The 72,089-nt window shown below is 40.8% G+C and overlaps 4 protein-coding genes across 5 annotated transcripts in view; 2 read left to right on the top strand and 2 right to left on the bottom strand.

Annotated features, from left to right (window-relative positions):
- Positions 1 to 20,353: 20,353 nt before the first annotated feature.
- LOC139665835 (CCN family member 3-like) lies at positions 20,354 to 23,947 on the top strand. The gene is made up of 5 exons (XM_071544837.1): positions 20,354 to 20,434; positions 21,111 to 21,339; positions 22,232 to 22,486; positions 22,699 to 22,928; positions 23,654 to 23,947. Exons 1-5 carry the CDS (start codon positions 20,378 to 20,380, stop codon positions 23,945 to 23,947), a joined length of 1,065 nt encoding a protein of 354 aa, XP_071400938.1. The 5' UTR covers positions 20,354 to 20,377.
- Positions 23,948 to 28,043: 4,096 nt separating this feature from the next.
- Positions 28,044 to 37,236, bottom strand: LOC139665834 (CCN family member 3-like). Of its 2 annotated transcripts, none has more exons than XM_071544835.1 (5): positions 37,222 to 37,236; positions 31,679 to 31,931; positions 29,761 to 30,015; positions 28,909 to 29,138; positions 28,044 to 28,386 (listed from the first exon to the last, which is right to left on the bottom strand). In XM_071544835.1, exons 1-5 carry the CDS (start codon positions 37,234 to 37,236, stop codon positions 28,093 to 28,095), a joined length of 1,047 nt encoding a protein of 348 aa, XP_071400936.1. In that variant the 3' UTR covers positions 28,044 to 28,092. The 2 variants fall into 2 exon arrangements, with proteins under 2 accessions (XP_071400936.1, XP_071400935.1); XM_071544834.1 differs by lacking the exon at positions 37,222 to 37,236 and adding an exon at positions 32,228 to 32,284 and having other exon boundaries at positions 31,679 to 31,907.
- A 3,967-nt stretch (positions 37,237 to 41,203) lies between these two features.
- sacm1lb (SAC1 like phosphatidylinositide phosphatase b) lies at positions 41,204 to 55,943 on the top strand. The gene is made up of 20 exons (XM_071544832.1): positions 41,204 to 41,239; positions 41,810 to 41,907; positions 42,552 to 42,626; positions 42,719 to 42,846; positions 44,751 to 44,900; positions 45,147 to 45,206; positions 45,313 to 45,346; positions 46,381 to 46,482; positions 46,949 to 47,034; positions 47,819 to 47,905; positions 48,039 to 48,107; positions 48,198 to 48,277; positions 48,373 to 48,471; positions 48,563 to 48,701; positions 51,494 to 51,563; positions 51,703 to 51,775; positions 52,721 to 52,814; positions 53,753 to 53,845; positions 53,930 to 53,987; positions 55,123 to 55,943. The coding sequence occupies exons 1-20, from the start codon at positions 41,211 to 41,213 to the stop codon at positions 55,257 to 55,259; spliced, it is 1,761 nt and encodes a 586-aa protein (XP_071400933.1). The 5' UTR covers positions 41,204 to 41,210; the 3' UTR covers positions 55,260 to 55,943.
- Positions 55,944 to 71,386: 15,443 nt separating this feature from the next.
- The window catches only part of LOC139665836 (sodium- and chloride-dependent transporter XTRP3-like), an 8,681-nt gene continuing 7,978 nt past the window's right edge, over positions 71,387 to 72,089 (bottom strand). Inside the window, exon 7 of the mRNA XM_071544838.1 lies at positions 71,387 to 71,554. Coding sequence (XP_071400939.1) covers positions 71,387 to 71,554 — 168 coding nt within the window. The remainder of the gene's footprint in view (positions 71,555 to 72,089) is intronic.

The following is a 72,089-nucleotide window of genomic DNA, read 5'->3' on the forward strand; positions in this document are numbered from 1 at the left end:
AGATTTTGTCCCAAATCTGAGAATATTTTTATTGTTAGATATGATTTTGTCCAGAATTCCATGACATGAGATAACAGAGAAACTATGATCAAAACAGTCATTCTTCTACATTCTCTAATTGTGTTAACTTCTTATAAATAAAATAATGCTGAAGTTTAACAATTCATCATTTTGCTGGGGACCCCCTGGAACCCCCTCAAGGACCCCTGGCGGTCCCCAGACCCCACGTTGAGAACCACTGCTCTAAAGCATTCCTCACATCTTAAAAAATCCTGTCCTTTAGAGATCATCAACATCTGAACTGAACTGCCTCGTCTCTACCAACAGACCCTGGGCCGGTCACCGTGACCCTTCTCTCTAAAGACACATGAGGAGCTGACAGGGCGAGTCTTTGTTTGTTAAGTAGGAGCCAGAGAGAGAAAACCAACGCAATTAGAGAGGTGGAAACCCCTCCGGCCACTAAAAGGGGAAGCTAATGGTGCGGACCTAAAAGCTTTCCAGACCGCCTGATTGAACTGAGTCCTCACAGAGCTGGAGTGTTTGTGTGTGTGTGTGTGTGAGAGAGGGGGATAAACACACACAATGAAAAGAGAGACTTTATACTGTATGCATGTATATATATATAGTCAATATGCTCTTGCACCAGCTGCTGTGCGGCTGGTGCAGGACAAACACTTTCCCATCGGAGCTAAAAGCTTTGCTCTCTATTGCCTCACTGGCCTTGTTTACACTGGCTGTTAAAAAGACATTGTGCTGCAACAGTAGCAGGACACTATATATGTTTCAATCCGTTTTAACACCAGGATTAATACACAAAACTACTATTATTAACTGACTCTATTGGATGCAAGATCGGTTTTATATAAGAAAAAAGCTCTTAATCAAGATAAACTGTAGGTTTGTAACAGTTCTTTTCAGTGTATTGTTCATTTGAAACCTATCATTTCAAATATGTTATTTGAAAGAATATAGGCAATCAAAAAAGAATATAGTAGTACTTTATAATGTGGTAATTTATTTATTTATTCATTTTTTTGCTCTTATATGTATCACCGGATGTTTTGTAAAATGGTGGTGTACTGTAATCCCATGTGGGATGGGCCAGATGTTTGGCATGACACAGAAATAAAAATAAACTAACTAACTAACAAGTAAGCCCAAAATTCAGTTTTTATTTTTAGCATTCTCTACAAACCAGTAATCCCTTAAAATAACCTTATATTTTCATGAATTCACCCCTTAATTCATGCAAAATCCCCTTAAAAATAATCAAGGGAGTTATTAATGAAGGAGATCCCATCGAAATCTCCTTAAACACCCCTTTAATTGACTCCTTTCTTTCTAATTTAATGAAAAATTCAGGGAGACTGGACCTTTCCCATTAATTTCCACTTAATAAACCTGCACAAAAGGCATGAAAAATCCCTTAATTTGTGTCTCTATGAACCACCCCATGAATACATCCCTTATAAACCCATGATACTAACCTTACTTTTTTAAAGCTATGTTATTTTTAATGCATAATTCATGTTTATGTACTGGAGAATTTAAGGACATTTCAGGGATAAAAAATTAAGGGGTTTGGTTTCGTAGTGATTGGTAATGGAACAGTGAAAGCATTACCAGAATGTAAGATGTAAGCTGGTTTCCCTCTGATGTTACTCTCCTTCGATGAAAAACCCCTCCTATCTTTATAAAAGCAAGTTTTATTGTTTTTATGAGAGTTTTCACATGAGTTATATACAAACTGTCTGCTTCCTTTGAACTAAATTCTTAATTGTGTTATTCTCTGGCTTCAGGATTCTTTAGTATCACTGAATCTGGACTATGCTCCCTTCATTTCCCTTCCATCCGCTATTATACTTTTTTGATTGCCTATATTTTTTATTTGATTGCCACACAGTAAGCCTCGCCGTTGAGTCACTTCAGCAATGAAAGCTGCATGTACAGAAAAACTCCTTGTTTAAACAGCATGGAACAATAGACCTAGACCACCAAGGGTTCCTGCATATATAACATGAGTGACGTCCAGATTATATGCGGGTCTCCATAGAAACCAAGCCGTTTCCATTCAGCCAGGAGTGATGTGGCACGTCTTGAACTGTGGCCTCACACAGCGCTGTTCCATTGATCCTGCATGAAGAGCTTCTGAATGGGTTATCAAGTAATGAAGCCTGTTGGATGCAGTCATTTAGTGGGCGTTCCACTGTCACATGACCAAGTGCTTCACCTGAGTCTTTATGGCTCCGGTGCGTGATCTGCTGCGGGTGAAGCTGGGAACACAGGACGCAAAACAAGGAACACAACTCATAAAATGTTAAGGGGGAAATCCAGTGTCAAGCAGGAATGGCACGGCATCATTCTACTGCCAAAGACTAAATGCATCTGTCGGTTGGCTGTTAGTTTTGGAAGTGATTTTTAAATTATTTTTTAAAGCTTGACAAGGTCTATCATCTACACTGCAAAAAAATATGAAGGCAGTTCAACTTAAAAACATAAGTTTCCTTGCTGCCTTAAAATTGTGAGTTGACTGAAGTAGAGCTGAATAGTTAGGTCAAAGATCATTAGTTAGTTGTTCTAATGTAGAAAAGCTAACTGAGTGAAGACAATAAGTTCAATCAATCAGTCATGCTGATTCGTGTTTCCAAAATCCAGTGTTATTTATTTTTTCACAAGGTTTGCTAGGTTTAAGTTCCTCTTGTATCACATGATTAATACACAGTTCATATAGTCTGCAGCTACAATACACTTACTTGTAGTGAATTGTGCTTGCTATATGCATCAGAGAGAAACTTACTTGATTGTGAATTCCCAGATACATAGATAAGATAGATAGATAGATAGATAGATAGATAGATAGATAGATTTTATCATGTTTTGGTTTTTTTTAATCAGAAATTATGATTATGATTATGATTCACCAAGCATACATACATAACAAGTCTCTATCCTGTAACTTCATTCAAACCAGAAGGAGGAAGAGTTTCTAGAGAGTTAAACCGAATGCAATGCATACTGGGAAGTCTGCTAATAAACTAACAGTGTTGAGTTTAGTGAATGCTTTATAAGCTGTTCTTTCAACTTGTAATTTTAAGTCACAAGATGTGAACTCATGATTTTAAGTCTTGAAGCTCATAACTAGCCCTTTTAAGTTGAAATTGACAAACACATCTATATACATTGTGTTAATTTCACTAAATTGCACTGTGAGTTTTTACAGTGTAGCTACATCCCAGATCATTTAACCCCTTATGAGCTGGTGCATTTGGGAAAACCCTGTCTGATTGGATTAGGGTGTGTCAGAAAAGGTCTTACAAACAATAATATCTTTTTTTTTTTTTATATACCTGCTGTTTTATTTGTCTGTAAAAACCCTGCTGGGTAAATGACATGGCCAACTCACTTCCAAAACTACTAGGCAAGGGAACTGAATTGGTGGACAATTTTAAATATCTGGGAATCATTGTGGATAGTGAACTCTCCTTTGACACAAATACAGACGCAATCTTTACGAAGGTAGAGCAGAGTATTTCCCACAGAAAATTAACTCTTTAATGTGTGGTTTAATTGATTCTCTTTTATTCTTTTGTATTGTAGCCCAGTTTAAAAGCTTGCACAAGAAGCTTTTTTTTTCAAGTGATGTTTGTTGGTATGGTGCAGTATGCATTTTGGTGATCGCTTAATTGTGTTTTATGTGTATTGTGTTTTTACTATGACTCAATTGTAAACCAAATTCCTTTGATTGAATTGAATTATTTTTTCATTAATGTCTGTCATTTTTATTACTTGTCTTATTGGCTTTATGTATTGTTGTATTATTGCATTGTAAATCACTTTGTAACTATTTTTGAATGAGTAACAAGTATGATCAAATTGCCTCTTGCTGGTACTTGAATGAACAATGGATCACTTGTCTTAGATCAGTGGTTCTCAACGTGGGGTCCGGGGACCACCAGGAGTCCTTGACGGGGTTCCAGGGGGTCCCCAGCAAACTGATGAATTGTTAAACTTCACAATTATTTCATTTACAAGAAGTTAACACCATTAGAGAATGTATTAGAAAGACTGTTTTGATCATAGTTTCTCTGTTATCTCTCTACCTACAATACAGATAGTCATGGAAATCTGGACAAAATCATATCTAACAACAAAACTATTCTCAGATTTGGGTCCGAGAGACAAAATCTCATCAAATGGGGGTCTGTGGCTCTAATGTGGACTACATTAGGGGTCCTTGATATGAAAAGGTTTGAGAATCACTGTCTTAGATCACTAACAAGTTGGACTTGGATATAATAAGAACATAAAGTGATGAAGAAAACTGTTTTCTGCGCTTTAGGATATGGCCTTTAACTAAGAGAGAGAGAATTGTCAGTCTTTTTCATATTAACACATCTGCTGAACTAACAATGCTTCACCTGCACCAGCTGCTCTGACTCTGTTACATGAATTATATCTAAACTACTGCAGGGACACTTGATATCTCAATTATCACCAACCTCTGAATAGACAATTTATTGCTGGAGGCTATTGTAATATTAAGGCTCCACCTGGTGCTGTGGCATACGTCCTTTGTGTGTGTGTGTGTGTGTGTGTGTGTGTGTGTGTGTGTGTGTGTAAAACTTCTCCCCATGTACGACATCATTTATGGTATTTGATTTCTCATGCTGCTCTCTAGTGGTCAGGTTGAGGCATTGCAGTCCTTCTTGAATTCTAGCAGCACTGATCCTCTCTGCAAAAATCATAGTGATAAAACATAAAACATAAAACAATAGTCATTGACAGAGCAGTATCAAAATGTGAACTGAAAAACAAATGTATTTTCTGAAAGCTGAGGATACGTTAAAATTCTTGCAGTTTTCTCACTATTCCTGCTCACAAAAGCAAAATATTCAATGATGCAATAAGAGATATTGTCCAAAATGTTGTGTCAGTGTCACTTTATTGTGGAAGTATGGGTCACATATCGATCAAATATGATTAACCCTATGAGTTAGGGTGAGGATTATCAGCACTAATTTGGGGCATATAGTTGATGTTCAAATCCCTTCCCTTAGACCAGTGGTTCTCAACGTGGGGTCCGGGGACCACCAGGGGTCCTTGAGGGGCTTCCAGAGGGTCCCCAGCAAATTGATGAAGTGTTAAACTTCAGCATTATTTCATTTACAAGAAGTTAACACACTTAGAGAATGTAGAAGAATGACTGTTTTGATCATAGTTTCTCTGTTATCTCTCTACAGATAGTCATGGAATTCTGGACAAAATCATATCTAACAATAAAAATATTCTCAGATTTGGGACAAAATCTCATGGCCCTAATGTGGACTAAATTAGGGGTCCCTGATACAAAAAAGGTTGAGGGTCACTGCCTTAGACTATTTTGCTCTTGTGTTAAAAATAGCTGCATTTGTCCTTTACACTTGGATTGTGTAATTTCACCTTCCCCTCAGAAGAGGGTAGTATACTCCTAACCTTTTATTGTATGGCAATTTTATGGGAACGAGAGAAAAAACTGATAATAAACTGGATCCAACATTACAAAACAGCACTTCTTCAACAGATATTTCTGCCATTATTGTCCTCAAACTCAACAAAATCTTTTTACCCACAGATGTAGATGCACATACAGCCAATGGTAGTTCGATTATATAACATGTGGAAAACAACTGCCCATTCATCCTGAACCAGAAAATATGCAGTTTGCAACCAGTACCAAAGAATATAACTTGTTTGCAGCACCAGGCTCTTCCCAGGGTCAGCAGACTCTCTCTCCCTCTTCCTTTTCATTTCTTTCCCCTCCCTTCTTCTTCTTTTCTTCTCTTTCACCCAAAGATGCCGACTGTGTAAACAGCAAATAAGACAGGTGTTGTAAATTAGTAACCCTTAAAAGGCTCCTCGCTGCGTTTTTCTGGCCCTCTCCTAGGTGAAACTGAACTTTCCCACTCCCCTGAAATGCCACAGAGCTTCAAGTGCGGTTCACATGGACCTATAGGCTGAATAGTAAAGGTAACTCACATTGTATGGATCTGGTTTCCATGGTCTCATCTGAGAGCCTTGGTGACCTTTACAGTAGGAGCACAGTAAAAACACTAATAGTAAGACTCCAGCTGCATCATTCATCTTAAACAAAAGTAAAATATAAACAGACAGGAAAGTGAGACAGAAAAAGGGACTGCACTGCTTTATTAATGTAAGAAATCTTTCATTATTTCAGTATTTAACAGCCATGTATTTGCATTAATGGTCATTTTTATTGTCGCCATTATTATATCTGATGTACGTGAAGCAAAATTCAACATAAGAGCCATAATATAGCCAATGGAAGAGTTTTATAGCAAGTGCCAAGAAAGTGTAAATAAAAAAATACAGACAAGACTTTAGATCCCCTGTTTGTGAGCGACAACTCAATAAAAAACATGACGTACAAGTGCGTCACACGGCACTTTAACACACATTTACAAAGGTGTTGGGTAAATATGCTAAAATGTGCGCCCACGGTGCTTTAAGTCTCCTAACTCACGTCACTTTCTATAGAAATGGGCTTTTCTGTTGCGGATGACAAACACTGAAGATTTACATTGGCCCATATGCAGCAGGCTGTGTGGCGGGCCATCTCAAGAATTAGGTAGTGATTGCAGTTGTGGAACTTATCCTTAAAATACCAACATATCCTTAAATTTGACATAATGTGAAAAAATCTGGGTCACGAAATGCCATGGTTTTATGTTAAAATCCATAATGGATACCATCATTTTTCAAAAAAGGAACATTCCTTAAGAATACATTTACAAGACCGTTATTCATTCAATGCCTTATTAATACACTTGTAATAATAATAATCCACTTTTTTTTATATAGCACCTTTCATATCATAAAATGTAGCTCAAAGTGCTTTATAAGAGAAACAATAAAAATCAATAAATAATGATAAAAACAATCCTAAGATATAAAAAGCATAAAACAAGAATAAGAAATATAAAACAGAAATAATAAAATGAATAGAAAATAATAAAGAACAATCCTAGATATAAAAAGCATAAAACAAGTATAAGAAATATAAAAGAAGTATGAATTAATAACATTGTATGAATCATATTTCTTAAATATGTGTAAATTAAGTGGTTATTCGGGTCAAATTATGGAGGTCTTAACACTAGAATGGAGCTTAAAAAGCTGTTGAGCAAGGTGGTAACCGCATCCAAAAATTCCTCAAAGTTGCATATATCACCACAAATACAGAAAACTATTCTCAGACATTTCTAACTCATCCAAAGAGTGATAATCTGTAGGCTAAATTCAATTCACACCCTCCAAATTCTATGGTCCAGGCTGCGGTTTGATACCCATTCCTCTATGAAATATTTGTGTTTCATCTCTCCAGTAAGACCTCCCTGGGTTTCTTCTGTTTTTAGTGCGCGGCTAAAAATAATACCTGTAAAAAATGTGGTCATAAATTTGAATGTTTTTTGTTTTCATAGCAGATGTGCCCCAAGTGGCCGCCATGTGTCGAGTTCTCCGGCCCAGCAGAAGTTAAAACAAACGTCTCCATGGAGTAGATGCTGTCCCTGCTGCTGTAGCACCGTGTAAGGCCGTGAACACCCAGCAGGGTGTCGGTCCTGACAAATAAGCAAAGAAGAGCCTGAGGGAGTGGTGTTGCCCTTGATGGCCTATGGCCCAACTCTAAATATTCATTTTAATACAAAATTTTGGGTATCTGAAGGCTGCTGTATCAGGGTAGAAGCTTTCCTCCACAATGTGACTGTTGGGTGGACGAAACTGAAGGAAATATAATATGATTGTGAACAACAATTTACTTCCCCTTCTTTGACTTTGTTCAATATTGACAGTTTTCCCACTGAAAATAAGACCAGGCTGAATTGGACAACTGCAGGTAGAGCAGTGATATTGATCTTGTCATCTCATACACCAAATCCATAGAGTGGGAGATGTGACAAAGTCCATTGAACAAATCAAACCCACAACATACAGAACATAGATCAGTGGTTCTCAACGTGGGGTCCAGGGACCACCAGGGGTCCTTTAGGGGGTTCCAGGGGGTCCCCAGCAAATTGATGAATTGTTAAACTTCACCATTATTTCATTTACAGGAAGTTGAAACCATTAGAGAATGTAGAAGAATGACTGTTTTGATCATATTTCCACTGTTATCTCTCTATCTACAGTACAGATAGTCATGGAATTCTGGACAAAATCATATCTAACAGTAAAAATATTCTCAGATTTGGGTCCGAGAGACGAAATCTCATCAAAATGGGGGTCCATGGCTCTGATGTGGACTAAATTAGGGTCCTTGATATGAAAAAGGTTGAGAATCACTGACATAGATTACATGTGGGTTATCCCACTGAGACACCAGGATGCCCTATGGTTCTCTGTAAAGGTTAACCCATGTACGTAGCCCCCAGCTGTTCCTGCTGTTTACAGTCTCAGATACAGTATGAGTTTGACGTACCTCCAACAGAACATTGATAGGAATGATGCAACTCTTGGAATTATAGGAGTGGGGCTCAACAGAAACTACATTTTGCATCAAAAATATCAGACGTAAAATGAAATTAATCATCTTGCGGCAATATTTTTATTCATTCAGCAGTAAATATATACGAGCCCTCTGAGAATCTGAAAATCCAAAGAATGGAGCCTCTAAATTTGGAGGGAAATGTCAGCTAACTGAAGTATTCATTTGGAAAACACAGAACTCACACATAAAGAGGTTAAAGACAGAGAGAGCTAGGAATAATTCGTAGCTGGAGTCATACCTGAACGTAGAAATTTGAAACCACAAGTGAACCACAAGTGCAAATTTAAAAGACTTGGATATTCCTTGTTAACTATAGTGCCACAGAATTCAATTTCCTGCGGTATTTACATTTCTAATCCCCTAAAATAGCATAAGATTGCTCGCTAGCTAGGTTATCACTAGCTCGATTGCTAACGTTAGCCTAGAAGGCTGGCAGTGTGTATATAAACGCTCTCCAATTTTCCGACCATAAAGCACGTGAACGCAAACTACTCAGACGGTCGAGATGTGGGAGATTGCACTGGTGGCCGTCTAGTCACAAGCCTGTGTTACTAACCTTGTGTTTACCTCCTCTTCCATACAGTATGCCACCAGGTCTGTCTGTGTATAAAGCCTTTTGACATCCTCTTGAAATGCGTCCCGTATGTTTTTCCACAGTACCTGTTTTCATTAGCGGAAGCTCCATATTGTGTCCGTCCACCACCGCCCACCAGAAGACAGAACTCCCACTGTCCCAGTCTCTCAGGTCTTGTAGCTCACAAACAGTGGCGTTACCACAAATAAACCCTGAGTGAGAGATTTGCGGTGGCCTCCCAAGCTGTTAAACCCACCGCTCCACTGTCACTTGGGTAGAAAATGGATTTATGAAGAGCACACCACTGTATATGTGAACTTGTGGAGGAGGTAAACAGACACAATGTTATTATTATTTCCTTTATTTAAAGGAATAGTTCACCCAAAAATGAAAATTCTGTCATCATCTCCTCACCCTCATGCCAAATGAAACACAGGTGAAATTTGTTAGTCCATATAACACACAGGGAGGTTTGCCAGCACAACTTGGTAGCAGCCTTCTCCAAAACAACTGAAGTCAATGGGGACCTGTTCTTTAGAGTTCCAAAACAAAAACAGCCAAACAATCACACTGTGAATAGAAAGACCTATACACCATTATTTGTTGCAAATCAATCAGCTGTAGTTCAGATTTGCACTAAATGATGGTGTAAATATACTGTAGGTCTTTTTGGAACTCTGAAGAACTGGTCCCCACTGACTTCAGTTGTTTTGGAGAAGGCTGCTATGGAGTTGTGCTGGCAGCCTCCCTGTGTGTTATATGGACAAACTTCACCTGTGTTTCAACTGGCATGAGGGGGAGGAGATGATGACAGAATTTTCATTTTTGGGTGAACTACTCCTTTAAGCCGGAAGTCTCATTGAGATCAAGATCTCTTTTTCAAGAGACAACAGTACAGATAGATAAAAAGACATAGAAGTTCATTCACATGTTGCCACACAGCAAAGACAAATCAGTGGAAAAAGTTACAGTCAGCGTTAAGAATCACTGTTTAAGAATTTGAACTTTACTAAAGAAACAGCGAAGACTTTTGCAAATTGTTCCATTTGTAAGGCGCATAGTATCGGAAATCATTTTTGACACGCTCTGTATTTACATATGGAATATCTAAGGTTAGGTAATCCTGAGACCTGGTTCCATAGTTACTGGACTTAAATTTGATTAAAGAAGAGAGGTAATGGAGTAATTTCCCAAGCAGAGCCTTACAAATGAACAAATGCATTTCCCTTGTTTTTATCAAAGAAGACCATCACAATTTTTCAAACAGGACACAGTGGTTGAGTAGGAAATTTATCACCAGTAATAAAACTGGTTAAAAATGGTTTTAGCATGTGAATAGAGTGTCTCCATAATCAAAGACACACATGACTGTAGATTGTACAATAATTTTCCTATTAGGCATCAAAAAGCATGCTTTATTTCTAATCCAGTTTTAACTTTCAGCCTGTAAGAGAGGTGTTCTACATGGGTCTTAAAGAATAGTTTAGTATCCAGTCAAATTCCTATGTATTTATAAGAATCCACAGTTTCAATTTGGGTCCTTAAAAGAGAAAGATACATAGACAAAGCACAAGAAAGAGCGAGTTAGAGAGAAAGAGAGTGAGAGAAAGGGATTGAGAGAGAGAGATCCTGACAGTGGCATCCCTCCTCCACCTCCTCCCAGCACCTACAGTATGTGGGACTGAGCAAACATGCCAACGTTGGGGGGGCCCAAGCACCCGGCCGCCTATTTCAGGACCTTTCAACTCTGTCTGAACCCAACCAGAGCCCGAGATGAACTCCACCGTCTCCATCTGCAATGCTTTACCTCCGGTTGTATAGCCCATTAAGTTGACATGTCTATTTTGTCTCTAGCAACACGGACGGATCAACAGTGATTAAAATTCCGTTCAGCACATGTCATGTGTAAACCAATAGCAGCGCTGCGGGGTTACATGCCAGCAGTTATTTCTAAAGTCTGCAAGCCAGGGTTTAATGATCGGAAAAGAAACAATATTTTCTCAAAAGGAAGCGCTCCTTTGTGAGCCGTGTGAAATTATTTGAGTTATTTGGCCGGGTTTCCTTTGGAAGAGCGCTGATCAAAGCCACAATTCCTCGTGTTCGTGAATTTGTTGATTTGCGTCGCGATCCAGGATTCTGCAAGTGCATGTGCTGCCGCTTCATGACAGCAGTGATTGAAGGAGTGCTTAAGATGGAATGTCAGAAATAAGCTTATACTGGCATCCAGATTTGAAAAAAAATGCACTACTGAAGACTTTATATAAGTGTTCGTACTGTATTTATATATATTTGTACAGAGTCTGCATAGAGCCCGTGTTTTACTAATCCTAGAGGGTAAAAGAAACATTGCATTAGACAATGAGCTATTGGTATTCCATCAAAAGCTTTGCCAAATCATTCAAGCTATTTTTTTTTTATGAACACTACATGAATAGCATATGATGCATTAAACGTCAAAAGTCAGCTCATCATGGCATCTCACAAAATAATGGCATAAATGTCTGTTTTGAAGCATGCTGATCCAAAACTTTTGTGATTATTTGTAAAAAGCATTTGTAGATTTAATTGTACAGATACTTGATAATTGACAAAGGGTTCTATGTTCCCAGGGTCCTATGTTCCCCAGTTCTAGGGTGAGGGTTAGAGACCTTCAAAATCAAATAAAATGATAACCATTGGTTTTGTTGTCTTTATATAGCTATTTTGAAGCCTTGTTCCAATAAAAAAAAAACCTGGATAACATTTATGAAATATTTTAACTTGAAACGGGTCAAATTTGACCTGAACACAAAAGGAGGGTTAATGTGTGTTAACAGAATATTGAACTGGGGAACATAGGACCCTGGGAACATAGGACCCTGGGAACATAGATACGCTCCCCTACAAATTGTCTAGCATCAGGGGAGAAAAAATATGTTTGTATGACATGTCATCATAGCTTTATGTAGTGATCAAGCTAATTACAAAGAGCATGTAACCATCATAAGGTCCCTATTTTAACATAACATTGTCGAAAGCCAAGGCCAAGCAAACCAGAAGTCTAACATTGTTTTTTTCAGTAGCTGCCAAAGTAGAGTATAGACTATTTGTACAAACAGAACTCCCTATGCTCAGCTAATCATTTTTATGAAACTATAGAAAAGCATGATGTCATGTCTGAAGCTCTTAGGAGGAATAAGCGTCTCATATTGTATGTCAACACAAGTGTAGGTAGTGCTCAAACACAGTTATTACAAACAAGAACATGCACCCAATGACATCACTTCTTACAGAACATCCAGTCTTTGTTGAAAGCCAAATTTGCACTTTGGGTCGTAACTGTTTAGACCCATATGATTACTAACAGATGGTTTTCAGAACCAAATTTTATGTGTCGTTGGTCTTCATCAGACCGTTAGCCATTAACTATACAGACAAACTCCAATGCTGACAACATGGTGGATCAGAAGTAATGAGAGTGTAATGAAGAAATATTGTTAGTCATAAATTGCGGTACAACTGCTCATTTGAAATGCTGTCTGTGTGTCATGGCCATAGACATGAGCTCATTATTAGCTTGACGGGTTGCTGTGTCTCTGTAATGTCTGTGATTAATTGACTTTGACACCCCAAAACTACATGAAAGCAAAAGGTGTAATGCCTCGTAATCTCCCACACCCATCCCACCAAAACCAAATCTGTACTATAGAACCAGGCCCTGACATTCAGCTCTACTTTAGTGGACTGAGAAAGTCTGGTGTCTTACAACCCGGCTCAAGGAAGTAACAAAGGAGGGGAGACAGACGCCAAAGTAAAAGTTAAAACAATGTGTGACGAGCCCTCCACCGGGATTTGTTAACTAAAACTAAGGGGTAAACCAACACAAACTACATCAAACCAAAAGAACAGAACAAAAGGTGTGCATAGGTGAGGAGGGAGAGAGACACTGAATGGTCTGAAGGCTTCTTAAGACCAAGGAGTTCACCAGGCCCAGGTGCACTCCATTGGCACTGATGACGAAAGTCCTCAAAACTAATTGACCAAATACTTCCTGAAATCTACACAAGTACTCAGCCAAGACTAGCATCTCAGACTAGATTTTATCAACTAACAGCCCAAAGTCTGTTTTGATGAAAGGCTTCAGCTTCAACTGAACCAGATTTGTACCATGTTGCGGGTCCAGTTCCCACTACATCTGTAACAATGTGAAAGACAAATCTGTCAGTTGCCTGACATGCAACATTTAAATGATCAAATGGGCTTTTTCCTTTTCATCCACTTTGGGTGAGGTAGTCATTGTGGAGTCATTCCTATGTTCCCAAGGTCCTATGTTCTCCAGATTTATATGGAACACAATGGGAACATGACAGAGGGTCCTATATTCCCAGGGTCCTATGTTCCCCAGTTATAGGGTGAGGTTGGTTTTGTTGTGTTTATATAGCTGTTTTGAAGCCTTGTTCCAATAAAAAAACTGGATAATATTTATGAAATATTTTAACTTGAAACGGGTCAAATTTGACCCGAACACAATAGGAGGGTTAATGTGTGTTAACAGAATACTGAACTGGGGAACATAGGACCCTGGGAACGTAGGATCCTGGGAACATAGGACCTTGGGAACATAGGACCCTGGGAACATAGGACCCTGGGAACATAGGACCTTGGGAACTTAGGACCCTGGGAACATAGATACGCTCCCGTAATTGCGACCATGAGATATTTGGCGGTGATTTCTTCTTCATCTTTCCATGGACTAATAGGCATGGATTCATGAATGAATATGTGCCTCCATTTACTGGTAACAACAGTGAATGACATCTGCCAAGAGAAGCCGTTCTTAAAAATTTCAACCCAGAAGCCAAATGAGGAATTTTGTGTCTCGTCCAGCGACTAATGATGAATAATGAATGTATACTGTCACTCTTGTCTTGGACTCATCAGGAAAGGCCCATATTCTGATTTATGTGTTTTCTCCCATTCAGATCCTCTGTGAAGAGACAAGAAGATCAAAGAAGAGGCTGAATCCACCACCTACCACGCAGACTGTCGGTCAGACAGTTTGATTGTCTGCTGTGGCTTTGTTGCGAAAACAGTGTGTCTTACCGCTGTATCAGTGTGAGTTCTCATGGGGGGGCATCGAGCGTGTGGCCTGACCACTTGGCATAAGGCTAGCAGCCCTACAGCAGAGTCCAACAGACAGACTGTTAGTCAAAGGTTTTCACTGGGTGATCCGACTTTGTTTAGAAATGTGTGTATGTGTCAAACCTCAATTTAAAGTGAGATATTTCCTACCACTGGAGAGCGGAGTGCATTTCAGGGTACACAATAATTGAAGCCGAGAATAACACAAGGTGTCATATCTTAAAGGAATAGTTCACCCAAAAATGAAAATTCTGTCATCATCTCCTCCCCCTCATGCCAGTTGAAACACAGGTGAAGTTTGTCCATATAACACACAGGGAGGTTGCCAGCACAACTCCATAGCAGCCTTCTCCAAAACAACTGAAGTCAGTGGGGACCAGTTCTTCAGAGTTCCAAAAAGACCTACAGTATATTTACACCATCATTTAGTGCAAATCTTAACTACAGCTGATTGATTTGCAACAAATAATGGTGTATAGGTCTTTCTATTCACAGTGTGATTGTTTGGCTGTTTTTGGGTTTTTTTTGGAACTCTAAAGAACAGGTCCCCATTGACTTCAGTTGTTTTGGAGAAGGCTGCTACTAAGTTGTGCTGGCAACCTCCCTGTGTGTTATATGGACTAACAAATTTCACCTGTGTTTCATTTGGCATGAGGGTGAGTAGATGATGACAGAATTTTCATTTTTGGGTGAACTATTCCTTTAACAACCAGTGGTGCTGCCACAGACCCCCTCTGAGCTAAAGGAACAGACAGCTAGAGAGCCAGACAGGCATGTGGGCAGAAAAGCAGAAAGGTTGGCAAACAGACAAAGGTAGACAGTTAAGACACAGCCAGAAACATCAGCTCTTACAACTTTGCCGTCACAGTGCCTGTTCTGTGTCACGTTCTCCATCCATCCCTCCTTTCCGCCATCTGTCCCTCTCTTCGCCGAGCGCCAACTGCCTTGTCTTCTTCGCGTCACGCTCCACCTCCGCCTCCCTGTCGGTCTTCTTCCATATGTTCTCCTCTCCTCCCCGCCTCCTTCCGCCTACCTCGGGTTGCAGGGTAGAGTGGAAATATTTCACAGATACCATAAATGTGCGTAGGTAGACTTCCCACCTCATTCCCGGGAGATATCCCACCTGGTCGGGTACACAATCTTTCCATTTCTTTCCATTTTTCCACTTGTGCCTTACTGTAGGACAAAACATTTGAGTGAGAGCTCCCAATTCTGTTTGCAGGGATGCCACTGTGCTCTGACCACCTGGTGCTTTATCCTAGATGCATATAACCATTTTGTGAAGAGAGGGTCGCACTCAGAAATATTCCGAAAACGTTCTGTGATAGATGAACAATTAAATCAAGTGAACTTCCAAATCCCTACATCACCAACATTACAAGCCACCAATACCAAGAAGAACAGACAGACTATTATGCTTGACAATATATTCATTGAAGATATTCGTGTGACCTTATCATACTCATGTATGATAGAGAATTCCTTGGAAAAGAAATAAGAGTTTAGCATAGTGGCATTGGCTGCTACAATGTAAACAACAATTTAAAAATGTCATTACAAAGTGCAAATAATATAATTTGGATGGAGAGCTTGTGAAATTGTGATGGTCAAGCGTCTCATGTGTGATTACTACAGCAGAATAAAATGAAGCTAATATTGTGATTTATTTTTCTGCCCCATGATACGTATTGTCACACTTTTGTATTGCAATATATTGAATTTAGGTATATCGATATATCGTCCCATGCCTAGCAAAGAGCCTATTGATTGGACCCATTGGGACAAAGAATACACTCCAACAACATTCGGTTTACCCAACACTTGTACCTCCACTCCCAATCCCTCAAAAAAAAAAAAAAAAGAGTCAAACACTTTTTAATCTCCTGGTCTCTGTCTCTACATAGCAGCGGAACACAAAGAAAGATTTTGCTTGAAGAAGAAAGAAGTAGAAGGAGCAGAAGAACAGAAGAGACCCAGACAGAGTTGGCAAACACTGCCAAGCTGTGAAGTCTGACATTCTTCAACTTCCACTAGCAAGCTGTTTGAGCAGCACTGAATCAAGACTTTGGCAGAGCCATCCACCACAAGTCATTTAGAAATCTCTCTCTCTCTCTCTCTCTCTTTCTTACTGGATGAGGGAGCATAGATCGTGGACGGACGGACAGTCCGGGCCAAGCATTCTTTGAGGTGTTTGGAGGTGAGATCTTTCATTGATGTTCAGGAAGATGGAAAATCAGGGGAGCGATTGGAATGTGAGGAAGCAAGTTGGAAGGAATTTGAGTTGGATATCAAACTTGGCCCCGCAACAAAATGTTATCCAAAGCAGCTGGATTGATCTTTCTAGTTGTAATAGTTTCTAGGTCACATATTTGAGATGTTTGTCTCTGCTGGGAATAAAAATCAAAAGTTATATAGTAATAGAGAACATATGATAAAGCCTGAAAAGTTGTGGCTGTAGGTGTAACCAAATGCTACATGTTTTTTTTTAAATATGGATGGAAAAAATATTGTACACTGCACTCCTACAACATATTAGTTAACCAACCATTCAGTTTCAAAGGAATTCCAGTGTAGTTTTCCAAACCACTGACTTCCAGTGATGTAGTTCCCAAACCCGCTTAGCTTCCTCCCATTTTACAGCCTAATACATCTCCAACTGCACACATCCTTGGTTTGAGGGTCATGCTCATATCTGTAACCCAGGTTTCTCACTCTTGCAAAGTAATTCAACGGGGCAAAGGTGAACCGACAGTGATAAAACGTGTCAGTGAGCCTCCAGCTTCGGTCTGCACGCTGCCCCAGATTCACTGAGCGATGGTTCAGACAGGGAGGCGTCAAAGAAAACATGGTCTCAACACACAGACTAACCAGAGAGACTCGCTCAGTCAAGATGTCAGGGCTGTTTGAGCTTCAGCTGCTCAGGCCAGTCAGTAAGGCTGTCAGTCAGTTAGCAGTCAGTCCGTCAGTCGTCTCAGTCAGTGGCACCCAGTCAGCTAGACAACATAATATCACCACACACACGCGTAAATGTTGGTTTTCCTCCTAGACGGCCAGATAACCCTTTGTATCCTGACCTCAGTGTTCACTTCATTCTGCTCAGAAAAGCAAGAATATGATTATTTTTTCATATCAAGGACCCCTAATTTAGTCCACATTAGGGCCACGGACCCCCCATTTGCTGAGTTTTTTCTCTAAAACCCAAATCTGAGAATATTTTTATTGTCAGATATGATTTTGTCCAGAATTCCATGACTATCTGTATTGTAGGTAGAGAGATAACAGTGAAACTATGATCAAAATAGTCATTCTTCTACATTCTCTAATGGTGTTAACGTCTTGTAAATGGAATAATGCTGAAGTTTAACAATTCATCAATTTGCTGGAGACCCCTGCAACCCCCTCAAGGACCCCTGGTGGTCCCCGGACCCCACGTTGAGAACCACTGCCCTACATTACATGTGTTTCAATAGTGGATTGAGACCCAATGTTAGATTACAGCAAGTATAAAATAGATTGCCAAATTATTTTGTAACAACAGCTGATGATTTTTTTTGACTGAAAAATTATAATTGTGTATGAAGCTACCAGCTATGCTATCTTGCCATAGCATCTTCAAGTCCCTGCAATGTGAAATAGGCTCAGTAAAATATTGCTACAGGCTACAAACCAGTTTTGCTTCATAAGCCTCAAAATCATTTTGAGTTCTGTGAAAAATTATGAGAAACGATTGCATTATACATTAAGGGCTGGTAGTCCCCTTAAACCTAGTCCTAGACTAAGGACTTTTTCAATGGATATCTCCATTGAATTTTGTCTTTAGTCTAGGACTAGCCTTAATCCCTGTCCACAAAACCACCCCTATATGTACAAAATATTAGGATCACCTTCCTGGGGGGTAGGGACGTCTTACTTTATTACTGTCACTATTGTCACTGTTTTTATTTTTATATGATACTACATTGGTGTATATTTTATAACAATGTGGAATATGCCTGCCCAACCTTGGGAACTTTTGTTGAAAATCTCAATATATTTTGATGAGATTTTGAAAAGAAAGGATCACCTTCCTGATATTGAGTTGCAGCTTAAAGCTTAAGACCCCTTCTCTAACTCTTCTGCTTCTTTTTATCTACACCTCTGCTGTTGTGATCGGTATAGATTTAATAAGGGAAATCAATAAGGGATAATGGATTTTACCTGGATTCACCTCATCGGAATACTTCATGGAAAGAGTAAGTGGCCCTAATAGTTTGATAATGTGTATAATCCAAGCTGTGGTCACTTCAGTAAGTGACCACTAGGCAGGCAGCACGGAGAACCTTTTCAATTTTCATTATCATTCTGGGCATTCCACTACTGACATTTATATTTTTGGCATTTAGATGATCTAATCGTAATGCTCTCATCTAGGGTGAGTTATGTGCAAACAGCAGAATAAGTCAGCAAGTGTCCCAAGTTAGCAGCCCAAAAATAAAGAATTGCAAATGGCAGCACTGGCACACAATCACAATAGCATTTTTCATGATAAATAAATCATAATACCCTTATTATACTTTAGACTAATGTAATGCTGGTATCTTGTTGTTCTAATATTAATTATGTTGTGATGTAATGTCTTCTTCCTATCTTTTGGTGACACATTTATCAGGTTAGAGATTTCACTGCTGCTATATGCAAAAATGTATGTTGGTATTGTGACAATGCAACAGAATTTTTGAAAACACCCAAATATACCTCAAAGCATGATAACCATTTCATGATCTTTCTATTCGTGGCTCCAGTTAGCTTTACCAAGTCCATCCACACACACAAGAAACTATCATAACATAGAGGCCAGATGTGCTCACTACAGTGCCAGCCCCCCATTGATTCTGAGCCTCAGTTTCCACTGTGTAGCTATTTAAGGAAACAGTAACGACCCTACAGGGAGTATTAGGGTTTTCCACTGTGACCTCCCAGGTAGGGTTCAGGGACAGAGGTCAAAGGTCACTGCCCACTGTCAGCGGGGCTCAGAGGGCTTGGGAACCCCCCAGGTCCCATATGATAACATGAACATCCTGGACCACACCATGGAACCAAACCCCTTCATTTTATCCCTTAAATGTCCTTAATTTCTCCATTACACTAGATTTACATTTTAGATTTAGATTTATTGGTCTCTAAGAAATTTGTCTTGGACCATAAAAACGTTGCAGTCATTCAATTTCATTCCATTGCACAATACATATTCAAACAACACATTAACACACACATAAGCATGTATATCACATATCCACAATAGGCTACAACAATTGCATTGCATATCAGTCATCTAGAATCAGAATACAGGCACATCAATGTAAAGTTCATATAAATCATGTACATGATTCAAAAGAATAATATAGTCAGACATTAAGGGGGTGTTTAAAGGGGTTTCGATGGGGTCTCCTCCATTAATCACTCCCTTAACTTTTGCATGAATTCAGGGGTTAATTAATGTAAATGTAAGGCTATTTTAAGGGATTAGTGGTTCCTATGATGGCCAATGTTCTTCTCTTCCAATGTTGGAAGTGTGTGTGAGAAGTGAAAGTGTGTGTGTGTGTGTGTGTGTGTGTGTGTGTGTGTGTGTGTGTGTGTGTATGTAATCAGATTTGTGACACCAGATTTATTTTATTTATTTGATGAATAATGCCTAAAATACACAGCATAAACAGTGGTCAAGTATTGTTTGCAGAATCCCATTTGTAAAGGCTGAAACCTCTCTCTCTCTCTCCCTCTCTCTCTGTCTCTCTCCCTCTCTCTCTCTCTGTCAGGATCTCACAGTAAAATGCGACTCTCGTCTTCCTCCAGAAACTCTGGGCGATCGCTCCAACATTCCTTCCTGTTTGTTGTCACGGTGCCAGCGGAGCAGCTCCTGCTATAAAAGCCGCTCTCCTCCAGAGTCTCCAGCCAGAACGACAAAGAGCTTCCAACCTTCTGCAGCGCCACAGCCAGAGAGGAGAGGAGAGGAGAAGAGAGGAGAGGAGAGAGGGACAGTTCAGCTTCAACCACAGGAGCCCGCTCAACTCAAGACAACTGAAGTGAAGACGACTGAACGCTATCTGACTTGACTCTACTTTTTTGTGATTCTGCTCGACTCAACGGAGACTTACAGACTCAAGATGAAGATGTCCAACCTGGCAGAGAGAGCCCTTCTTGTCTTCTGCTTTTCTGCACAGGTATGCATTACAATAAAGACATTTCAATATTTTCATTTGTCATTTGCCAGACAATGTCCTATTTCCATCAGCTCAGGGATTCTCGAGAACTTGGAAGAAAGGCATTTTAAATGAACAGAGAGATCATAGTTTAAAAAACAAACACATTCATTCACTGCAATTCATAATTTTAAGAATACCCATGCTTCTAATTCCATAATTTAAACAGATAAAAGCAGCTGAAGAAACCAAGCACTAAAAGATAATTTGCTATAATGATAAATGGTATTCACACAATTACAAACAATGCTTTTGTGCCACTTCACATACACATATTGCATATTGCTTATTCTGTTCACAGTTCACTTTTTCATCAAATTTATAAAATTACACTGTAGAAAATGTTATCTTCTCTACCTCGTTTGTACCTTGTGAAATTGTGATCAGTTGCCTCAGGAGAAGAAGTTTTCTAAGCACAGACCAGATATGAAAAAATAAATGTTATACTGACAACAGTATTCATTTTCAGCAAAAACAGAAAACAGATTTTTCTCTATGTGGCTATTTTGTCCCAGCTGTCAAGAATCACTGTCATATGATCGATGTGTTGTTTTTATCAGTCTTTTTGTAATAGATATATAGATATATGTCACAAATATTTACACACTAAAAGCCATTTTCCGTTCCCTCCCCCCAGATGGTTCCACTAGTCTGGTCCCATGTGTGTCCTCAGAGGTGCCACTGTCCTCAGGAACCCCCCATGTGTCGCCCCGGGGTGCCCCTGATCCTGGACGACTGCGCCTGCTGCCTGGTGTGCGCCCGTCAGAAAGGACAGGTCTGCTCTGAGACGGATCCCTGCGACACTCGTAAAGGACTGCAGTGTGACTACACAGCCGACGTCCACAAGAGGAGCGGAGTGTGTGTGGGTGAGTGAGGCTGCTGCTACTGACCGCATGCAGGACACACCTGCAACCTGCTTGCTTAGCGGGCTGAAGTGTACGCTGCTGTATACACGGTCTGTTAGTTCAAATCTGGATCATCAGCATCCGCATCTTTGTTGCATGTCACCGCCTCTTTATTCTGCCTCTTACCTGCCTCTAGTCCACAGGTGTTGGTGCATGTTGCACAGTCAATCAGAGTTGCAGCAGTTGAATTTGCAAGATTTTGGATCAGTAATCTGTTTAATTGTGAAGCTTTATCTCACGTTAGTTTTTATTAAAATCCAAGTATGGTGTAGCTGACTGCTACCCCATCAAAGAAAAGCTTTATTCAGCATTATATATGTCTTGATAGATGTATGTTGCAATTATTGTGATGATGTATAATGTTGGCCATTTGTAAAATTTCTGTACTTTTTACTAGCCTATACAAGACATTTTAGATAGTTGTAGACTTGTAGTCTATTTAAAAGCTAGGGACTAGGGTTAGAAATTAGTAGTAGCTAATGTAACCCTAACCCTACAAACTCCATGTACATGTTTTATATTTCAATTGTGAAGTGTAATTATGTTAACTACTATTGTCCCTATCAAATAGACTACTAAATTAAATAAATAAATAATGCTTAAACATATTTTTCTCAACTAGCCAGCCTGGGAGATGTTTAAAAAATCAACATAAAATCAATAGATCCTACAGTATATGAGCAACCACACTATATTCTCTGTTCTCTCTGTATTCCCTTACTCATCTTCTCTCCTCAAGCTCATGAGGGAAATGTTTTTATTGTAAAATCAGTTTGACCCCTATGACTGAGACAAAACCCTTCAACTGTCTCTCCCTTCTCTCTCTCTCTCTCTCTCTCTCTCTCTCCTCCAGCTCCTGAGGGAGACGTGTGTGTTCTGGACGGCTCTGTCTACCTGAACGGCCAGACGTTCTTCCCCAGCTGTAAGTACCAGTGCATGTGTCGCGACGGGCAGGTGGCCTGCGTGCCGCGCTGCAACGTGGACGTGATGCTACCCGGGCCGGATTGCCCCGTGCCCAGGAGGGTCCAGGTGCCAGGGGAGTGCTGCGAGAAGTGGGTGTGTGAGCCCCAGGCTGAGGCCAGCGCACTGGGGGGCTTCGCCATGGCTGGTGAGTCCACTGGACAGATGCTGTAGATGGGACAAGCAGACACACACACATTTTTTCCAATGCTGTTAACCCTCCTGCTTCTAAAGTTCTAAACAGCAATTTGAAACCAGTTTTGATATCCCATCTTTTTGCATTTATCATCAAATGTTTTATGTGTTCTTCCTACATCCTAACTCACCCTCCTGTCTCCATGTCTCTGTGTGACCCTCCAGCCTTCCGTCAGGAGGAGACGGTGAGTTTCGACGCCTGGGACCCCAGCCTGAACTGCATCGAGCAGACCACAGAGTGGGGCGCCTGCTCTCGAACCTGCGGCATGGGTCTGTCCACCAGAGTGACCAATAAGAACCGTCGCTGTGAGATGGTGAAGCAGAGCCGGCTCTGTATGGTCCGACCCTGTGACGAGCAGCAGGAGCAGACGCAGCTCACACAGCTCGCGCCCAAGGTACTTTGAGTTTAGAGTTCCTAAGGTACTTTGAGTTTAGAGTTCAAAGGTACTTTGAGTTCAGAGTTCCTAAGGTACTATGAATTTAGAGTTCCTAAGTTCAGAGTTCCTAAGGTACTTTGAGTTTAGAGTTCCTATGTACTTTGAGTTTAGAGTTCCTAAATTACTTTGAGTTTAGAGTTCCTAAGGTACTTTGAGTTTAGAGTTCCTAAGGTACTTTGAGTTCAGAGTTCCTAAGGTACTTTGAGTTCAGAGTTCCTAGTACTTTGAGTTCAGAGTTCCTAAGGTACTTTGAGTTCAGAGTTCCTAAGGTACTTTGAGGTTTTACCAGTTGGTGATTTCCTCAGATTTAATGAGTAATACGTTTGCCCTTAAAGTCTTAAGTCATGTAGGGGGGACCAAACAGGATGCCATCTCTTTGGTCCTCTGGTTTTTACCTTAGCTTTGGCTTCATTAGATGTCTTTACCCTGAGAATAGTGAATGTCTATGCTACTTTAATCATTATGATAGCTGGATTCTTTTTAACGCTAGAATATCAGCACACAGAGCATATTTTATAGCCCTCATAAAATGCAAAATTAGACAAAATCAAGGTAGCAGAATAGTATTTAATTGTATAAACATATACATGTACTCAGTGAATACAGTGCCTCTAACTTTCCATCTATTAGAACTATTTCCTTGGCTGGGATCTACATTGAAAACACTCTTGTTTCCCCTGCAGAGAGGCAGTAAGTGCCAGAGGATGGTGAAGAGCACCAAAGCCGTCCAGCTCTCCTATAAGAACTGCACCAGCGTCCAGGCGTACAAGCCTCGCTACTGCGGCTCCTGTACGGACGGCCGCTGCTGCACCCCCCACAGCACCAAGACCGCTCTGCTGGAGTTCCGCTGTGCCAACGGCAAAACCAGCAGGAGGCCGGTCATGGTGATCCAGAGCTGTGCCTGCCACCACCACTGCCCCCGAGACAACGCTGTGTGGCAGCCCTCAGACCCGGGATACAGTGGCATGAGGTTATAGGCCCACATTACACCCTGTGAGGTTAAAGGTCACAGCTCCTACCATGGCATTTTGATGAGGTTAGAATAAATGCAAGTCTGGGTTACAGCTGGAAAATTAGAATCCGTCAATGAGTTGAGTAATTCAGTATATCTGTATGTCCAGGAATTGATTTAAGTTGGCAGTGGCAGCCCCTTTAATCTAAATTATGGGATGCATCGCTTTCGTTAACTATAGATTTTAGATAAAAAGCCAGGGGAAGCAACACTTAAACTGTCCACTATTCCCTTTGCAACTCGCTTACGTGCTTATAGATGTACAATGCTTAATCATCTGCATATAATGATCAGAATCACACTCGCATGTACAGTATGAGACTCCTCTCTTGAGGTTTTGTATGTAGGGAATCAAATAGCTCTCTATCTCCCTCTCCTGGAGAGGGATTTTACTGTGCAGCATCCTGTGTACACAGTAGTGTCGTCTTCACTATGGCCAAATCCAACCTAAGCACTTAAATCTTGTGATAGATATTGATACGGACTACTTCTGAAGTCACGAAAGACCGTAGGGAGAATATACCAGTAGACATTCAGAACAGAGTATAGTATAGGCTATTCGTTTCTAGGTTTGCTCGAGGCTGAACTCAGATATTTAGAGGAGATTGTGAAGAGTTCATAGGTTAACTTTAAACAGCCTCTATTCAAGAGGTCAGCTAGTATGAAGGTGTAGTGCAGACTGGAATGTGCCCTAAGACAGTGGTTCTCAACGTGGGGTCCGGGGACCACCAGAGGTCCTTGAGGGAGATCCAGGGGGTCCCCAGCAAATTGATGAATTGTTAAACTTCACCATTATTTCATTTATAAGAAGTTAACACAATTAGAGAATGTATAAGAATGACTATTTTGATCATAGTTTCTCTGTCATCTCTCTACCTACAATACAGATAGTTATGGAATTCTGGACAAAATCATATCTAACAATAAAAATATTCTTAGATTTGAGTCTGAGAGACAAAATCTCATCAAACGGGGGTCTGTGGCTCTAATGTGGACTAAATTATGGGTCCTTGATATGAAAAAGGTTGAGAATCACTACCCTAAGACATACAGGAATGCAGTGTTGGCATCTGGCCTACTAACCAACTGGTTTGGTTGACAATTGGGTTGGCTAATCAAGCATAATTTACCCTCTTCTTAGGCCATGAACATATAAACAGTATTTTATTCAGCCTACATTGCGTTGCTAGGAAAGCTTAGGCAACGTAACCTAGCCAGTAGCTTAAAATACTTCTTCATTCAAAGTAATTCCAGCACCTATTGTACTTTGTTGTGACCTTTGGATCCTGATCCAGTTAAAAGAAAATAATCAAATGGTCATTCCATTATTTTCACTCTGATATAAGGGATGAGGAAGACATGGAAAATGAGAATTATATGCCGAGCTGTTACCTTTTAGGGGCGCTGTCATGGAGATTTTACAACTATAGCACACATTTTTGAAATAACTATAATTGTGGACTTTGACCCGCTCCAAAGCAAGGGCTCGACCCACAGAGGAGAGGTCATTCTTGTGACTTAGTGGCATTTTTTACATCTGCCTGAAATCCTGCCCCTGATGCCTCATGCATAATGTATATTTCCCCATCAGTACGTGCAAATGTATATTTTCTGGGATATAAAAATGATGTTATTTCTTTAGTATTGCAAAAACAAACGTTGTTTTGTAGAATGACAAAAGTTATGTAAATACTTGCTGTATAGTTTGTACGATTAAGTGTGTATCAAATACACAATGTTTTCAGTAACGATGTAAATATGAACTGTATATATTTGTATCAATTGAATTGTATTTCACACTGCTTCTTCCTGTAATTGTATGAGCAATATTGCACAAACTCAATATTTGAAAATAAATTTGTATTTTTTTGTATCAAAGTTTTATGGACATTTTGCTTAATTAGTGCCACTTAAACTCCTTGGGGCACAGATCTAATCAGCAAAGGACACATGGGGTCTTATTTGTCCCTGTTCATGGAACTATGAAAAGATCAGATCCATATCAAAAAGCTGCACTAGGCAAGATTTCAATGCAAAAATGTATGTATTACCAGCATAAATTACAAAGTGGGGCTGCAACAGAGAAGAGCATCCCATCCCCACTAATTGAGACCATAACTTAGATTTGCCCAATATGCCCAAATTAAATTCTGATGTATGCCCACTATGTGAGCGCTCTGTCCAAAGAAAGTTGGACTCACCAAGATTAGACCTTTTGCTTCTTTTGTCCCTTTGGTTTCCTTTGGTATAAAGCATGACAGACTGGCTGGATTGGGAATTGAAGTCAAATAATTTAAACAGTTGCCTCTCACTGCCATTTGGTGCCTCCAACGTGTGAAGCCCAGTTCAGATTTAAATGCAGCCAAACAATACAGTTTCATTGTCTGGTGGGAAAGTGGACATGTTTTGTTTTATTTGATTACAGATATGCATGCATGCTTTATAAAGGCTTGACCAACTAACCAGGCTGTCTTGCTTTTGTTTCCTACAACAAAATGTTCTGAGGTGAAATTAGCATATGTCTTGTCTATCACACAGCAAAGTCCCAGTGCAGCCTCTCAATTAGCTCAGTTGGGAGAGCACTCGCTTTAATATCAATGCCTGCACTCCCCAAAGGAGGATTCTTAAGGTTAAACTTAAGGTTAAATTGTTAAACTTAACCATTATTTAATTGACAAGAAGTTAACACAATTAGAGAATGTAGAAGAATGACTGTTTTGATCATAGTTTCACTGTTATCTCTCTACCTGCAATACAGATAGTCATAGAATTCTGGACAAAATCATATCTAATAATAAAAATATTCTCAGATTTGGGTCCGAGAGACAAAATCTCATCAAATGGGGGTCCATGGCCCTAATGTGTACTAGATTAGGGGTCCTTGAGGTCTATGAGTCAACAAGCCTCAAACAATAAAACATAGATTTTTTTGTGCCTGTTGAGTAAGATCCTTGCCCTACATCACACAGCCATCAACTATCCTGAATGACAGCTGTTATGCTATTTTCATTGGTGTGTTATATAGGTTTTAGGTCAGTCCAATGTATGCTGTTATTTATCTGTCTGAGATTGTTTTAGCCAATATCTTTGGTTTTAGCATTTGATAATAAAGAGATAATAAAGCACAATGATAATAAAGAGACTAAAACCGTTGTATAAAAAAATAATCATTTATTTGCAAATATAGAATATCCACATATTGTACGCATAATTCATAATGAGAAGTGTGAAAATACACTATGAATGAAAGATAAACAATACATATATATATAAATCATATCCACATAGCTATTGAAAACATTGTGTATTTGATACACACTTATTTACTAACTGCACAGCAAGTATTTACATAACTTTTTTTTAAAAATCACACAGGAATAGAAAATACACATTTTCATTTTCATTTGCCACTATGTGATGAGAATGACCTTCCACCTTTGTAGATCAAGATCTCCTCTGAGAACTTAATCGCCATTTTATGCTGTACTAGCCAAATGACCATGGCAAACAGTGGAAGGACTGTCCTAACCATTCGAGTTCTGTGATGCCAGCACTGCACTCTCCTCTATGATTGGGTGACATTGCACTCTGCACTACCCTGTTACTATACACCTGCACACTAGTCCATCTCCTGAACAAACAGAGGCTGTTTAAAGGTAACTATGAACTCTTCAGAAATTCTTCTATCGTCATCTTTATTCTTCCAAAAACTTAAAAAACAATGGTTAGCTTTACACTTTCTATTGCTATTTTCTCCCTGCAGTCTTTAGCATCTGACAGCATCAGTATATATCAATAAGTGCTTATATTCTATTTGACCCATAGATGTTGCATTCTGATTCCCTACTATCAAAACCTGTAGGGAAGCGTCTGATACCACCTGATACTGACCATTTTAAGCAAAGATGCAAGTATAGTACATTTATATCACGTTCCTTTCCTCTAAAACTTTTCTCTTTGCCGTGGATATGTACCACAGTGGAGGGGAACTCTTCCAAAAGGGTTAGTTTAGCTTAGTCCTAGCTTTAACCTAGGACAACTTTATTCTAACCTCATCATAATGCCATGGCAGGAGCTGTGACCTTTAACCTCACAGTGTGTAATGTGAGCCTATGACCTCATGCCGCTGTATCCCGGGTCTGAGGGCTGCCACACAGCGTTGTCTCGGGGGCAGTGGTGGTGGCAGGCGCAGCTCTGGATCACCATGACCGGCCTCCTGCTGGTTTTGCCGTTGGCACAGCGGAACTCCAGCAGGGCGGTCTTGGTGCTGTGGGGGGTGCAGCAGCGGCCGTCCGTACAGGAGCCGCAGTAGCGAGGCTTGTACGCCTGGACGCTGGTGCAGTTCTTATAGGAGAGCTGGACGGCTTTGGTGCTCTTCACCATCCTCTGGCACTTACTGCCTCTCTGCAGGGAAACAAGAGTGTTTTCAATATAGATCCCAGCCAAGGAAATAGTTCTAATAGATGGAAAGTTAGAGGCACTGTATTCACTGAGTACATGTATATGTTTATACAATTAAATACTATTCTACTACCTTGAGTTTGTCTAATTTTGCATTTTATGAGGGCTATAAAATATGCTCTAGGTGCTGATATTCTAGCGTTAAAAAGAATCCAGCTATCATAATGATTAAAGTAGCATAGACATTCACTATCTAATGAAGCCAAAGCTAAGGTAAAAACCAGAGGACCAAAGAGATGGCATCCTGTTTGATCCCCCCTACATGACTTAAGACTTTAAGGGCAAACATATTACTCATTAAATCTGAGGAAATCACCTACTGGTAAAACTTCAAAGTAACTTAGGAACTCTAAATTAAAAAGTACCTTAGGAACTCTAAACTCAAAGTAACTTAGGAACTCTAAACTCAAAGTATCTTAGGAACTCTAAACGGAAAATACCGTAGGAACTCTAAACTCAAAGTACCTTGGGCGCGAGCTGTGTGAGCTGTGTCTGCTCCTGCTGCTCGTCACAGGGTCGGACCATACAGAGCCGGCTCTGCTTCACCATCTCACAGCGACGGTTCTTATTGGTCACTCTGGTGGACAGACCCATGCCGCAGGTTCGAGAGCAGGCACCCCACTCTGTGGTCTGCTCGATGCAGTTCAGGCTGGGGTCCCAGGCGTCGAAACTCACCGTCTCCTCCTGACGGAAGGCTGGAGGGTCACACAGAGACATGGAGACAGGAGGGTGGGTTAGGATGTAGAAAGAAGTAGGATATTATTACAATATTAAAGAGTGGATTTTATGTGGAAAATTGTCATGTGAGGAGGTTTCCTAGTTGTCATTCGTTACTTTAGGTTTTTAACCTAAAGTAACATTTGAACTTGCCAATCTTTCAACTTTCTAACTGCCATGTATGAAGAGGGATCATCTGTCAAATGTGACACAGTCTGGATATGATCTGAATAAGCCCATCCGTTCACATACTTGTGTGTTTGGATTCAACTGACTGCAGAATGATCTATCACGTCGCTGCTTAACATTCCAGACCGGAGTGACAACACTGTCTCTTTCCTGTGTGTTTCCTCCTCTCTCTCCTTATCTCCTCCTTTCCTCCTTCCTTCCTCCTTCCCTCCACCCTCTCCCTAGACAGGTCAGAGGAATGTAGCTGTCTGTTGACTCTGTGTCTCACACCGGAGTGACACCAACGTCAGAGAGGAACCTCTTGTTGTATGTGTATATGGTTTAGTTTATTTACTGCTCGATCTCTCTTGTGAGTAGAGTATGTGTGTGTGTCTGCTTGTCCCATCTACAGCATCTGTCTGGTGGACTCACCGGCCATGGCGAAGCCCCCCAGTGCGCTGGCCTCAGCCTGGGGCTCACACACCCACTTCTCGCAGCACTCCCCCGGCACCTGGACCCTCCTGGGCGCGGGGCAGTCCGGCCCAGGCAGCATCACGTCCACGTTGCAGCGCGGCACGCAGGCCACCTGCCCGTCACGACACGTGCACTGGTACTTACAGCTGGGGAAGAACGTCTGGCCGTTCTGGTAGACCGAGCCGTCCAGGACACACACATCTCCCTCAAGAGCTGGAGGAGAGAGAGAGAGAGAGAAGGGAGAGACAGTTGAAGGGTTTTGTCTCAGTCATAGGGGTCAAACTGATTTTACAACAAAAACATTTCCCTCATGAGCTTGAGGAGAGAGGGTGAGTAGGGGAATACAGAGAAAACAGAGAATATCATTTGGTTACTCATAGGATCTACTGATTTCAGAGATGGAAAGTAACTAACTACATTTACTCAAGCACTGTACCTGAGTACAGTTTTGAAGTACTGGCACTTTACTTGAGTATTTCCATTTTGTGAGACTTTCTACTTTTCCTCCACTACATTTCAGAGAGAAATCTTGTACTTCTTCCTCCACTACATTTATCTGACGGCTGGAGTTACTAGTTACTTTGCAGAATAAGGTTTTACATGCTAAACATACAATAAGCTCATAAAATATGTTGCATTGTTAGAGTTGAAACTCCCCAACAGTAAATGGAGCAGTTAGACCGACAACATTAAAATACTTCTTACAGGTTATTGCATCAATACTTTAACACTCTGAAAGGGAATGTTCTTCAGAATGAGTACTTTTACTTTTGATAAAGTAAACTTTGCTGCTAAAACGTCTATACTTTTATGTAAGTAAACTTCTGAATGCAGAACTTTTACTTTAATGAAGTATTTTTCCATTATGGTATAGCTACTTTTACTGAAGTAAAGTACTTTTTCCACCACTGATTGATTATATGTCTATAAACTTCTCTTCCAGGTTAGCTGGTTGAGAAACATATGTTTAAGCATTGTAACATACAACTATCAAGACACATATAATGCTGAAGAAAGCTTTTCTTTGATGGTGTCAAAACATAGTAGCAGTCAGCTACACAATACATATTAATTTGAATATAATCTGTAAGGAGGAAGAGGAAGACCAGTTGCATTTGTTTTTCTATTGTCCATATGTTGCAAGTTTGAACTCAATATTTATTTTAAACTTACACCTTTAAACGTTATGCTCGGGGGTTCTGGATGAAAACTGTCCCCAGATAATAAATACTATTATTCTGTTAGGTAAAATATTTATATTTAAAGCTCAATCAAGAACTAATTTGAATGTAAATTTCTTAAAAAATACAGTGCCAAGCCAATTTCTTTTGGAAAAAAAGAATTGCTACAAACCATTACAAAGTAGCACAACACAATATGAAATGGGAAAAAATTTGCTCTAGTGAAGAGTGGGACTATATAAAACTCTAAATACGCTCTACCTGTCATATGTATATTTCAGTTTCTAAATGTACTGGTACTGTCAATCTAATTATTTGAATTACTGAAGGGATCCTATTATTTTTATTTTGTCTTTTTTATTTTTACTTGCTTTTTTTTACTAGTTTTTTTTGTGAGGATATATTGTCATGTCATCATATTGTCGTGTGTTATGTAATAATAAATAAATTAAAAAATGGAGTATAAACTAACATGAGATAAAGCTTCACAGTTAAACAGATCACTAGTCTAAACATCTTACAAATTCAACTGCTGCAACTCTGATTGACTGTGCAACATGAATGAAAGTGAAATGAAAGAGGCTGTGACAAGCAACAAAGATGCTGATGATCCAGATTTGAACTAACAGACCATGTATACAGCAGCAGGTTGCAGGTGTGTCCTGCATGCGGTCAGCAGCAGCAGCCTCACTCACCCACACACACTCCGCTCCTCTTGTGGACGTCGGCTGTGTAGTCACACTGCAGTCCTTTACGAGTGTCGCAGGGATCCGTCTCAGAGCAGACCTGTCCTTTCTGACGGGCGCACACCAGGCAGCAGGCGCAGTCGTCCAGGATCAGGGGCACCCCGGGGCGACACATGGGGGGTTCCTGAGGACAGTGGCACCTCTGAGGACACACCTGGGACCAGACTAGTGGAAACATCTGGGGGGAGGGAACGGAAAATGGCTTTTAGTGTTTACATATTTATGACCAGACCACAGAGTACACAGAGGGTAGATATAATTGTCTCATGAGGTGATAATATTCACATTCAATAATCTGTTGGGGAAGGAATCACTTTTCTAGGACAAACAAAAATGATTATAATAAGTGTTTTAATCATGTGAGATATATGAAACATCATACTGTATATCAAATCTGTAGTTTCAACTGATTACAAAACAAATCTTCATATATCTAGAGGAATAGTCTTCATAGTCATTCATATTCTAGAACAAAAAAAATGTCTTCAGCAAACCTACCTGTGTTGAAATGCAGAAAAAGCAAAGCGCAGCGAGATCGGACATCCTCATTGCGAGTTTAAGCCTTTGTTGGATTGAGTAGAATCAAATAAAGTCAAGTAGAGTGTATCAGTTAACTTGTTGAGCGGACTCTTCTCTCCTCTCCTCTCCTCTCCTCTCTGCAGAAGGTTGGAAGCTCTTTGTCGTTCTGGCTGGAGACTCTGGAGGAGAGCGGCTTTTATAGCAGGAGCTGCTCCGCTGGCGCCGTGACAACAAACAGGAAGGAATGTTGGAGCGATCGCCCAGAGTTTCTGGAGGAAGACGAGAGTCGCATTTTACTGTGAGATCCTGACAGAGAGAGGGAGAGGGAGAGAGAGAGAGAGAGAGAGAGAGAGAGAGAGAGAGAGAGAGAGGGAGAGAGAGAAATGGAATTCATCAATTAATCCACTGTAATCAAACACTTAAACAACCCCTATGTGATTTCTAACCACACAAATGAAATATATCTAGTATCGTAAATCTCATTAAATTGATTATTGATTGCCCTCCCTCCCTCCCACACACACACACACACACACACACACACACACACACACACACATATATAGACCTTTCAGTTTTCCCACATCTGCTATTGAGGTAGCCTTGCTGGGGATTCCCTTTTTGCTTATTGTTCCAGGATGTTCATGTTGTCACATGGGACCCAGGGGTTCCCAACCCCAGCGGGCAATGACCTTTTGACCTCTGTCCCTGAACCCTACCTGGGAGGTCACAGTGGAAAACCCTAATATTCCCTGTAGGATCGTTACGGTTTCCTTAAATAGCTACACAGTGGAAACTTCAATGGGGGACAGACACTGAAGACCACATCTGGCCTCAGCTAATCTATTGGCTGATGGTTTCTTCTGGGCAGGGGTGTGTGGATAGATTGATGGGAAGGTTGACATGCTGGTAATGTTTGGTGATCTAGGATTTTAAGCTTATTCTACTCTTGCACTCACTAAGCTGTTCTTGATAAGAGGGTGAGATAAATGGTTTAAATGTAATGTACTGTAAATGTACTGTAATGGTTAACTAGGTCCCTGAATAAAAAGGTATTATGACTTTGTCCTGAACAAGTTTTGCTGCCTCTTATAATTCATTTCTTGTGATGATGATAACACAACTGACAATTGATCCAGCATGCTTCAGACACTCTTTTGTTGTGGATAGGTGCTCACAGACATGGACAATACTTGCAGGTCTATTTTACTAAGGGCAAAACATGCTAGATGCATTGAGTGCTCCAGTTGCTTTGGGTAGTCATTACCTGGCAAATTGCCCTTAGTAAAATTGACCTATTACCAGTTTACTCTGAATATGAGCATCACACAAAATGGCTAAAATATAAATGCAAAGAAAGGATGCAGTGAGATGGTGCCCAGAAAGCTGGTGGAAACCACATGGCATCTCTTATTGAAGTGAACCACATCTTGGGTTATCAAATGCATATTCCCTATTCTTTAGGCTATGTGTGTCAGTGTGTGTGTTATGTTCTGTCTCACCCTACTCAACTGGAAAACTGACTGTCAGGTTGGTGATTGAGTGAGCTGTCTAGTTGACTGACCAACTGGATGACTGGTTGTCTAGTTGACTGTTTGTTCAGGGGAGAACTCAGGGACTGGACCCAAACACAAAACTGGCAGACAGAGAACTGGGGTTACGCAAAAGGCTTTAATAGCTGAACTTAGGCAAAATACAAAACAGGCAATCCAAGGGCAAAAACTAAAACTGGCCGACAGGCAAAGGAAACAGAGAGAATCTAAGGACTTAGAACACAAAACACAAGTACACAGGTAACAGAGCAGGTCTTGGAAGCCAACGGGGAAACAGAGCTGGCAAAAAAAGCAGGCGAACTGACAACCACTCCAGGGAAACACAAACAATATATACACACCGGGACCAACGAGAATAGAGAACAGCTGGCTGGATGGGAAAGAGTCTGGAAGCTGATTGGCTGAAAGCAGGCAGGTGAAGGGGGAACAAAGTAGTTTGTTGTGTGTGTGTGCAGGAGGAGGGAAAGTCTGAGGACATCTGGTGGGTGTCTGGAGGATGACAGGACTGGGGAGTAGAAGGGGAAAACACCAGGAAAACACAAGGGCTAGGCTAGGACCGTGACACATGTTGGACAGCATTACTGACCGGCCCACTGGCTGACAGCAGTCCAACTAGCTGAGCAGCTGAAGCTCAAACAGCCCTGACATCTTGACTGAGCGAGTCTCTCTGGTTAGTCTGTGTGTTGAGACCATGTTTTCTTTGACGCCTCCCTGTCTGAACCATCGCTCAGTGAATCCGGGGCAGCATGCAGACCAAAGCTGGACACGTTTTATCATCGATATGAGCGTGACCCTCAAACCAAGGATGTGTGCAGCTGGAGAGGTATTGGGCTGTAAAATGGGAGGAAGCTAAGCGGGTCTGGGAAGTCCACCACTTAAAACTCAGTGGTTTGGAAAACAACAGAACACCGGTTATGAAACTGAATGGTTGGTTAACTAATATGTTGTAGGAGTGCAGTGTACCATATTTTTTTCCATCCCTGACATTTAAAAACATGAATCATTTGGTTACACCCATTGCCACAGCTTTTAGGCTTCATCATACTGATCACACTATATGTTCTAGGGTTTTATTCTCAGGAGAAACAAACGTGATCTTGAAAGTATTACAACACAAACGATCGCGAATAACATTTTGACGCACGTCTGAGTTTAATAGCTACCTCAAATTCCTTCCAACTTGATATACTGATATACTTGAATGACTTGTGGTGGACGGCTCTGCCAAAGTCTTGATTCAATGCTGCTCAGACAGCTTGCTAGTGGAAGTTGAAGAATGTCAGACGTCACAGCTTGGCTGTTGTTTGCCGACTCTGTCTGGGTCTCTGCTCTTTTTACGCTGCTCTTTCCAGCAACGTCTGTCTCTCTCTCTGACCTACCGCGATGATGAAGAGGCAGTCAGTCAGAAACCTGGAGAGTGAAAAGGGTTTGACTGACAAACCGTTTTCTTCGGGGGGTGGAAACTGCTGAGCGTGAAAAATGTTGGAACGGAAAAGCACACCATCTTCTCGTCAAAAGACAGGTTACTAGAATCCAAAGATCATTTCAATCAGTATAGATTGTAGATTCCATATTTCGTTTGCCTGTCTATGGCTCTTACAATATGAACCATCTCCAGTCATAGGAATGATTTTAGTAGCCTTATCAGAGAATGTGTTGATTCCAAGGCATCAAGCCCCACATTGTTGAATGAATATGAACAAATGCAGTCCCACCCTGAGATGGAGGCTGATTACAGTATTAGAAACTACAAAAACAACTAAGCAGTGTTGTAGTGCTGTTTTTAGAGGTGGAGCAGACGGTTATATACAGTATATACTGTATGTAATAATAATAATAATAATAATAAACTTTATTTGTATAGCATCTTTCATACAAGAAATGCAGCTCAAAGTGCTTTACAACAAAGAAATTACATGCACCAAGTGCTTCACATAAAACTTGATAATAATAGTGAAAATAAGATAAAGATGAGAATAGAATACATAGAATGCATCTTCAAATGAAAATAGACATAGAATGAGCATAAAACAGGGATAGAATGCCATAATTAATGTAAAATAAGATGGAGAATAAAACCCACTTGATAATAATAGTAAAAATAAGATAAAAATGAGGAATGCATAACATAAGATGGAAGATAAAACCCACTGAATAATAATAATACAAAACAAAGTTAAAAAAGTTTAAAAAAAATATATAGTATATATAGTTAGATATCATGTTATATGTCAAGAGGTGTGTATATTACAATATATACCTCCGCTACAATATGCTACTTCAAACATTAAGTTGCTGTTTTATTTTTCTTGCATGTATGCAGTTAAAAAAAACTTTCTCTTGAAAGCCGAAGCAAAAGTCATGATTTGAAAGAACTAAAAAGTGAGGGAGTGTCACCATAGCAAATGATCTACTGGGGACACATGGATGATTTTGGTTTCTATATTCTCATAACGTATGGACTGGACCAATGAGCCAATCTACCAAAAAACTCGGTGTATTCATTTAATAACCATTTATTTAGCATCTAGTTTCTAGATAGTAAAACTCAATCAGTGACAGACTGCATGGTTCATCTCCTTAAAGTGCTTTCTCCAACACCAACGCTAGAGAAAACAAAAGGGAAAAAAAAAGAAAAACTAAAAGTTGAGGGTCAGGCAGGTGGGAAGTCTACCTACGCACATTCACGACACCTGTGAAATATTTCCACTCTACTCTGCAATCCAAGACCTCCAAGGTAGGATCACTGGAGTATGGAAGGAGGAGGAGAAAAGAACCTATGGAAAGAGGTGGAGTGCAAGAAAGAGCTACAGTATCTGTGGAAAGGACAGATAGAGAAGGGAGAGATGGAGTGTTTGTTTGTCCTCCTGTCTGTCTCTGTGTCTACTTGACCATTTAAATGACCATTTATTTCCTCCATCAATTGAATTTAAATATTTAAATTAGATTATTAGTTATATATGTTTTAATTTATAATATGTAATTAAACTGGAGATTCACATTAGGAAAAAAATATTTTTCAAGTGTGTTTTGTTTTCATAAGAAAATATTTAATAAAGCACAATATGAACAACATTGTGCACAAATTGGGAATACATAGAAATCATTGAACAAAAACAATAGAAAACAGTGCAGCAACTCTTCAAAATTGATGTGCCTTCATGTGCCCACTTCACACATCTTTCACATCTCATCCACTTTCCTCCACTCACTGAGAACGATATGGTTGCATGAACCATATGGTGATATATATTGATATCGAGAAAAATCCTTATGATTATCATGATATTGATTTCAACCATATCGCCCAGCCCTACCTTTCTGTAATACCCCATGTTTCAACAATTTCCCCTTTACTGTGAGCACCGTTGCTGGTGCGCCTTTCAGAAGGATATCACTCATCCTTTTTCTGGGAAAAACAAACAGAGGGGACATAGCTCCCTCCAGCACTCATGGCACAGGCCACTGTAACGTTAAAACCACGTTCAGCTCTGGTCATCCTCCCTACCTGCTGGGCTCACTTTGTAGCAACCACTGGCTGGGGTCGTTGCACATTCTGGATGCCTGTTTCATCCATATTCCAAAGACGGGATGGGCAGATGTCAACCACAGACCTGCTGTTCTTCAACCAATCAGTCCCAGTCATCTTCTTATCCAACTTGAATGGATGTCTGATCCCCATACTTTCCGCTAGATTGAAAGACAATTTCCACACATCCGTAGTTGTAAGGCCAAAAAGTGCCCTCTCCATCCTCTGGATGTGGCACACCAGATCAATTTCTAAGGTGGAGGAAAATACACCCTCTCTCCCCAGGTGGATATTACCAGGCTTCAGGACTTTTTTGTCCCTGTGCCTCCTCAAGGTTTTGGGAGGAATGTTAAACATTGTAGCTACTCCCTTCAAAGGTTGGCTACTTTCAATGGCTCTGAGAGCATCTGTCAAAGCTTGCTGTCCATAGCTGCCTCTGGTGCTGATTCGTTTGTATTGCCTCATCTAAAATAAAAAACACACACAGAGTTAGAGTTATAGCCTATTACCTCCAACTCGTACACCCATCCTCCCTCCAACACAGACTCACACACACGCGATCCCACACACATGCAAGCATGCACGGGAGCGCACACACACACACACTCTCTCACACTAGCTTTAGTTGTAGCTAAAGTAGCAAGCTAGCTAGATAGATAGCGAGCAAAGGGAAAATCAGATCAAATTTATCATATTTTATCAGTGGATAAAATAGATATAAACTGAAATAAGAAGATTTTCTTTCATTTGTACTACACAAAATTAAATTTTTTCTCTTTGTAACTTTGTTGTGGGGCAAGATGCCCCCGGGGGGCTTTTTGCCCTAAATCTGAAGGGGCATCTTCCCCCAAAGGCCCTACTTTAACATTTTCATATATCTATATATTAAAAAGATCTGTTCGATTTTTTTTTATTTTTTTTTTGTTAATAAACGAAGTCTTCTCATGAATCTCATTTTTAGATCTCTTAAAACTCTTAAATTATTTTTGTGTATACCTTTTCAGAATTCACAAACACTTATTTCCCAGTGGATAAAAATGACATCAACTTACCTCCAAGCAGTTGGCCTCGAATAACTCCTCAACAAGGACAAGTATGAAGACAATTAAAAAAGAGAGGGACTCGCTAGATGACAGAAACAAGCTGATCAAATTTGGCTGCTGTTCAGAAAATAGAACTGTAAAGATACTGAGAAAAAATACGCCAGACGTACAGTATGTGCTGCATTAATTCACACAGAAAGAGTAAAAAAAAGCACTATTTCTACGTTCAATTAGTGTGGCTGGGAACACTACACATTGTGTCTCCTTGAAGGGGTGAAACTGAATCTGCAGTAAGAGAGGAATAAGAAAATGCAGAGATATTAACTCAGATAAGGTAATATGATGTGAACATGGTAAAACATGTGGGTCCAGGCCAGCAGAGTGGCATTTCCTTTACTTTTCCATATTCCAGTCTTGTAGACTAGTCCACAGCTAGGAGGAAAAGCTGTGCTACATCCATAGGAAACGAGTCTAATACTGAACTCCATACTGAACATTAGGAGTCCTGCTGTACGATAGGAAAGACCAACTGGGATTTTTTTTTTCATAACAATAATATTCATGAATATTACATTTATAATATATTAAATTGATCTGTGAGATTCTTACTTCTTACTTGGCAACAGTTTTGATGATAGGTGGAAAATGGATCAGATTAGGGTAGTACCTGTATACATGTGGTGAAGATTAGGGTAGTCTTCAAACAGTCCTTACACACATCCCACTTCTTTGGTGCTGAGCCAAACTGTGTATCACAGGCATCAGTTTTGGATCCACCCCTCCGCCACCAGGTGGAATGGATTAGTCATATGGGTGTGTGTGTGTATGTAGTCACCCTGCCAATGTTCTGGTTTACCTGACAAAGGTCCCATTGGGATAGAAACTTTGTCCATGTAACGAAATAACATTTGTTGGGAGCATTCAACAAGATTACTCTATAAATAAGATTAGGGTAGCCCATTTGTCAGGTAGGAAAATGTATCAGAATAGGCTGCTACCTGTATAAACGTTAAGACTTGTGTAGCTCACCCTGTTGTTTAGAAAAATTGATCACAATAGGCTTCTATCTGTATAAATGTGACTAGGGTAGCCCATCCTGGCAGATAGGAAAATGCATCAGAATAGGCTACAAAATCCAGTCTCTGTGGCTGTGTCAGGCTGTCCCAGGCCCTGTAATCAGCCACTCCAAAAACTCAGGACGACTGGAGAGGGACAACCAATCAGGACAGCTCTTCTGCAAGGAGGCGTCCCGCCCCCCGCCTGTTAATCACACAGTGTAGTCCTGCCTGCCCTGCAAACTGCAGAGAAAACAAATACAGCCACAGAACAGATAAGGTGAAACAGCCATAATCCAAACTGAATACTGGGACTGGAATATAGACCGGTGGTTCTCAACGTGGGGTCCGGGGACCACCAGGGGTACTCGAGGGGGTTCCAGGGGGTCCCCAGCAAACTGATGAATTGTTATTACTTCATTTACAATAAGTTAACACGATTAAAGCATGTAGAAGAATGACCATTTTACATAGTTTCACTGAAATCTCTGTACCTACTCCACAGATAGTCTTGGAATTCTGGACAAAATCATATCTAACAATAAAAATATTCTCAGATTTAATCGCAGCCTTTCAACCAACTTCTTGCAAAATGGTAATTAACACAATATTTACATCGCTGTCAGTGAGGGCAGCAAATTCTCCCAACCGATCTAATAATACATGAAAAATAACAAAATCTGGATCAACCATATCATTTTCCACATGATCAGCCAATGTTAAAAAGTCTCGCTCAAGTTTTCGCATTTGTTCAGCAAACTGCATATCAAACTGTCCAACACCTGATAGTGGAAGGGTGTCATGGGCGGTTCAACCAATCGGATTTTAGATCCCGCCCACTGGTTTTGATGGGTGATTTTGACAGATTTAAGAATTTCATGGTGCACGAGCCTGAAATGAAATAAATAAATTGGAATTGACACATTGAGATTTCAAACTAAAGCAACAAAGAAGACGCTATGTAGTTGTTGCCTAGACATTCTTCTGACACAGAATATTATTATTAGAGCGCTAAGTTGATGTGGAGTCGGCCATGCCAAGTTTACCCAAAATCCGAAAATCCCCATGATACCCACAATAATAACCATACTTTTTTGAAGCTATATCTTTAAAAAGGTAAGGTTAGTATCGTGGGTTTCATGGGTTGATTCACAGAAACACTAGTAATTAAGGGATTTTAGTCTGCCAACTAATGTAAACAGATTATAGAGACTGAATGCAAATAGATACGGAGTTTAGTATGGCGTCTAGCTCTGATCTGAAATGCCAGCTGCTTACATGCAAAAAACATATTTGTGAACCAGTTATTTTGTTTGTAAGGTACAAAACCTGGATTTCATTTTATTTGTGTATTGTTCATATTATTTATTTGTGGATTTTATTTTTTTTGTGACATGTTCACACTATTTATTAATTTTATTTTGAAACAATAATACCCCCATAGGTGAGTCACGTTGGACGCTCCTAATTCGCATAAAGTAAACTAGACCGCTACTTTATGCAAATGTGGCGCAGCAACCTGACCGCCTCTGGAAAATCGCTGTGTCACTACCAGAATGCATCTCACGGCTGCTATGTATAATTTAACATAGAAAATTTAATGGGGAGCGTGGAAATGACGCCCCTCACCGGCTTTGGTCAAAACGTCCCATAAGACAGCGCGGAGGGCTTAAACGCCCTTTGACAGGCCCGCTGTAAGACAGCGCTGAGGGCCCACGCCCCTGAGTCCCTCCCTCCTCTACCGTGACTCTGACACGTCACTGAGGTCAGACTGGAGGAAAGATGGCGAACGCCTACGAGAGCTTCAACCTGTAAGTCCCGTTGAACATTAATTATGTTATTGTAGCGTCAGGTAACTTTATTTTATGTTCACAAACTGGTGCAGGGACCTCTCTAATGACTTAATATGAGACAGGTAAATCGGCTAAACAAGTAAACTCTACGTAGCTAGCAGTACAGACCGCTAGTGAGCTGCTATCTATAGTTAGCTAACGTTAGTTAGCTCGTAACTAACTTGCATCTGATGCTAGAGAAACTCTTTATAAATCATCAGTTCTCACCCACATTAAATGAAGTTGGTTTTGATAGCATGAAAGCTCTGCTTTCATGAAATATGATATGGCGTAAGTGCAGTTAACGATAGCTAGATGTTAGACATGTACAGTACGTGCAGTGTAATGAATGCCACCATGTTACGGAACTGTGCAGGAACAAGTCGAAGCAGGTAACGCAGAGAACGGACAGTCTTTGACAGCAGGCTTAACCCTTTCTTCTCTGAGTACTCCTGTGTAGTAACACCGGTGCACTGACTTGGTTATTACTGCACCTCCCGGCTGCTGGGGTTAGGCGATTTGAAACAGCTCTTATCTTTGTCACAACAGGCGCACCACACCAGAGAAGTTTTACATCGAAGCTTGTGATCATGGAGCCACTGATGTCCTGGCGATTGACAGGGTGTCAACTGAAATGACCCTCACCGGTAAGAGCTGGCTATGTTGGTGACTCTGAGTTTCCATACACATATAGTTGAATGAGAACATGCTGATTATTGGCAGGATTGTCAGCTCCATATCTATAGCAGTCTGCACAACCACATGCACAGAAACCATATGGGCACTCATATGTTGTTAGGACGATCCACAACAACATTTAGTTGCATTAACATATTATTAAGCCAATAGTCTGCCACTCGACTCCAATCCAGTCAAACACACACCAGGTAAAAGAGATGGAGAACTTCCTCAGGATGTAATTGAGGCATGCTGACAGTGCTCAAGTGTGATTGGTGATCAGGATCAGGTGATTTATGATGACAAGAACTGATCAATAATACATTAGCGCAGTCCAAATTAATATTCCATCCACTCCCTTTTTGAAATTTGCTGGATTAGATTTTTTACAGGCAGCGTCAACTAGTTTCAGCTGGTTTTTTGATGGACTGGGTTGTGACATTTTCACGCACTGCACTCAGTCCATGTCATCCGTCAACACATCACTCATTGAAATACATGGGATATTGTCTGTTTTTGACGTATCACAAACTGCTTATGTGAACGCCACCTGTGCAGGAAGGTCGGTCCTGCTAATCTGGTTCCATTGTTATCTGTCTGTTGTGGTTCTTAGTGAGGCGGGACGTCCCTCCGTCTGCTGTGACCCGGCCAATATGTGGAGTCATGGGGACTATCCGCTTGGTGGCAGGTAGGCTCACTTGACCCGATTTAATATGGGGGTTTCTCATAATCAGAGTATGGGCTCAGAGGGTTATTTTACTACATCATCTGTTTTGTTAGGCATGTACCTGGTTGTTATCACGAAGAAGAAGAAGGTGGGAGACCTGCTGGGCCACGCTGTGTGGAAGGCCCTGGACTTTGACGTGATCTCTTATAAGAAGACAGTGTTACACCTGACAGACAACCAGGTAGGCCTTCCTTCTATTACCGTTATGGCTGCTGAGTGTACTTGTGGCAGGCTTAATTCATTAATGTACTCATCAATTCCAATTCAGCTGCTGAATTGGAAGTGGAATTTGAAAAAAACCTACATGAAACAGAATTGGAATTGAATTGGAATTTCAGGAAGTGGAATTTTATTCAATGATATTCAGTGAAATTCTGTGTTTTTTTTGTTTTTTCTTACCACATAATCTGAGATTACATGTAGTGTTATACTATATATTTTCAATACAATGTTGAGCAAATCAACACAACCTCTCAGAAGTGGTTTCCTGTCATTCCAATTCCAATTCTGTTTCCTTAGAGCTGGGTGCAATTCCAATTCCAACGTGAATTGAATTGTACCATGCACTCCTAATTCAATTTGTAAATGGCCCCGAACCCTGGAGTGGGGTGCAAGGCTTTCTTGTTACAACAGAAGTAAATTGTTTTGTGATTTGTGATACATTTTTTATTATTACTATACTTTACTTTTCCACTTTCAAAACCATCAACAAGTAAAAAAACAAAAAGACAAAAAACAAAAACAGAGGTAGACATATTATTCGCCACTTTTTGCTGAAGGTAAGCATTTGGGGTATATAGTGTTGAAAGGACAACTAATTGTTTAAGAATGCCTGTCATCTGGGTTGATGTGTGAAATGTATGCTGGATACCAGATGCTTGGTTTTGAATTGACCTGCCAGTGATAGACAGAGTGGTGAGGTGTCTGGATTAGGGTTTGGCCAATATGGGTTTTTGAAAGACAATAGTGATGTTGAGAAACAGACATATTGATAGAAAACAATGTTTATGTTAAAAACAAATGATAAAAATATGACGATGCCTTCTGAATAACATTTGTTTTTAGCAAACACTATACAGTTTGGATCAGTGCTCTGACATGATTATAATTTTGACCCCAGGTAGTTAGCCCAGACCACATCAGAATCCCGGTTATGGGTATATATATGTCGATGTGATCCTGCTGTTTGTTGTGTTTCAACACAGATGTAAACTGGAAGCTTCATACAGTGGTTTAGTTTGCATTTTTCATTCAGCCTACAGCTATTATCATGGTGGTTTGCTTACCAGGCAACAGCAAGCTATAAGCCTAAAACATTATTGTGTGTGTGTTAGTAGCTGTAATGATTTCTTTAAAACTGACATTTTCTCTGCACCTGCAAAGAACCGCCAAATGCACAGTGACCTGCCGTAGTTCCCCTTATCTTAATAATTACTTTATGAACTGATGTCATGAACTTGTGATAAAACTTGACTGTCAGGCAGCATACCCAATAGTCCACTAGAGGGCAGGCAGGGTACAAAAACTCTGCATTAAAATGTTCATCACTGCCTTGGTCACAAATTGACAATTGTTAAATCTGTTAAATTCTGAATTGGGCCTCTATCTCACCTTGGATTATCGCACAAGGGATAGTAACATAACATCATATCCTGTGTATTGATAAATGTCAGTGTTTCCCCCAGAACTGTATTCTTATCAGGGTGGAAAAGCCTCTGAAACAGCATTTAGACCTTCATGGGACACTAAAACTTGCCATTGAAACCCAGACTAATGAAATGGCAGGGTGACCCCCGACCTATTCAGTTGGAGAGCAACTCTGGGCTACAGTACTTTCTGACTACTAACTAGTGAAATGTAATATGCTGGTGCTGTAAAATTCATCACATTTGCTTTTTAGCTTCTCCTCCCATATACTGCATTTCCAAATATATGGCATACATTTTCAGCGTTCCCAGCAGAAATCAACCCCCACTGTAGTTAACACCTTACGCTACCTACCGAGTCCCATATGACTCCTTTCTCTCTTTCTCTCTCCAGTCAGTGTTTTAATCTTCCACCTGATCTCTGTGAATCCCCTCTCAGATGCAAGACAACAAAGCGTTCCTGTCCATGATCAACAACGTGCTTCACACCGACGGCTTCTACTTCGCCACGGACTACGACCTGACCCACACTCTGCAGCGCCTGGCCAACACCAGCCCCGAGTTTCAGGAGATGAGCCTGCTGGAGAGGGTGAGGGAATCGCCTATCGTTTATAGACAGAGTTACAAAGGGCTTCACAACATCAATGAAAACCTAATAACAGTCGATTGTGTTCTCAGCGATGATCTTTATGCGATAAGAATGAGGAAGAATCAGCAGAATTTGAGTTAGACACAGTAGTAACAGCTAATAGTAAATTCCCACTCTGTCTACAATGTACATTTTCTGTTTGAACTCTTCATATAAGACCCTAAGCACAAGTCCTTCTTCCTTTAGGCAGATCAACGGTTTGTCTGGAACGGTCACCTCCTGAGGGAATTCATTACACAGCCAGAGGTAAACAGAAATGAACACTTTTCTCCAGGAAGGTTGTATACAGAACCCTAATAACATAGCAACACGATAAAGTGATTCATCATCTAACACTGGTCTCTTCTTGCAGCTGCACAAGTTTGTGTATCCCGTTGTTCATGGCTGTATCCTTTCCTAGTGCTACTCCGACTGGCACTCTCTGTTATTTTCCACCTCATAAGAAGGAAAGTATTGTTGTAGTGAATCAGTGTTAGATCTGTAATGCCTCGTTCACATCTTGGGCTCCTAGTTTAAAATCTTCTTTGCTAAATTGTTCTGATTACATACAGTTACATTGAGATTACATTTAGTTTTTGATCTTGTGTGTTGGTTTTAAAACTGAATTTCCTGTGGACTTTTTTTCCTTTGATCATTATATCACTTTTATTGCTTTCTCCATGAGGCTTTATGATACCGAGCCGTAGTATTAAAGGATAGATTTTCTGCTGTTTTCACTTTGAGCCACCAGAGAGAGCCAGAGACTAGAATTAGACTGGCAGGTGTTTTGCAGTGACAACAGCTTTCCTTCCAAGGTGCAGAATTAAGCAATATCACACGAGACGCTGTTATACTGTATATCAGCACAGCTGTGATTCGGTTATTGATCAATTACTGATCGGAACAAACCGTTGTATAATGTCAGATAGATGTAGTAGAATTTAGATAAATGAAGGCTTTACTGCTGGTGTAAACCAAGATTATAAACCAGAATTAACTTTCAGTGCCTTTTATTGTTTTATCAGTCCCCCGTGTAAGTGTTCTGGTGCAAACTGTCCACATGCAAATAATTTTACTACCATGTTATCTTACTATAAATATGATTTAGCATCACGATGGACTCTTAAATCTATTCCTCTCTCTCTGTACTTAACACCAGCCAACATGGACTTCAATTTGTCCATTCAAACCATAAAAGGCTTCATTTTTAGATTTATGACTGTTGAATTGCTCCACGTGTTTGATATTGGTCCAAAGGAGTGTTGGACGATAAGAGTATTGTATTTGTCACTGCTGATGACTATGAAGTGTCCATCAAATATGTACAAAAAAAGTCTACAGAATATAAATCCTTGGAAGTGTGTATATATAGTGTGTATAGCACTGAATCCTGCCTGTTCCCATTCACAAAATTTGATTCTTTAACTCGCATGTCGACCAGACATCACCATGAAGTCGTGCTGCATCAATGGAAAGGTGTTTGAATGGAACATTATCTCTAGGAGGAGCTGTTTCAGGGCCGGTGTCCGCTACTATGTCCGAGGTAACGCTACTGTCTACTTAAGCCTCGGTCACACTAGGTGATTTAAACGCTTATTCTAAGCCTGTTTAGAATTGGGAGGATGGGGGCACTCTGGGCCCGACAGTCAGCGCAGATTATCCTGTACATTACATTTGTAATGTAAATGTAATCTGTAGCTTCTGTACCATGGAGCAAGAAACGAAAGAATATGTATCTTGCAATTGTATTTACAGTGAACTGTTTTAGATAAATGGTTAAATGTTTTTGAATGACAGAAGTAGTGTGTGATCCCTTGTCTTCATGGTGTGAACAGCTTCCCGTCAGGACCGCAACAGACCAGTCCTTTTCTGAGCTGCCTTAGTAGGGCAAGACTTGAACGGTCTTGTAGTGTGACCAAGGCTTTAGTCGCCGTCTCTGCACTAGTGAGGCTTTTTGGCCATTAGATAAAGTCAACTTTTCAAGTAGCGGTACATGTTTTTGTCTTCAGGCATCGATTCAGAGGGCCATGCGGCTAACTTTGTTGAAACGGAGCAGATAGTGCAGTACAACGGCGGCAAGGCTTCATTTGTACAGGTGAGCAAAGCACTAATCCTGCGCTCCAGACATGTCGGAAAGTCGGAAATTCCGATGACCCACTAGGAAAAATGCACTGGAATGGCCCTTCAGGGTGGCATAGGCTACAATGTAAACACTACACATCATTACTTTTAACATGTACTGTATATAATCCTCAAAATACACTTGCGTTCCATTTTCAGCATTGCATGCCCTGAAATCCATTGAAACACCTGTGTGGTAAATGGTTAAACATATAAATTTAAAATGTTGTAACTGTTAGTTGCACTTACAGTTAGTAACATTCTATGCAAACTAGCTAGCTGATGTTGCCAAGTATCATTGACACATTAGCTGTTGCATAGGGAGCAGTTTTTTATTTTGGGCAAATTCAATTTTGCGGGCATCCATGTTTCTCTCCAGTTTTTCCGAGCTGGACCACTGGAATGCAGGTTTGAATCACAACCTACCAGCCGGGAATTTCTGACTTCAAACTGAATGAAACGCAGCATAACACATTTATGGTCGAGAGAGAAGAACTTGGGCATTCAGCCCTTCAGACTCAGTGGTCTAACCCCGCAGGACTAGCACTGTGTGTCAATATGTATAAGTTATGTGTGACACACTAAATGCTTCTTACAGAAGTTTGATAGCATGTTTTGTGGGGAGTGTGCTAGGAAAGGTTTGTACATAATATAATTAATGGAAGTATGCGTGAATGAAGGAGAGATGAATGGTACCTTTGTGTAATATGCATGCAATAAGTAGCTATTTATTGTTTTGACTCTGTTTTTCTTCACAGACCCGAGGCTCAATTCCTTTTTACTGGTCCCAGAGGCCCAATCTCAAGTACAAACCAAAACCACAGATTAGCAAAACAGTCAGTCATGTAAGTTGTCTTTAAACTTACTTTAAACAAAATGTTCGTTTAAAAAAAAAAATTAATCCTCTTTTTGTATTTGTATTCTCATTTTTAACTTTCTCATACAATTTCCGTCTTCACTATATGTTTAACTCTATAGCTGGATGGATTCCAGAGACATTTTGACTCCCAGATTATTCTCTACGGAAGACAAGTGATTTTGAATTTGGTAAGATTAAAAAACGGCTTTATTTATTACATCTGGAAGGAGATTATCTGTCGGTTCCGTTATTTTTTTGTTTTCGTCTTTTTCTCACAGATTAACCAAAAAGGCTCAGAGAAGCCACTGGAGCTGGCATTTGACAAGATGGTGACCAGTTTGGCTAACGGCATGATCAAGTAAGGAGCCCTGATACTCTCACACTCTTTTGGCCTGGACCTCCCACTCGGTTGGGTTCCGTGGGATTTTCGGTAAACGCTTGCTCTCTCTCCAGGTACATAGCGTTCGACTTCCATAAGGAGTGCAGTCGGATGAGGTGGCACCGCCTGCAGATCTTGGTCGACATGGTCGCCGAGATGCAGGATGAATTCGGGTCGGTGTGCCTTTTGCATTTTGCGCAAGTTCATACACACCAAGCTTTGTATTCCACTGTGTCAGTAGTAATGGTGTGCGATGGGATGCAGGTACTTCCTGGTGGATGCAGATGGGAAGGTGCTGCTGCAGCAGGAGGGGACGTTTCGGAGCAACTGCATGGACTGTCTGGACCGAACCAACGTCATCCAGAGCCTGCTGGCCAGACGCTCCCTGCAGTCACAGCTACAGGTAGGAACCCTGTTTTATCCTCATCTTATTCACACCATACTACAGTCAGACCGCTAAATGGGGCCGATATTGTCCTTTTCTTAAGAATCACATCTGGTTCAGTCAGTGTCTTCTTCCTCTGGTGTGAGGGATATGATGGGTTGATTGATTACTTATTTATCGTAGAATTGATCATGTCGTTTTGTAATTCATACCACACTGGTTGTCTTTAACCTAAAGGTTTGCATTAGAGCTGAACAATTAATTTTTAAAAAATCAATCGCAATATGAACTTCTGCAGTTTCCAAATTGCAAGGCAGCAATTAATTGCTTAAGAGAAAGAGGCCTCCAAAATGGAATAATGAACGAGATATTTTAGTGCTGCGGGTAATCTTTGGTCCATGAATCAAGTAAAATATTGGTGAACACCTTTCATCATACTCATTAATTTTTTAAAACTTTGAAATTAAAGATAAATAGAGTCAATGTGCAGAAGTTACTGAGTTTGATTGACAAGACATCGCAGTTTAAATTACAATTGCAATATTCTGTCAAATAATCATAATTTGATTTTTGTCAATATCTTTCAGCCCTAGTATGCATGACATTATTTTTTGAATTTCGGTATGAAAATAGTCAAATGTAAAGATATTAGATATGGGCATAAAATCAGCTATCAGCAGCATACCAGTGTAACCTTACACCATACACCCCTCTGACTGTGTATATGTTCATTGATGTACAGACAACATCAACATATCGGTGCATCTCATATGATTATCATATATATAGATATATATATATCGCAGGCCTATATCTTTTAACCTTGCACACATTTATGAGGACACCGACACAGAACCATTATCTGTTAAGACTGTGTGGAAAATCTGATGCTCCTGTTTGCCAAGCCCCTTTCTGTTCAATAAAGATTAAACACTGATCAGTAGCAGCTTCTCCCATGAACTGTTAAATCAAAGGTTAACATGTTATTTTGCCGTACAGGGGAGAGCGGGGTAAGATGAGCCAGTTTTTACTCAAAATGTTATCTTGGCAAGGACACATGAGACAGAACTAAAACAGATGCTTGCACCCATACGTCAGGATGTTGACTTTCAAATTAACTGGTAACAATGCAGCTAAATGAAAGAAGAATGAAAATACAACTTGTTAAAAAAAATTGGTCCCATGGCTCAATTTGCCCCAGGTTGAGGGTAATTTGAGATGCTTGCGGGCAAACTGGGCCACTGAATTGTTCATGTTGGAGTCTGGATAAAATACAAATAAACCATTTCTGTTTCAAATGAGGTTGAAGACAATGTTGTCACTTTAAATCATCATGCAAGAGTAGAGTTGGAGCGTAAAGTTGCAGGACAGGAAACACTGCTCTATATTGTTCAAGATACAAGGCCAATAAATCAATAAATTGCAGTTGTTTATGAAAGGACTATTGTTGAACTCGTGGCTCAATTTACTCATTGGCCTTTGGTTCAATTTACCCCATAGCCACCTTTTTTGAAGAAAAAAAAATGGTCTGCACACTAGTTGACTGCTAACCTTTTGCTTATTAATTCATGTGGTTTTAGTCCAGACTCCAACATGAACAATTCAGTGGCCCAGTTTGCCCCCAAGTGTCTCAAATTACCCTCAACCTGGGGCAAATTGAGCCATGGGACCAATTTTTTTTAACAAGTTGTATTTTCATTCTTATTTCATTTAGCTGCATTGTTACCAGTTAATTTCAAAGTCAACATCCTGACATATGGGTGCGAGCATCTGTTTTAGTTCTGTCTCATTTGTCCTTGCCAAGCTAACATTTTGAGTAAAAACTGGCTCATCTTACCCCGCTCTCCCCTGTACGGCAAAATAACATGTTAACCTTTGATTTAACAGTTCATGGGAGACATTTATATGTTTGAATGTAGCTAAATTTGTATTGAGACAATAGCCATTAAACAATGAATGTAAAAAAACACTTTGTTACAAAAAAACAGTTTTATGGGCATAAATGTACTCACTACTTGTCCTACATGGCTGGTTCCATCGTAGCCATGTTGAAATGGAAGTCTCTTCCTAAATGCCTGGACATACTGTATGACTCATAGTGTTTATCATTGCTAGGATATCATTGCTACTAGGATTTGGCTGTGGCAACTTGGCAAGAGGATGTTTTTGCCAGCGTCTGCAACTGTGGACTTTGAATGCATGCACTTTGTGACCTGGGGGGTCGTAAAAAGTTATTTTATGGTCTGGCCACAGGTACCATAAATGCTGCAGGTATCCCGGTGTGTCTTTCTCAGGACCTATAAGGTCTTGAGAAAGGAGTGAGATACTGGATACATGTTTGTGTAGGGAAGGTGAATGTTGGACTAGTTTGGCCCTCAGTGGTATGACGATTAAGCAAAAAGGCCATGGTGTGGTTTACTAATGCAATAGAACACAAGGAGTGTGGCTCATGCTGCTGACCAAATCACAGCCATGATGTTATTTACTAAATATGGCACAAAACCTTAAGTGTTATTATCCACAATAGAATTTTCGTCCCTTCTGGCTACCGTAGACTAACATTGGTTGAGACTTATCATTATTCCTATGTCGTGAGTCACTTCATGATGAATTACAAACTTGAAACTTGAAGTGACTGAGCAAGAAAATAAAAACTCAAAATCTGCTCTTTACTTTTTATTGAATATTTCACACAGCGATCCTACACACAAAACGGCATTGAAAACCGGTCGAGTGACATTTCTAGGAAAATGTATATTAAATATTTTGTAAAAATTATTCTTGGGTCCATATGTCCTATCTGCCTGCAGAGACTGGGAGTCCTCCATATGGGCCAGCAGATTGAAGACCAGGCAGACTTCGAGAAGATATACAAGAACGGTGAGCGCTCCCTCTCTCAACAGCAGTGACCGCAACAAGTTCCACACACTGCGTCTGTTCACCCACTTTTCAGGTCGTGTTGCCCTCCTCACTCGTCGACCTTCTCTCCCTCTTTCCCTCCCTGTCTGTTCGTTCGCAGCCTGGGCGGATAATGCCAACGCCTGTGCCAAGCAGTACGCCGGTACCGGAGCCTTGAAGACCGACTTCACAAGGTCCGTTTCCACACGTCTGCCAGGCATTAGACCAGACAGCTAACACACTCCACTTACATTCAAATGACCGGTTGATCACAATCACACACACACACAATAAGTAAATCCATACATATAACTAATCCATACACTTTTCCATACCTCCCACTCTGCAGTCTACCTAAGTGTTGTAATTGTCAGCAGCATATGTTTACATAACCCCACAATTGTTTTTAGTGTTTTTATTTTGTTATTTTTTTACTACTCTCTTTGTTTCTAAGTTTTTTGTTTACTTTTTAAACTGTTTTATAATTGGGGTTCGGTACATCGGGCTCATATCGGCCTTTTTATGAAGAGTCACATATGGTCCAGTCATTTTTACATGCTATTATCAGAGAAACAGTTGACATGTGACTTATTTCCCTACCGCAAGACGCCATTCACTTTCATTCAGCTTCAAACGATATCAAAGCCATAATTTCGGAGATGGCAAACTCACTATAGTGATGTAGTCAATGCAGGGGATGTCTGTGTCCACATCGTTTTTGCTTGAGTTTTGCTTAATAGAACATAAAAAAATGAAAAGACGAGTAAAATTCTGGGGGGAAACACTGAATACTGTATGAAAATGGTGAAATTTAAAGATGGCATAAAATATCAGCTTCAATCCAAACATGTTGGTCAGTATCAACCTTCAAAACCCCATATTGGTCGAACCCTATTTTCTACATTATATACTGTATATTTGTGTGCTTCTATTTCCTTTTCATTGCTGAATCCTATTACCTCTGCTGCTGTCCAGTAGCTACATTCTCTACAGGGATCAATAGTTTCATTTTATCATCATTATCTTAATACACACGCCCACTCACACACACCATACAGTCTACTCACGATAGGAAACTACATTGGATAAATGTAACGAAAACAAAAGACTGCTTGTCTGATCACAAGCTCATCTTTCAGAACGGGGAAGAGAACACAGTGGGGGCTGCTGATGGACGGCTGGAACTCCATGATCAGATACTACAAGAACAACTTTTCAGATGGCTTTAGACAGGTAGGTGTGTGTGTGTGTGTGTGTGTGTGTAAAATCCTTTATGCATCTGCTTACACCTCCATGAATGTGTGACACTGTGGTTGTGTATATCAGTGATCAGTATTTCCCATATAATATTAATACACTGAATGTACAAAATATTAGGAACATCCTTCTGATATTGAGTTGCCCCTTTCGCACAATGCATACCTCAATAGTCCCAAAGTTTAAAAATCCTTCTCTCCTCTTTATTTTTTTTATTTACAAATGTATGTAGTTTTAGTTAGTTTTTATTTAGTTTCAGTTCTAGTTTTAGTATTTTGGTAGGGGTAATATTTGATTTTAAATGCATAATGATAGGAACTGGAATTTTGTATGTTTGTAATACAAACAATAAATCATAGATGCTATGAATTTTTCAATTAGCCTTTCAATAAAAAAAAGTCAAAAAGTCGTCTTTTTTTACCCTACATATTAACAAAAAGGCAAAAACTAAAAACATTTACATATACATATATAGAATATTGTATGTAAAGTACTGTGCAAAAGTCTTAGGCACATATAAAAAAATCCATAAAGTGAAGATGCTCTCAAAAATAATGAAATGGAAAGGTTCTCAATATAAAAAAATTCTATAAAGAGCAGTGTACTGACACTAATGCAGAAAACAAATAAACATCTAAGACAAAATTTATATAAAAAATCTATCTAGGGTGCCTAAGACTTTTGCACAGTACTGTATATATATTTTAGTTTAAATTTACTAGTAGACAGGATAGTTTTTCTTAAGTTTTAGTCCACAGTCTAGCTTTCATTTTACAACAATGTGTTTTAACATGTAGTTCTAGTTTTAGTTTTAATTTACTGTAAAGCAACTGTACTTTGCTAGGCTGGTTCCAGACTTTGGAGAGTCTGGTGTTGCTCTCTATTTAAAGGCGATTCCTCTTGTTCTGACGCAGGACTCCATCGATCTGTTCCTGGGAAACTACGCAGTGGACGAGGCCGACATGACCACACCTCTCCGCGAACCCAAAGACTGGAAGTTCCTGACGGTAAGCGGTGCCGAGGAAACATCCAGTTCTGCTTCTCTCTGCCCTGATGTGTGAAATGTGACTCTACTCCCTCTTCCCTTCCAGTTGCCCATCATCATGGTGGTAGCGTTCTCCATGTGCATCATCTGCCTGCTGATGGCTGGTAAGACATTTCCGGTGGTTTCACAGTTTACAGTCCCACCAGGATTTCACTGTTCTTTGAGTGTTTTTGTGATTATTGCATCCAAAAAATGCAAAATTTCCTATGCAGTTTTCAGAGTTTTAGGTGTTTTTGAAGTAAAATTGCAGGAGTTGGTAGAAACTGCAAGACAGGGAAATTGATACTAAAGTGAAACTAAACAGAAACCAAAAATTGGATGTTTATAACTGCCTCCCCATAAGAAAGAGTCATATAATCAATAAGTGTAATGCATATCACAGAAACTACTGGATATAGTTTAACGCTCATTTTTATATTCTGAACAACAACAAAAAAACATTGTTACAACAAAGGAAAATAGTAAATACTGTGCTTGGATTCTAGTCTTAACATCAGCACAGTAAACATCAAATAAAATCAGTCCGTTTGAATGTTATTATTATAAAACTGTATAGTTTAATTTAAAAAGTGCCCCCATGTGCAGCCAGATGTTCTCTAGAACGTTTATTAATAGCATCATCCATGTCTGCCATAGTGGATTTCAGTTTGGGCTTTTTTTTTTAAAACAAACTTTTGACATTTCCTTCACCATTGGTTTGCGACCAAATTTTGCAGAAACCATCTAAGGAAGAACCTGATTTTGCGTGGTTTGGCTGATATTAGCCCTTGAAGTTTCTAGCAAAAAAGTGTCCATAACTTATTGTATGTCTGATCTTCACAGACACACAATTCTTCTCTGCGACCTCTAGCTGCTTGAACCCTTTAATCATTGCTTGCGGCTATACATATCATTATTGATATTGTTATTATACCTCCTGTAAGGTGAATAAAGCTCTGAATCCTCCTCCACCTCCTCCCCTAGCTACACTGAGTCATTGGTTGTTGAGGTCCAAAGTAGACCTAGTCACTTAACGAGTCGTGTGATTGGACCATTTTATGTGAACAAATGCAACGATAGGACAAAATTACAAGAACTCTGTTGAAAATTGCAAATATTACAGGGATTAGTTGAATTTGCACTAATTATCGTGATCGCCCAAACCAGGAAATCTTGGCAGGATTGGTATTAGAGCATTCATGGCTCCACTTTCATAATGCGGTATGTACTCAGCATGACCCTCCCTCTCACCCCGACCAGGCGACACGTGGACAGAGACGCTGGCCTACGTCCTGTTCTGGGGCACGGCCAGCGTGGTGACGGCCGGCGTCATCCTCTTCAACGGGCGGGACTTCGTCGACGCCCCCAAGCTGGTCCAGAAGGAGAAGCTGGACTGAATGTGTGCGTGTGGAAAGCAGCTGGGCCCTGCCGACCTCTCCTTCTCCTCCTCCTCCTCCTCATCCTCCGCGTCGTCATCACTTTACCCCCAGCATCAGCAGCAGCAGCGGGCCTGGAGCCTGTACTAGCGGCCCGATGGCGGAAGCGGGAACGGGACAGGGTGGAAGCGGGACAGGAGGGGGGGGGTTAGGTGCGGCAAGGCGAGGCCGTGCGTACGACATTGCTGTAAAAAGCTCAAGACTGGGAGTGCACGAGCCTGCTGCTGTCCACACCACTGCTACACTGTTTTTGGACGGGACCCGGCCCGTCCACGTGTTTTACTGTATACGCCGAACCTCTGGGGTTTCATATTATGAGATGTCACTGTTCCCCATTTCAATGGAACGCTTCCAAATGCACAAGGACAATGCAGAACGGCTGCTGTCATGCCACAGCACAACTGTAAGGGAACTATGTATTGCCTTTTGTCTTCTTTGTCTACCGTTGCCAATATGATATATGTGTATAGATATATATATATATATATATGTATATGTATGGATGATACATATATAGTATATACATACATCCACCCATTGCCCCTGAGTGGCTGATTGAAACCAAACTGCTGTGTCTTAAGAGGGCAGCTGCTCTACTACCGCCAGTCTGTCAGCCATGCTCTCATGAAAATGAACTGTCCAATTGTTGGGGGGGGGGGGGGGGGGCTGTTTTTTTATTATTAGTCTGTTTTGTGTTACTACCACCAAACATTATATATACTATACACTGAATGTACAAACTGTTAGGGACATACTGATGAGGTAAGTCCAGGGAAAAGACGTGTTTGTTCATGCGTGTGTTTGCGTGTAACGTGTGTGTTCTAAGTCGACGCATTAATTCATATTTTGTTCAGCAACTTTCTGACACCCACGCATACAAGCACTTAAATTTATGCCAATCACAAAGGAAGAGCTGTAGATAAAGAGAAGCAGACAAAGTTGGAGAATGATTTTTAAGCTTTGAGACAATTGTGATGTGGATCGTGTAAAAGGAGCTACAGCTCGATATCAAGATATCCCTAATGTTTTGTGCATTCAGTGTGTAGCGCTGCAAGTGTTTTTTTTCAATACTCATGTTAAGTACATAGATGAAGAGTTTCAGACGAGTATGCCTGGAGTGGAAAGACACTAAGGTGTCTGGTAGATTTCTTGAACTTCCCTTGAAAAGTTCCCTAGAAAATGATTAGAACAGGATTTTAACCCTGATCTTGAACATTTTCATGACTGTTCAATTGGGTCAAAAGTTGACTCACCACCATGTGGCATCCCACACAAATTTTGAAGATCAAGATGGAAAAGTTGTCATAGATATTGTCATAGATATTATCATAGATATTGTCATAGATATTGTCATAGCTCTCACATCCCTTGACAGGGCTGATCCTTAACTGTTGATTGGGATGCCATCTTTGCTACTTGATTAATTTAAGAAATCTTCATCCTTTAGCTCCTGGGAGGGAAGTGTGTCCACTCTTCTGAAAGGAAAATTCACCTCTATTGTTAGAACAGCTATGCAGACTGTTTGGAATATCAGTTATCAACGCTAAAGTCTAATGAGCAGAGTAATCTTTGACCAGTAGACTAGAGTCAGACCTCTGGTGCTGACAAACGCATTAAAGAGGACCAACCACGATGACATCTGTATTATGCTGCGTTGCATTCAAAGTCATAAGTCGAAGTGGTAAATTCCCAGCTGGTAAATTGTAATTCCAGCCTCGGTACGTTCCAGTGGTTCTGCTTGGAAAAACCAGAGAGAAACATGGACGCCCTTGAGATTGTCTTTGCCTAATGTAACATACTGTTTCAACAGCTTAGCGATGATGTCGATGATATTTGGCAATGTTAGCTAGCTAGTTGGCATTGAATGTTAGCAACTGTAGGTGCAATTCTACATTTCAAATTTCTGTTTTTTTTTTTTTTTGTAAAGATTATGTTTTTGCCATTTTGGTCTTTGACAGTTCAAAGCAGAGTCACTGTGACTTGAGTCACAGTTTGAATTGCTTGAGACTTGACTTGATGCATGAAGAGAATACTTGAGACTTTACTTGGGTTCTGGTGACTTGGGACTTGACTCTGACTTGTACTTTGATGACTTGAAAATGTTTCTAAAGTCTTGACAAAAGATCTTGTGTTTGTATAAATGACTTTGATTTAAATTCTGCTTTCTTTGTATGGAATGATTGAATTTATTGAAGTTGAAACTGATTATAGAAATGAAACTCATGACGCTCTTACTAAGTATTTTTTCTATTAAAACCATATTGCATTGAAAAGTCCTAGATATTTAGTTTTCTTTAAGATACTGATTTGTTCTGACTTGACTTGGTGTTCTACATTAAGACTTGACATTAATGACATGGACTTGACTTGGTACATTTAGACTTGGGACTTGTGCCTCAAGAGTTGAGACTTGAGCAAAGCTGACTTGGTCACACCTCTGGTACAAAGTAAAGAAATGAGAAACATTGGGAGAGAGGGGGATGACATGCGACAAAGGTCCTGGGCCTGGATTCAAACCCGGGACATTGTGTTTACATGGTACGCGCCTTAGACCACTGATCCACTAGGATGCCCCAAATGTCTGTGTTTAATGATTTACCACACAGGTGTTCTTCCATGTATTATGAGGATTATAAACATGTTGAAAGTGATGCTGTGTAGCATTTATGGTGTATGCTACCATGTTGACATGACATCAGATAACTGCATCTCAGAAACCTCAGGGCTGAGAAATGTGGACCAAGTTTCCTACTTGGAATTCTGACTTGAATGGCCGTTCCGTTGCATTTTCCCTAGAAGCAAGCTGGAATTCCCGACTTTTCCGACATTGTTGGAATGCAGCATTAGTTAGATGCCATTGCCCCACCGTAGAACCAGGGTTTGATTGTCGCAGGGGAATAAACTGTCACCGACTATATCCCCTGTCATTCCACCCCATCCTGTTCTGTTCTCTCTGTTCTTCTTGTCTTTAAATCATTGTCTCTCCAGCTTTCATTTGTGCTGTAGCTGCTAGGTCAGACTGCTGCCTTAAACTGGTTAATGAGGGAAAGGCTGGCTGTGTGTACATAATCATCAACAGCAGTCATTATAGGATCTCCCTCTGATGCTTCTTTACTGTCAGAATGACATCTGCTGATCTGAGAATGTAAAAAAAAAAAAAGAAAGAATAAGTAATATTGATATAATTATAGGATTGATTATCTTGCTGCCTGATGTTTCTTTCCACTCCAATTGTCCAAACTGCCAATGACATGGCTCCTTTCACGTCAAATGTAGTGGTGCTGTAATAAACAAGGCAGATGATTGCTATTGTAATGTGTAATGTATTGTTTTGTGTGGTTGCTTCTTGTTATTGTGCAAATTTTCACTCTCTTCCACTGTTCTATATTATTAATCTAATGATGTTCAGTGCATTCCAGGAGTTATTTTTTGATGTAATTGACTTTTCTGTCAATGTGCCTCATCTACTTCTACATAGTGATTTCCTATGTTTTCCAGAATGTATTTTGACAACTGCCACGGAAGGGATTTTGTGACAAGCACCACTTATATTTCAAAGCAACATGGGGCAACTAACAGAGAGGACAAAATAGACTGCTTACATGCACATTAATATTCCATTAATGTTCCAAATATAAGTATTCTAAATGTGAAGTGATCATGTAAACACTATATTCCATTTATGTTTGTCATATGAATATTCAGGTATGTGGGATATACTGTACATACCTATCATATTATGGATATGATGGCATGTAAACAACTAATTTGCGATATTCCTTCAACTGCTGTTTGCACACGCTTGAGTTTGACAGCTCGGCATCATATTATGCGACAGCAAGCTGATGCTAGCTTGCCTGGTTTATTCAGCAACAATGCCGCTGTGAAAGAAGAAAGCTGAACGGCTTGCATTGCCTGGGTGTTAGTCAAAAATGTTGATAAAATTACACAAAAACATCTTAATTGGCTATGACACGAATTAGGGCACCACACAGTTTCATAAAGTTGGTATTAATTGAAGGGCTGCCATTCAGAAACCACTTGGATCAAAGATGCATAACCCGGTGTAAGGAGCACAAAACCTGGAGCGCTGAGCAAGGGGAAAAACTAATGTGGTCTGATCCAGATGGGTTTATTTCTGGAGAAAGACAAAAAAAGCCTTCAACTCATAATGTTAGATCTGATTCCTCTGCATGGTTGTATAACAGATAAGGAATAGCCCATTTTACATTATTAGCTATTTCTGTGACTTGGTCAGCTTCCTTTTATATTGAGTTTCTGCTTCCTAGAACAGTGAGCCATTTCTGTTATTGGAGTCAATTTCAACATCCCTTTATTAGATGATGTCAGATATTAGATAGTTAATAATGATTTGTTCTTATCAGATTATGAACAGTAATGATATCAGTGGTGTATGAATCCTGACAACACTGATCTTACGCTATACAATGAACAAGCGTTTTTCAGTAGCGCCACCCAGCTGACGTATGATCACTCATGAGCCTTATATCATGTTCCTGACAAGGGAGTGGTTTTGTTAAGTAACATCGCTTTACCACAAACACCTTGTTGAGCACATTATCTAACCCCAAGTCCCCCCACATTGTATATATAGCTGTGTTACACCTCATACTTATTTTCTCAGCAAATTACGACAACTGCCTCGTGATTCTTCATGAGGCACTGATGCTGGCCCATTTGTAGCCATTCTTGACATGGAAATACCATTATTTGCTAGCTTGTTTTCTGGCTTTGGGATCAGACTTTAAGGGAAAAAACAAGCTTAAAATACCGTTTCAGATTAGCCTTAGTGAGCAGGCAAACAGGGAGAGAGACCTGCTGGCTGAGCAGCCGGAGGTTGTCCAGTTAAGACCGATCCTCGGTGAGGTTGCATCAAAATGACTTCTTCAAATAATTTTCGACTATCAAGGGAACATATGTGGAAGTATTGAGCCATCAAAAATCATTAGTCTGTATATGTTTTGATAAACCATTCACTCCTCCCTCCTCTCTCCCTTGCCATGCAGGATCTTGTTGGTCTTGTTTATGAACAGGCAGCACTAAGTTGCCACTACTTAACAGTGTCCTTGTCTATAGAGTTTCTCCAACCAAGAGTCATTTACACACAGAAAAACAAAGGTGCAAACGGGAACTGAAAATGGTTCTTTGGAGTGATGCCATAGAAGAACCATTTGTGGTTCCCCAAAGAACCTTTAAAGAACCATTTCTGCTCTCCTTTGCTTAGACACCTGCGTTGAGTTTTTGTTTATCTGCCCTTGTATCACTTCATTTGCAATTGCACAACATATACTATGGAGGGGTTTGGTTATTTTCCACATTTATGCCATCACCCACCATCCAATAAGTAAGAATTAAGGTTCTTGAAAGGTTCTTTGTGGAACCAGAAACGGTTCTTCTATGGCATCACTAGGTTTCAGTTAGCACCTTTATTTTTCTGTGTGATTTTTCTAACCCTAACCCTAAGGCGGCAGACAGGTTTTGTCATGGTTCTGCCATGACCTGCCTTTGTGTTTCTTTCTGTTTCTCTGTGTTCCCTGCCTCCCTTGTGTCTCCGCCTCCTGGTCTGTCTGTCAGTTTGTAGTGTGGGTGTGGCTCCCTCTTTTCCCCCCAGCTCCTGCTCCCACACCTCATCACTAATCACCCATCCCCACAGTATATCTACCCCGGTTTATCATCCACTCCTTGTCAGTTCGTCTGTTCTGTTTAGCCTACCTGTTCTGTTCCCGTGTTCCCGTGTTCCCTGCCTCGTCACTAGTTTTGGACTTCTTGCTTTTTGCCAGCCAGGTTGGGTTTTGTCTTCCTTTGTTTGTCTTTTGCCAGCCTGTTGCGTTTTTGTATCTTTTGCCTTAGTTCCTTATTAAAACTCTTGCACTCAGTAAAGCCTCTGCCTGCCTGCCTGTCTGCATCTGGGTCCTCACTTCTGCCCCCACGTAACAGTACGAACTGACCAAGATGGACCCAGCAGACAGGTCTCCTCCCGCTGCAACTGGCTTGGAGATAATTTCCCTGGCCACATATTTTTTTCCGCAGCCAAGTTACCAGCCCAAGCCTAGGCCGCAGCAGCAGCCGAGCTACCAGCCCAAGCCCCAGCAGTAGCCGAGCTACCAGCCCAAGTCCCAGTCTGCTAGCTTTGGGCCTGCTAGCCACCAGCCTGCACTCCAGTCGGTTAGGCTCGGGTTTTTGAGCCTAAAACCTGCCTGTCCTGACCCGGCTTTCCTGGAACCCCTGGTTTCTACCACGGATCATCTGGGGAGCCACCCTGATGCCCAGCGGTCGTCCTTTGAGGGGACTCGTCTTGCCTTTTTCACAGGGACCCGTGGAGGCACCAAGAGGCGGCGAGGTCCCCGTGGCTCCCGACGCCACTGGCTCACTCAGCAGTCCTGCGCCACAGAGTCTCCGCTACCCAGCGCCACTACGGGGGTCCAGTCAGTCCCTGTTCCTGAGCCACGGCAATCTCCTGTTCCTGTCGGGCCGTGGCAATCTCCTGTTCCTGTCGGGCCACGGCGGTCTCCTGTTCCTGCGGCGCGGCAATCTCCCGTTCCTGTTGGGCCGCGGCAATCCCAGCTTCCTGCGCCACGGAAGCTTCCTGTCACCGAGCTGCGACAGTCACCTGTTCCTGCGCCTCGGCTGGTCCCTGTTCCTGCGCCTCGGCTGGTCCCTGTTCCTGCGCCTCGGCTGGTCCCTGTTCCTGCGGCTCGGCTGGTTCCTGTTCCTGCGCCACGAAAGCGCCCTGTCACCGAGCTGCGGCAGTTACCTGTTCCTGCGCCGCGGAAGCTCCCTGTTCCCGCTGAGCCGCGGCAATCTCTTGTTCCTGTTGGGCCGCAGCAGCCTCCTGTCCCTGTGCTGCAAGAGCCTTCTGTTCCTGTGCTGCAAGAGCCTTCTGTTCCTGTGCTGCAAGAGCCTTCTGTTCCTGTGCTGCAAGAGCCTTCTGTTCCTGGGCTGCAGCTGTCTCCTGTTCCCGTCTTGCAGCAATCCGCTGAGCCAGAGGTGCAGCAAATTTCTGTTCCTGTTCTGCTGCAGTCAGCTCTGGCTGTGTTTCAGCAACCCCCTGGTTTCCTGACTTCATCGGCTCACCTGCCGGGCTCCCAGCTGACACAGCCTGCTCTGCAGCCAGATCCCCAGTCGTCGGCCGCATCTGTCGACGCCCTGCCATTCCCTGTCGGCCGTCTCAGACAGCCATTGCCGGCCTCCGGTCCTGCACTCCAGCCGTTGCCAGCCTCCGGTCCCGCACTCCTGCTGCCGGACTCCGGTCCTGTACTCCTCTGATTGATCTTATTCTAACAAACAGTCCATATAAATCTGGTGTACTCCCGTTGGATATAAGTGATCTGTCTCACACAGTCGTCAGAACATTAGAAATGCCAAATGTTGAAATGACATTAAACCATTTTGTAAACTCTTTTAATTTTATAGTTAATAAACTTGCACCCTTTAAAAAGCTAAGAACAAAGGATAGATCCAGCCCCTGGTTCACTTCCGATCTATCAAAACTGTTTCATTCAAGGAACAAAGCTTGGGCCTTAGCTAGACATACTGGGGACCCTTCTCACTGGCTTGCCTTTAGACAGTCCAATGTAATCAGAAAAAGCCCTATTGAGGCTCATTGGATGCAAAAATAGATGATTTATTTACATAGTGGAAAAAAAAAGTGATTAAGTGAGAAAAAAGGTGAACGTTTCGGTCCTCAGATCATCATCATCAGCACTACTTCCATGTTTTTCATGTTGGCTCTAAATAGGCAACCAGCCTATTAGCGGTAGCCAATAGGAATGAGGCTGATGGGTGGAATCAATCAGCCCATTAGCCATATTGTGGCTAAGAGGCCTACAAGGAAATACACACAACCCATACAAAAATATATACTGAACAAAAATATAAATGCAACACTTTTGTTTTTGCTCCCATTTTTCATGAGTTGAAATAAAAGATCTAAGACTTTTTCTATGCACAAAAAAGGCTTATTTCTCTCAAATTTTGTTTAAATCCGTGTTAGTGAGCACTTCTCCTTTGCCAAGATAATCCATCCACTTGACAGGTGTGGCATATCAAGATGCTGATTAAACAAGATTATTGCACAGGTGTGCCTTGGGCTGGTCACAATAAAAATACAACTTTGAGAGAAATAAGCCTTTTGTGTGCATAGAAAAAGTCTTAGATCTTTTATTTCAACTCATGAAAAATGGGAGCAAAAACAAAAGTGTTGTGTTTATATTTTTGTTCAGTATATACAGATAATCATAGATTAAGAATAGATCAAACATTGTTATACTATCTACTAAGAAGAAATAGGTTGGCTTATAGAAGAATGTCAGATACAATTCACATACAGGACTCCATAAATACATATTACAATAGGCAGCTATACAAGTATGCAAAATAATCTGACAAATCCACAAGGATGGAGGGCACGGCTACAAAATAAGGCCCTGGGGAGAGAGACGAGAGAGACAACTCTTCATTAAGACCCTCTGGATGTAGTGTTTTCATATAGAAAATCCATTTACATTCAGACTTAAGCAGTCTCTGATTGCCTTTAGACAGCTCATCAGTGCTCATCAGACAGGAATCAGTGCACCTCAGTGGTAAGAAAAGCCAAGTCAAACTACTACTTAGACTCTATCTCCAACACAAGGTCTAACCCAGCTACATTTTGGAAACTGGTTAATTCCTCCACCGCTTTTGACTGTGTTGATCACCCCACGCTCTTAGATAGATTATCAAATATTGGCATGGATCCAACCACCTTGAGGTGGTTTAGCAACTACCTCTCACAGACAGCAGTGTATAAAAGTGGGTGATGTTAGATCAGAGTTTCTCCCCATGACAAAAGGTGTTCCACAAGGCTCTATTCTGGGTCCAGTCCATACATACATAAGCATGTCCCTCCATACTTGTAATTTACATCTTTATTCAGATGATACTATTTTATACTGCTTGGCTGACTCTATCCAATCAGCCATTGGCAATCTGCAGCTGTCTTTCAATGCCCTGCAAAATGCTTTTATAGCCCTTAAATGAGTCTTAAATGCTGATAAAACTAAATGTATGCTTTTTACTAGATCTAAGGTAAACACTTTAGATGGTACACCGATTGGATTGATGACAAATTTACTTTTCTCATATAGATGAATTAACCCGTAAACTGAAGATGCAGCTTAGTAGGAACAGATCCTGCTTCCCTATATTTTGTTGGAAAAAAGATTGTGGAAGCAACCTCTCTCTCTGTGCTCTCTGTGCTTGATTATGTTATTTATAGACATGCATCTGTCTCCACCCTTAAACCACTAGATGCTGCCTATCATTCGGCTCTTAGGTTTATTACTGAAGATATATATGGTACTCACTGTGTCTTGTATCAGAAAGCGGGCTTCCATTAGGCGCGATCAGCACTTGTGTCTGTACACTTGGGTATACTTAAAATATATATACTAAAAATGATCACCTTGTCATTGCTTGTTTGCTGCAAAAATTACATTTATAACACCTGTTCTCAGGACTGGCTAATGTTGTATGTTCCCAGAATAAACACTAATCTAGTGTTTAGACATGCTGCACCATTTGTCTCGAATCATTTACAGAGTAGATTGAAACTCAACAAGCTGGTTCCCTTGGGCCAATTCAGACATTTGTATATGAAATCTTTATGTGACATTTTTATATGATATTTTTTATCTTGTTTTTATTTATTTGTGCTGTATATTTTAATTTTATTGTATATTTCAAAATTTTATTTATATATATTTTTACCTTTATATTTTATTCCTATTTCTATATTGTTTCTGCTTTGAGGAATTTTTCTTGATGTATTTTAATTGTATATTTAAATTTTCCTATTTTATCATGTACTCAGATCTCGCTCTCAATGTGACTTTCTGATTAAATAAATGTTATATAGGACTATTCATTTATTCATTTTTATCTTTAATATGTACCCTTTTGAGCTGTGCAACACAGTATGTGTGTTTGTACCTCGTAAAGTTAACCATTCACTTTATTATCACTTATTTATCACTAATGACTAATCTTTTATGTTCTCCTTTTGGTAAATCTTTTCATCTCTTTCATTTTGACTGTTAATGTTTGACTGACATTTCCTAAAACACTAATTACATTTTGTTAACAAAAAAATAATTGATTTCTTAATTTTAATTTAGAATTATTCTGGCTGGTGAGTTTATATCGGCACATAGAATTGTCAGATGATTGGTAACAGTTTGCAGGTTAATTTTGGTTTTGATTTTACATGAAGGCTGTATGATAATTGCTAGAAATACTATAGTATATGACTATTTAATTACATTATGCAAATTAAGTGTCTCCTAATTTTTTAAATAAATGGATACAGGGGTTGGATACGTAAAGACTGCCATAGTACACTACATGGCCAAAAGTATGTGGACACCTGCTCGTCGAACATCTCATTCCAAAATCTTGGGCAATAATATGGAGTTGTTCCCCCCTCTGCTGCTGTAACAGCCTACAGTCCTCTGAGAAGGCTTTCCACTAGATGTTGAAATACTGCTGTGGGAATTTGCTTCCATTCAGCCATAAGAGCATTAGTGAGGTCGGGTACTGATGTTGGACGATCAAGCCCAGGCTCACAGTCGGCGTTCCAGCTCATTGCAAAGGTGTTCGATGGGGTTGAGGTCAGGCTCTGTACACACCAATCAAATGCTATTTCCCACAGGCTTCGCTCTCTAACGAGGCTTTATTGGCTTAACCACTCATCTAGTCGCCACTGAAATTTGTACGCATGTGCTCAGCCAATCAGGATGAGCATATTCAACACTATGGGGTGTCACTATCAATAGCAAGCGGCCTGCATCCACTTTTCTTCAGTGCTCTGAGATGAACAACTCTGGCAAGGATGGCGTCGTCAGATTCAGCGATCTCCCTGGACACGCAGGTGGAGAAAGAACCGACACTACAGGGAGGCAGCGAGGACAACATCTCTTCCATCTCTGCTCAAGCGACCTCCTTCACCTCAGCTGCTCTGCCTCATCCTTCGGTGAAACAGGATATCCCCAATTGAGAATATTGGGAAACAGCTCTTCGTTGCCCCTGCCCTGGACGAAGTGTGGGAGAATGTGTAGACGTCGTGGCCAGAGCCGCTACGCAGCAAGGCTCCGATCTCCGGTCTCGTCGACTTCACCAGACCGGAGGGGAAGTCAGACTTCTGGGGTCCACACTTCAACCGGCGGGTCCTACGGAAATTGAAGCCTGCTGCTTTGTCTTACAGATTGGAAATACAGGAATTGCTACAGATGGAAGCAATTTCTGTGGTTCCCCAGGGAGACCAATCTCTATTCTGGTTATTCTGGTTTTCTTGTTCCCAAGAAAACTGGGGATAGGAGACCTATTCTAGATCTCCGCATGTATCGCTCAGAGACCATTCCGCATGCGTACAGTAAAAAAGATGCCCAAATTGGTGCAACCGGGCGATTGGTTCACAAACACTGCCGGGGGCCGACCTCATGATGAGGGGTGGGTCCCTAGAGGAGGATTGGCTACCAAAGTGGTACAGACCATCCAGGGCACGAGGGCTCAATCCACCATTGATAGCTACAAGGCTAAATGGTTGAGATTCCAGAAATGGTGCGGAGAGCAGAACATTGATCCTTTGAATTGCTCAATTGGATCCGTTGTCTCTTTTCTCCAGCACTTGCTGAAGAGGGGATTGGCGGATTCTACTATCAAAGTGTATGCGTTGGCAATCTCTCCTGTCATGAGGGTTTGGACAGAGGTTGGTTTTTGGCCACCCCTCCTGAAGCGTTTCCTGTAGGGGGCTAGGAGGAAATGTCCCATGATGCGTTCCACTGCACCCCAGTGGGAGCTGCCTTTGGTCTTAGAGGTTCTTTCTAAGGAGCCCTTTGAACCAATTTCGGCAGGTCTCTCTTAGGCTGTTGTCGGTTAAGACAGCTTTGCTTCTTGCTTTGACTTCAGCCAAGAGAGTGAGTGACTTGTGTGCCCTTTCGGCCCACCCCAGCTGTCTGATGATACGTGGGGACCTGAGTGGTGCCACACTCAGACAGAATCCGTCCTTTGCACTTAAGAACATTAATAGTTCTTTTCTCGATGCTTTCTAGCTTCCTCCTCATGGAGAAGAGAGGGAGGAGAGGTTGCATTGGTTGTGCCCTGTGCGCATGTTGGCATGTTATGTGGAATGCATGGCGACACACACTGTTGTGCAGCTGTTTGTGTGCTATGCAGAGTGGCTGGCAAGCCCCTGTTGAAACAGAGGCTTGCCCACTGGCTTTGTGATGGAATATTACAGGCTTATGTGTTGGTGAGTACAGACCCTCCTACAGCCATCCGCAGGCATTCTAGATGTGGTGTAGATGCGTCGACGGCACTGTTCACTGGGACAAGTGTGGAGGAGATCCGATGCCCTGTCCATTCATCAGATTTGGTCTCCATTGCACTGCAGCACAAGAAACTCAAGCCTACTAGGTCTGTCTAAAATCTCTGATAAGATTTTACCTGCTGGATGTGTCTGGGTCTTTCTCATGCTCTGTGCTCAGTACTAGAAAATGAGACCTCTGAGAAAATGACCTAGTAGGCTTGAGTCTCTTGTGCTGCAGCGCAATGGAGACAAGCCCCTGTGTCGGTCGGCGATACATCACTCTTGTGAGAGAGTAGCGTTGGTTTTAGGCCCCCCACTCTATTGATAGGTGGGAGTGGCAGGGACCATATCTGGCTGACCTGTAGCACTTGTGACAGTCCATTCATGCTATGGCACAGCATGTTGCTTGTGTTGGTGTCATGGCAGGGAGTGACTCAAGTGGATGCAGAATAAGGGGCCACTCGCTATTTATAGAGCGATGCCCCAAAGGCTGAGCATGTGCATGTAAATTTCAGTCCATGAATAACAACCCCAGACGATTATTCCAAACTTTACAGTTGGCACTATGCAGTCGGTCAGGTAGTGTTTTGCTGGCATCCACCAACCCAGATTCACCATCAGTCAGTCAGACCACCAGATGGTGAAGTGTGATTCATCACTCCAGAGAAGGCATTTCCACTGCTCCAGGGTCCAATGGCAGCGAGCTTTACACCACTCCAGCCAATGCTTGGCTTGTGTGTGCGGCTCCTCGGCTACAGAAACCCATTTCGTGAGGCTCTTGAGAAACAGTTCTTGTGCTGATGTTGCTTCCAGAGGCAGTTTGGAACTCAGTAGTGAGTGTTGCAACGAAGAACGGTGGTCTTGTTCTGTGAGCTTGTGTGGCCTACCACTTCATGTCTGAGCTGTTGTGGCTCCTAAACGTTTCCACTTCACAATAACAGCACTTACAGTTGACCGAAGCAGCTCTAGCAGGGCAGAAATTTGACAAACTGACTTGTTGGAAAGGTGGCATCCTATGACGGAGCCACGTTGAAAGTCCATTCTACTGCCAGTGTCTGTCTATGGAGATTGCATAGCTGTGTGCTTTATTTTATATACCTGTCAGCAATTTGTGTGGCTGAAATGGCCAAATTCACTAATTAAAAAGGGGTGTCAGCATACTTTTGGTCATGTAGTGTATGCAGAATGCATAGCCACATAGGCCTATTACTTTTCCAATCAATCTCAGTGGTTTTGACCCATTTCAATATAGACATACAGTAGCATTTCAGAGAAGTTGAGATTGTGTTTATGGAGAATGCATGAAGACATTAAATTGTAAATGTCAGAATTGTAAATGTCAGATTTATTATAATTTATTATAATAGGTTTTTATTTAAGTCTCATAGGGTGTACAAAAGCCATAGACAATCAAGTGGTCATTGACGGATAAAAAAACACACAACAAAAATAGAAATAAACAAGGAAACATTTGAATGTGAGAAATGTACTTTAATTAAGAATTTGGTTATTGCTTGAGAACTTCTTGGAGTTCGACAAAATTACTAACCGTCATGCAACGGCATTGATCAATGCTGATTGCAATTGTGCAGATTAAAAAAAAGTCTCTGGCTAAACTCAAACAAGTGCAAAGACCCCAGGGAGGGAGTTGGTGAGGGGGAGGTGGGACAGGAAGCACGGGTTTATGGGAAATGTAGTCTTAATTTAGAGAAACACTAGCACTACCACTGGCATGAGATAGAGGCTACCAATTGTCTCCACCATGGTCTCATCTGTTTATGGCAATGATACCAGGATGCCCCATTTTACGTTTTCTTGACTGAAGTTCTTTTTCTTTCCTGTGGAATTTAGTATCATTGTGAAACATGAATGCTATGTGTGGTATGTGTGTGTGTGCGCGTACGTGTGAAAAATCAATATTTGAGATGAGGTTTGGCAGCTTCCTCTAAAACAGACACAGGACAGCGTCCGTGTTGCCGCTGCAGGAGTCGATGCTTAGTGAGGATTTTACTTTCCAATTCCAACAGCTTCTCATCAGACACATACATAACGTGGAGAGAGGGATTATTCACAAACTTCATACAAAATCACTATTAAATCATTTTTATTTCTTTACAGACTGTAAAGCAGAGCTATCAGAAAATATACAAGGGTAACTGGAATTTACTAATAATCCCAGACTTGGAACTTCTGGTGGTAAAAATAGGAACATTTAGTTAACAAAACCTGAACAGATTTTCTTTTTGTGTCCATTCATGTCTCTTATAACATTAAAACATCTTTGAAAAACAACTCTAATAATACAATAATATACAATAGTAAGTGATATCCTCACATACTGCCTGGTGTACAGTAACCCTTTGCAATATTTTCTATACCTATCTGTTGGGTTTTAGGACAGTTAGCCCTTAAATATGTATTTGGGAGATTGGAACTTCATGAAAGGTTGAGAACCATTTCAGCGGGCTAATGTGACATCTTATCTTGAAAAAGATTTGATTATCCTTCAATTAGTTAAATAATATTAATTTCACAGTAGAAAACACTACATATAAAAACACCTTGGTAAAAAAAAAGAAAAGAAAAAAAGTTTGGATTATAGTCCACTATTCACCATCTAAATAGAAGCTGAAAGATGAACAAAATGGTAAGGTGGTCATACATAAGAATTACATGATAATACCATGTTAGTTTTTTATTAATATCAAATTGAGTTCTTCGATGGCAGCCTAGACTTGTCGCTACCAATCATTTAAAGACATAAAAAAAGCAAAAGCCATATATTTCCTGACTATTCCTCATTACATGACATACATACAGTATCTATGTACACGTTTTTTTTTTTACATTATCATAAATTGAGGGCATTTTAGGCAAAGTTGTCACAGTATTAAAACATATTTGGCACAGTAGATCTGCAGCTGGTTTCAACAGTCAATGTCTTTATGTGTTCTCTGCTCATTAATATACATCTCTTGCTTCTGGTGTGCTTATAGACAATCTGTGTTTAGATAGCAAGATAGCAGCCCTTTAAATACAGAACAAAATCAGTTAACAGGAAAAAAATACTTGACAGGTAGGAAAAACTAGATAATTTGCGCAACCTTGTTACAAAGAGCACAAACATGTCACCGATTACCAGACAACTCGATACTAGTGATTATCAGACGACTACCTGGAATGAAAACTTTCCTGACATACTCAGGTACTAAGTATATCTCACGACTCATTGAGTAAGCTACAAAATATCTACATACACTCATCATATTATGATCAATTAGTAAGCTAGCGTGATACGGAAGGACTGCGTCGTAAGGAAAATTATATGACGGGAATAAAAACAAAATATATCTACAGTATCAACATGTCACAGTTTTTGCGGTGGAAAGCTAAAAACTATGAGCGGAGAGTGAGCGGGGAATTATGCTTCACCTCTGGAATGCTTGTATCTCCTTTGATGTATAGTATTTGGATTGAAATCTGGCTCAGAAGTCTGACAATACTGACGGAAGTGATCACAGTAAACAGAATACACACAATACTAAATCATCGCTAGCTAGCTTGCTGCGTTCAGTTTGGAGGCCATGGCCGTCAGAGCTGCTTGGCTTTCAGTGTGGCTGGTCTGAGGACAGCCGCGGCGGAAGGAAGACGCAGCGCTAGATTGTATCCTCCAGATGAGGCGGGTTGGCTTTAGTAAATGTGGGTCCGTGTGATGGTCCCGTCTCTATGCAGATATCGTGCTGACGGTGTGCTGTTTGCTGCGGTTGCCGCGTTCCCTCTTCCTGCAGTAGGCGTAGAGCGCTGTGAGGGGAATGCAGCTGACCGACGACACCAGCAGCAGCCCGATAAACACTTGACCGTAGACAGGATACTCCGTTACCACAGACTTACCCTGAGGAAACAACAGGCACGGTTAAGGTTACCTCCTGCTGTCAAAGACGTTACTGACAAACTCAGCCCTTGAGCATAACTGTGGCCTGTTGCTGCCACTTTCAATTAAGGACCCATTTTTAACGTGTCTGTTTTTCCAGTTATTGTCAGTGGTTTTGGTCACGGCAAGCACGTCTCCTCCAAAACTATTTGGACGTGGTGCGTTTTGGGGGTCTTCCCTGGGCTCCAAGTTGAACTAGGGCTGTGCGAAAAAATCGATACAGCTGAGTATTGCAATATTTTTTTCCATGATACTGTATCGACCCATGTACGTATCGTATCGTGAGGTCCTTGCCAATACCCAGCCTTAAGTTGAACATGTCTCAACTTTAAGCTATTTCAATCAGGAAGACTAAATCCACCCACATCTCTCTAGTGTCATTCATTGCTTTCTCTTGACCCAATCAGAGTTGGCAAACACTTTCCCTCAATTAGAACCAACCAGAGTTAGCCGTGACTTCCCTCTCTTTTTCAGAGAGCCAATCGTCTAAGTGTCG

This window comes from Centroberyx affinis, unplaced genomic scaffold (assembly GCF_046629955.1).
Source record: "Centroberyx affinis isolate AG114_WGS23_722 - 3 ecotype Tasmania unplaced genomic scaffold, CSIRO-AGI_Caff_v1 ptg004681l_1, whole genome shotgun sequence".
NCBI lineage: Eukaryota > Metazoa > Chordata > Actinopteri > Beryciformes > Berycidae > Centroberyx > Centroberyx affinis.

Coding starts and splice junctions, on each gene's coding strand:
- LOC139665835 (XM_071544837.1), top strand. CDS start 20,378: ATGAAGATGTCCAACCTGGCAGAGAGAGCCCTTCTTGTCTTCTGCTTT. Junction 21,340..22,231: donor GAGGAGCGGAGTGTGTGTGG/GTGAGTGAGGCT, acceptor TCTCTCCTCCAG/CTCCTGAGGGAGACGTGTGT. Junction 22,487..22,698: donor GGGGGGCTTCGCCATGGCTG/GTGAGTCCACTG, acceptor GTGACCCTCCAG/CCTTCCGTCAGGAGGAGACG.
- LOC139665834 (XM_071544834.1), bottom strand. CDS start 32,278: ATGAGGATGTCCGATCTCGCTGCGCTTTGCTTTTTCTGCATTTCAACA. Junction 29,139..29,760: donor GGGGGGCTTCGCCATGGCCG/GTGAGTCCACCA, acceptor GTGACCCTCCAG/CCTTCCGTCAGGAGGAGACG. Junction 28,387..28,908: donor TCACACAGCTCGCGCCCAAG/GTACTTTGAGTT, acceptor GTTTCCCTGCAG/AGAGGCAGTAAGTGCCAGAG.
- sacm1lb (XM_071544832.1), top strand. CDS start 41,211: ATGGCGAACGCCTACGAGAGCTTCAACCT. Junction 48,108..48,197: donor GACAAGTGATTTTGAATTTG/GTAAGATTAAAA, acceptor TTTTTCTCACAG/ATTAACCAAAAAGGCTCAGA. Junction 48,472..48,562: donor GAGATGCAGGATGAATTCGG/GTCGGTGTGCCT, acceptor GATGGGATGCAG/GTACTTCCTGGTGGATGCAG.